At 40.7% G+C, this 72,089-nt stretch overlaps 2 non-coding genes across 2 annotated transcripts; one reads left to right on the forward strand and one right to left on the reverse strand.

Annotated features, from left to right (window-relative positions):
* Nucleotides 1-33,352: 33,352 nt before the first annotated feature.
* TRNAH-GUG lies at nucleotides 33,353-33,424 on the reverse strand. Its single transcript has one exon. It is a non-coding gene; the product is annotated as a tRNA-His (tRNA).
* Nucleotides 33,425-34,241: 817 nt separating this feature from the next.
* TRNAT-AGU lies at nucleotides 34,242-34,315 on the forward strand. The gene has a single exon. It is a non-coding gene; the product is annotated as a tRNA-Thr (tRNA).
* Nucleotides 34,316-72,089: the final 37,774 nt, after the last annotated feature.

Here is a 72,089-nt window from a genome sequence, read left to right on the forward strand (position 1 = left end):
TTGCAATTTCTATATGAACAGTTAAAGCTTAATATCATGAAACCCTAGTCTGGTTCAGGCTTGAGGTCTACCTTGGTTCAGCCTGCCACCTTATTTCAAAGTATATCTCCCTCCAGCCCAGGGGTGGGATCCTACTGGTTTAACAACCAGTTTGCCTGATACGTACTGCAGGGGTGCAATTTACAGAAGACTGACCTTCCAGAATCCTACTTGGGAAGGAAAACAGCTGAGATGTGGCAATCAACTCTGCTGCACGACTCAGCTGAGAAGATAAAGTTAGGTAAAGCTCAGGGGCGGGGAGTCCCACTTACTAGTGGGAGTGAACTGGTTTGCTCACAGCTGTTCTAGAATCCCACCTCTGCTCCAGCTCCATTTCCCTTTACAGTTCAAGAGGCTAGAGAGGGTCACTTCTGACTCCCTTGCCCCATCCAAATTCCTGCTGTGGGCTAAGTTCCTTTTACCTGACCATTCTCTTTGTTGCATCTTTTTGTCCTGTCTCTTAAGTCCATTCCCCCATGACCCGACAAATGCGCGCACGACAAAAGTGTGGTGACAAAACTGTGGCGCTAAAACCGTGACGTCATCAATGCGCCAACAGCGCGCCGACAACAGCGCGCTGACAGAAGCACGATTTAAGTTAAGGTAAGGGTTAGGGTCAGGGTCAGGGTCAGGTTTAGGTTTAGGGTTAGGGTTAGGGTTAGGGTTAGGGTTAGGGTTAGGTTTAGGGTTAGGTTTAGGGTTAGGTTTAGGTTTAGGATTAGGGTTAGGTTTAGGGTTCGGTTAGAGCGCGCTTCTGTCGGCGCACTGTTGTTGGCGCGCTGTTGTCGACGCGCTGTTGTCGGCACGCTTCAGAGCTCATTCTTTGGCGTGCTTTAGGACTTGCGGTTTTGTCATTGCGGTTTCATCGGGCGCACTTTTGTCGGGCGCCCTTTTGTCAGTGAACCCCATTCCCCCATACCATTATATCATGCTCATCTCTCTAGCCAAAATATCATGACCACAGAACTTACGTTCAGGTTAAGGAAGCGATTATTTATTCCTATCTGTGGAAACAGGAATTGACAGCAGTTAAGATGCTATTTAAGGAGCATTTTGAAAGTATAATGATAACGGCTGTCATCCTCAACAACAAGCAGAAAGGAATATTTTAATTCATGGTGACAAAGCTTCTACATTATTCTGTCTTCCCAGTCTCTATATTGTTTGTTATTGAACATTTGATAAGCTGACACTGAAATAGTGTTTCATTTCAAAAAGGTATATAAGAACAATATTCTGAAATATAAAGACAGAAAATAATATCACCAATAAAGGAGAATATTTGTAGCTCAGAGTTGAAATGAGGGGTCCTTGGTGCTGTCTGAGCTTGCTTGTTTTCTTGCAGACATTTCATTACCCAAACTATGTAACAATATCAGTGCACTGATGATGTTACCTAGATAGGGTAATGAAACGTCTGCAAGAAAAGCAAGCTCAGAGAGCAATAGGAACCTCTCAGAAAATAATATCGTGGTGCAGGTTTCCAATAGTTTCTGGGTTGTCTATTAAAAAAAACATGAGTGAACCCTGGATATCAAGTCTAGATTCTAATATTTGTATGAAGTGACACAAATAATCAGCCAGTCCTGCGCTTTTATTGTGCCAGTCTGTTCTGACCCCCCTCCCTTCTCCGTCCAGGAATGAAAGCCAAAAGCCACGTAACTCAAAAGGTTTCTTTTAATCAGTCCAAGCTCTTGTTGGCTGCAAGTCCAAATAAACAAAGATAATAGCTCTGGCAAAAGTCCTATAACTCACAAAACACTGCAAGCCACTTATTCAAGTTAGCTTCTCTTGATGTGTGAATGTGAACAAGAACAATCACTAGAACAAGAACGGAACGTTGAGTTCTGCAACCAGAACGTGGCACCAGCAGTCTCTTTATACTCAGGAGAGGATCCCAATGAGCAACAGCTGCTCGCAATCATCTCCTGTAAGTACTCAGTTGTTCCTTCCGTCGAGTAACCCTTCGACGGGGTGCATCCTGCAACAACTCCCAAGTGTTTCCCTGAACACTCCCTCTGAGCCAATGCTCTGCCGCCACCTAGTGGCCAACGGCTCCTGCCGGGCCACAACACAGTCTATTGGCTAATTTGCCATTATGATTATTGTTGCTGTTGTACAATTATGATTAAATAGATTCTAAGGATTAAATTTGAAGGACAAAAGGTAATGGATTAAAGAAAATTAAAGAGTATTAAAATACCTTGATCTTTGCTTATTTGCAAATTAACAAAGTCTAAGTAGATAATTAAAATTTAAAAAAAAATTCTGGCAATATGGATGTCCTTTAGTCCATATGGCTTAATTCCCAAGTGCCATCTCGCAATTATATCTGCATGATAATAATTCAAACATCTGTTCACAAAAACATATCTCAAAATATTAAAAAAAACATTTTCCTTCCTTTCACATAAGCTTAGGGATTTACTTGGGCATAGGAGCAGAAAAAGCAATTTCACATTTTAACTGTGTGGCAGATGAGAATATAAATTAAAATCCAGAGTAGATGTTGGTCATAGGCCCTGCGAATATCCACATGGGAAAACAAACTTCTATCAAAGACTTTTTAGGCGCATTATTACCCTCCAAAAAATGCTTTTCAAAATAACTTTTTAAAATTGCAGACTGCAATTAATTGGAAGAACAGTCTTATCTTCTGTTTGGAAATTCACTGGGCTAGCAACAGGTTCTGGCTGACAGAGCTAAAGATATCCCTGGGAAGTGTTTGCTGCCCTTCTTATATATCTGTCTATCTTTTGAAAATCCTTCCCACAGTGATTATTTAGCATGTATTTTGAGTTTATTTTTAATTAAGCATTTTTTTAAAAACAGAGGAAAGGAAAATAAAAGCAGATTGTTTTAAAAAAGGGAGGAGGTTGGAGAAGAAGAAATATATGTGGGGGTGGAGGAAGATGAGGAAGTAGAAAACAAGAAGAAACACAAAGTAAATAAGCAAGTTTGCACCATCATGAAATTACATTAACATTTTCAAAAGTCTTATTAATTGGCTTAGCTAGATGTATGAATTACAGCGCTGTATAAGCTACCAATTATTCTAATGGAGAACCAAGAAATATATGAATATCAACAGCCATAAGTCAACTTGTATACATCATAAAATAAGATTAAGCATTACAATAATTTATATCTAAACAATTAAAGAGTTTAAGTTGAGAGAAAGTCATTTTTGGAATGTGGTGCAAGCCCATATATATGAGTCCAAAAATTGTTTCAAATTGAATTACATTTTGTATCAGGTTTACTTTTGAAATATAAAGTTATTTTAGACATTGAAGGATATTCCCACAGGTTAATTATCCATTCTTCCTCAGAAGTAATAAGTATATTTTCCTGTAGGAATCATAAAGTATCCTTACAGGAGTTACCAATACTGCACTAATTCACTATACTCTGTGGGAATGTAATGATGCTTAGTAATATTTAATAGGAAAGTAGGAGGTTGGAAAGGAAATTCAATTTCTAAAATTTGTTTTCTTGTATGATAAATCATTTTTCAATATAAAGGGGATTCCTGAAGGAACCTAAATTAAGGTGACCAGACGTCCCGCTTTTGGCGGGACAGTCACGATTTTTCAAAATTTGTCCCGTATCCCGCGGCGTGTTCAAAAAGTCCCGATTTTCCAAAAGAAAGAAAAGACGCCAAATCATCAATTTTAAAAAGGAAGCCATTAAAAAAAGTTTTTATTTCTCTGAAGTGTCGTTCCCGATGTGGCCTTTAGAGGGCAGTGATTTCCCTCCCTCCGCTTGGCTCGCTTGCAGCGCCCGACGAGGGGCGAGGCTCCCTCCCCTCCTGCGCGTGCGCGTGCTGACGCGCACCTTTTTTGCGACAGTGGTCTGGCGGCCACGTGTGTGGGGGGGCTTTCTGGCAGTGGCAGAGTGGCGATGAGGAAGCTCGGTCGTCGGAAGCTCCTCAAAAGCACGGCGGCGGCAGGGGTAACGCTTCATGGTTTTACAGCCCTCTTTTTTTTTTACATCTCAGGTGCTTCGAGCCCCCCCCCGTCAATGGTGTCCCACTTTACCCATCTTAAAATCTGATCACTTTAACCTAAATTATATTGATGTTTCAGATCCTGGAGAATTAGAATCTATTGGCTCCTCAAATCTGGTTGTTTTGTCTTATATTGTATTTCCCTTCCTTCTTTAAGTTCAGGTTTCCTAATTTTGGAAAGGGCTAATTCTGAAGGATATCAGAGAGGAAGAGTTCAGTCTTAGATTTTTCTTTGTGGTTTTTATTCCTGGACATTGCTATATTTAGATTTTTTTAGATTTTATTTATTATTTATAGGCCGCCCTTTTCCCTGAGGGGACTCAGGGCGGCTTACAATTCATAGGAGGGGGAGTGCAAGACAAAACATAAGACAATACGTGAGTAAAAATAGAAATAAAATAATAAAACACAACATTCATTCAACATTCGGGTGGGGCGGATTAAAATCTTTATCACCAGGCCTGACGGGATAGCCAGATCTTAAGGGCTGTGCAGAAGGTCTGGACGGTGGTGAGGGTACGAATCTCCATGGGGAGATCGTTCCAAAGGGTCGGAGCTGCTACTGAGAAGGCTCTCCTCCGCGAAGTCGCCAGTCGGCACTGACTGGCGGATGGAACTCGGAGGAGGCCCAATCTGTGCGATCTAATAGGTCGAAGGGAGGTAATTGGCAGGAGGCGGTCTCTCAAGTACACAGATCCACTACCATGAAGGGCTATATCTCCTTAAGAGCAGTACCAAGCAGTGTTGTCTATCATAATTAATACCATGTTTTCTTAAAAATCAGTAATAATCAATACACGGTAATTTGCGTACAAAATAAATGTAAACCTTTAGAGATTGGCTTTCATTTATCAAGGAGAGGGGAAATGTACTGAATTTTAAGTACACACTAGCTTCCATCTCCTGACCTAACAGCTGGAACATTTCTCACAGGCCAGCTATCAATATAAACAGAAGTCTGTGATTATTTGATGGGCCTTGAAGAAACTGATAGAGGTCAGAGACAACTAAAAGAAAGGTTATGAGGATGTTACATTCTCTGAGTCAATGCTATTGTGAGAAGTTGTTGCTGAGTTGTGATTGAAAACCCAATGCTGTATTTCTATGATTAAAAATGGAAAATAAAGAATACAGACGGATGCACCAATACTAAGGATTGAACACTTAGAGGGAGGCCTCTTGAACTCAATAAAATTTACTTCAGAGGGCAAATTCATTCAATTGTGTGTCAGATAAAGAAAAAAGAAAAAGAAAGAAAGAAAGATTTCACTTTGTAGAAAGGCCTGCTGGGATTAATGAGTACAGTAATAAACTATTCTTCCTTTGGCAATATAAAAACTGTAAGTTATTCCGATCTTTTATCACTAAGGTCCAGCTTTGCAGCTGAACAAGTTGGGAGAAACTGCTTCAGGCTTGAATAGAGACACAGAATGAAGAAAAGAAATATTGCACTCTTACGCAAAGGTTGACATTTGGACATTAACTCAAAGGCCTTGGGCTGACAATTATCATTAATTAGTACCAAGCTGAAATCTGAGTTTACTAAAACATGGTGAGAAGGAGCATGTGATGCAATGTTTAAGTTTAAGTTTCTTGTTGTTAAGCAGGTGCAGATAGGAGAAGGTATTCAAATCTTTTGCCTCCTCTTCCCACCTTTCAAAAAATATTTGTCAGACGCTTGCAACATTTTTGAGACCTGACAGTGTTGGCCCAGAAATCTCTATTCTCAAGATTCCTTTTTGATTTAATGTGTGACTCTTCTTGACTAATGATTTATCACCACCTATCCATGATGTTATAAAGCTTGTCGGCATCAATGATTTATTGCCATAACAATGGCTGGTGACACTATAAATTGCTAATAGGTAATGTAGTAGATTCTCTCCCAGATAGCTCAGTCATTAGGACATGTCATCTAAAGGAATCTCCCTACCTATGCCATGCCACAAAACACATTTTCTTTGCATTTATTTGTCCGTAGCATTACAAGTTACTAGAGAACATAAAACCGAAATATTTCTTTTAAAGATCAGAAAGTTAGGAGCTAAGTTCAATGTAAAGATGTTATCAATTTTCTATTCTTTTTTTCAATATATTTTAGATAGTTTTTGTTAAAGTTTTATACCGTGTATGGGTTCTGGGAAGTCGGGGGAGGGACGGCTGGGGGGAGGGAGGTTGGGGGGGAGCGTGAGAGGGAGGGATATATATTAGGCTTGACGAGGGGTGTTAGATTTTAATGTAATATGATTGCACATGTATACTGTCTTCTCTTATTTTTTCTTTAAAACTAGGATATGTTAAGTATATTGATATGGAAGCATAAATACCATCAACATACTGTAGAATGGAATTTGCTCAGAAGCGGAAATACACCAATGAGAGGAAGAGTGGGAAACAGAAGAGAGAAGAAAGATGGGAAGAGAGGGATAGGAGAGAGGGTAAGGGGGGAAGATGAGGAGGATAAGGAGGAGTGGAATGAAGAGAGAGGAGAAGGAGAAAGGAAGGGGAAGTAGAGTAGAAAAGGATGATGGAGGGAAAAAAGGAGGTAGGAGAGAGGTAGAAGAAAGAGGTGTATGGAGAGCAGAAGAGCTAATAATGGGTTTTTATCTTTCTGGGCGTTGATGGCAAGAGGAACTGATGTAATTACTACTTAATACAATAGGATTCTGGCTATGTAATAGTATACATGTGATTGTATGTTATGAAAATGGAAAATAAAAAAGTATATTTGGGAAAAAAAGATCAGAAAGTTAAGCAATACACCTGGTGTTCATGCCCTTTTCTAAAGTTGACTCAAATATTGGGAATAAAGTGTTTGAAATATTTGCTGGAAAGCACTTCTTAAGTAGTTGAGTGCTTTTGTATTGTGCAAAACCAGTATATAAACAGGTATGAAGAAGAAAGATAGAAATTAAGGAAGGAAGAAAGGAAAGAGAAAAGAAAGGAAAGAAAGACAGCACTATTACTAGAGATTACTCAGAATAGGAAAAAAGAGTTGGATAGCTTTACTTATATAATATCAACAGTGTACATCAAAATTTACAGAGAAATTTAAGTCAGAACACATGGTCCCATTCAAGATACTGTCGAAGGCAGTGATGGCTAACCTTTTCAGTGCCAAGTGCAATTTCATGTGCGTGTGACTCCTCGCGACCCCTCCCCACATGTGTGCACATCTCCTGCATGTGCCTCCGCCCCACGAGTGTGTGACAGAAACCTGAAAACCAGCTGTTTAGCGGGAGGTGCATGCGCATGGATGGTGGAGCTGAGCTGGGGCGACAGCTCGCATGCCCACAGAGAGGACTCTGCGTGTCACCTGTGGCACACGTGCCATAGGTTCGCCATCACGGGTCTAAGGATTCACCTTTATACCTGTTAATCCAATGCTTATGCAAGCAAGATTTTGCATCTGTGTACTTTTAACTAATTTTGTTACATGGAGGCTGGTGGTACCATTTTGTTTACTCCAATGTTAATGGATGACTTTCAGATACCATTCTCTTGACAATATATCAATTTGGCATATATGGGAGCAGTGGCATTCACAGCATATCACAATGACACCAAATTGATGACATACATTCTATGACATATCATTCAAATGTCAACATTACCTACTTGCATCCTGGCATTGGGACGCAGGTACCTAACTCACAGCATTTGTGTTCTTTGATGAGAGTTTTGCCTGATTTGCCTTTTCCCTCCTCCTAAGTGATAGATCCTGGCAGACAGGAGTGATGTAAAATGGTTCACTGTCAAATGCGCGCTGGACAAAAGCGCGCCAACAAAACCGCGGGGGAAAAAACACCCCTTCAAAATTGCGCTGACAAATGAGCACAGAAGCGCGCCGACAACAGCGCGCCAACAGAAGCACGCTCTAAACCTAACCCTAAAGGTAACCCTAACCCTAACCCTAACCCTAACCCTAACCCTGACCCTAACCCTAACCCTAACCCTAACCCTGAACCTAACCCTAACCCTGAACCTAACCCTAACCCTAACCCTAACCCTAACCCTAACCCTAACCCTAACCCTAACCCTAACCCTAACCCTAACCCTAACCCTAACTGTAACCCTAACCCTAACCCTAACCCTAACCCTAACCCTAACCCTAACCCTAACCCTTACCCTTACCCTAACCCTTACCTTAACCGTAATCTCACTTCTGTCGCCGTTCTTTTGTTGGCACGCCTTTGTGGGCGCGCTGTCGACATCGCGGTTTTATCACCGCGGTTTTGTTGGCGCGCTGTTGTTGGGCGCGCATTTGTTGGGTCACGATGTAAAACACTATCAAGTGGTATAAAAGTCTAAGTCTAATTTATTTTCTCATTTTTATTATATTCTTACTTTTCTCTCCTTTCTTTTTCTTTTTCTTTATTTTTCTTGGCACTTTTTATTCCTGTCTATCTTCTTTAAATTTAGTTTATATTAAATTGTATTAGTATGATCAAAATCCTTAATAAAAATTATGATGAAAAACAATACAATCAGCAATAGTAAAATGTTGAATAGGGGCAACCTGATTCCTACTGTGACAGTGGAGTACGTTAAAAATGTGGGTGAGCTGTAAAAATCACCTAAAAGTTTTTTGTTTTACTGGTTTTAAAAAATTTGTTCTCCATTCTGTTTGTAAGATGGAGATGTGCGTGTTCTTTAAAAATAAGGAAAATAGATGGCTTTTCATTGCATGCCTCACAGCTTTCTTCATATAAATAAAAGGATAGCTTTAGTGCCTCATGTCTCCTTATTCCCTACAGAAGGTATTCAGTGGATTGTATATGCTTTTAAAGGATGTATCAAGACAGTTGCTGGTTTTATTCGCTTATGATTCTTTTTTATGCCCAGTGCAACTGGGGCTGCGTTAACCATATTGATCTGAGAGAAATTGCTAATGCTGTGTCTGTCTCCCATTTCAGCCTGATTATATAGTCTTCTTCAAAAAATATATGTACAAAAGAGCTTTGGGCAGTGTAAAAGAAATTCCACAGAGGAGGAAAGAAGTTTTTGACTGTTAAAATACCTTGCTTTGGGAAAACAGTAGGTAAGTCTGTCTATGGGCGGAATTATTAAAGATGTTCAGAATGGTTTTAGGAAAGATCAAAGAACACAAGATTGATGTATGCTGGATAACTGAGAGAGCTAAATAATACCGAAAAGAAGTTAACGTGTACTTTATTGATTTAGGAAGGCCTTTAATGATGTCGTTCATATCATGTTAGGTAGGGTACTCAAAAAAATGGAAATCCCAGAACATCTCATGTGAAATGTATACAAAGGTCGGGAAACCAGAGTTGGAAACAGATCATGTTTCCTGCTTGGCAAAGGAGAAGGCTCTATACTTTTGGTTCACCAAAAAATGCGCGCTTGACAAAAGCGCGCCGACGAAACTGCGGTGAGAAAACAGTGAGTTCAAAATCGCACCGATGAATGAGCACAGAAGCGCACCGACAACAGCGCGCCGACAGAAGCGCGTTCTAACCCTAACCCTAACCCTAACCCTAACACTTACCATAACTCTTACCCTTACCCTTACCCTAACCCTTACCTTAACCGTAATCACGCTTCTGTCGGCGCTCTTTTGTCGGCGCACCTTTGTGGGCATGCTGTCAATGTCGCTGTTTTATCGCCGCAATTTTGTTGGCGCACTGTTGTCGGGCACGCATTTGTTGGGTCACGCCTACTTTCCCCTTATTTACGCAAACCGTATGCTGATTATTTATTGAGAGAAGCCAGATCGGAAGAAGATGAGTGAAGTTTTTAAACCGTAAAGAAGAAACATCAATAAACCATGGCAGCACTGATGCCATTGCTCTGACGGCTGAAAACGCGAATTATTTACAAGTTATAGTAATAAAGTCGAAGAGGATAGTGGAAAACATAGGATGAAGATTAAATAATAAGACCAAACTTGAAAAACTAGCCTGTCATGTGTTGTTGTTTGAATCTGATCTGAAAGCAGCAGAAGGAGCTAATGAGTCAGCTTAATACATGCTTCGGAAGAAGATGAAGGCATAATGAAAGGGCAACAAAAGAGAAAAGGACATTGTGTTTCAGAATTGTTTGCAACTTCCATTTGTGGGCTCTTCTTTTTGAGAAATGGAAAAGAACTAGAGCCGAGGTGGCGCAGTGGTTAGGGTGAGGTGGCGCAGTGGTTAGGGTGCAGTACTGCAGGTCACTTCAGCTGACTGTTATCTGCAGTTCGGCGGTTCAAATCTCACCGGCTCAAGGTTGACTCAGCCTTCCATCCTTCCGAGGTGGGTGAAATGAGGACCCAGACTGTGGGGGCGATATGCTGACTCTGTAAACCGCTTAGAGAGGGCTGAAAGCCCTGTGAAGCGGTATATAAGTCTAACTGCTATTGATCTAACTGCTAACTGACTTTAACAGGGCAAAATAGACACCTACCTCCCATTTTGGATTTTTGCAAAAAGTTTGTAGATTTTGCCTGGATAACAAAAAGATTAGTGACTCTTCCGAGACTCTTCTTTGTTGAATGGTCACTCAACTCCCATCATTTCTCATCACTAACTATGCTGATGAGAGACGAAGTCTCCCATGGTCCATTCCAATTATATAAACACGGCAGGTCAAGCATAGGAGGGATTGACAAAAGGCCAAGGACCTGACAAGTAAGATTTCTTAGAAATATAAATAGGTTAAACTAAGATTGTAATTACTGTGTTTCCCCAAAAATAAAACCCAACTGGAAAAAAAGTCCTAGCATAGTTTTTCAGGATACAAGCCTTACCCCCAAAATAAGCCCCAGTCAAAATACTCAGCCAGACGGATGCATTTAGTACCATATTTTCCCCAAAATAATACCTAACCAGAAAATACCTTATTTTTTGGAGTATAAGATGCACCTTTCCCCCCCAAAAAGGGAGTGAAAATCTGGGTGCATCTTATACACTGAACAGAGCATATTTGGCCTCCTGAAACCCTGCCCCCTTTGGAAAAATGGCTGTGGATAGCCTTTAGGAGGCTTCCAGAGTGCTCCTGGGGGCTGGGGAGGGCAAAAATGAGTGAAAAAGTGGGCCGTTTGCTGCTCGGTTTTGCCCCCCTCCTAGCCCCCAGGAGCACTCTATAAACCTCCTAAAGTCTATGCATGCCTTTTAAAAACAAAAAACGGGCCCATTTTCACAAAAAACAGGCCGTTTTTTGCTCATTTTTGTCCCCCCAGCCCACAGGAGCACTCTACAAGCCTCCTAAAAGCTATGCATGCCCTTTTTTGGATAAAAAACCGGACCCATTTTTGCAAAAAATGGGCCATTTTTGGGAGGTCTGCAGAATGCAAAAACTTTTTTAAAAAAATTTGCCTTTTCAAAATCTTGGTGGGTCTTATACTCCGGGGCGTCTTATACTCCAAAAATATGGTTAAGTCCTAATGCATCATTTGCAGCAAAAATTAATATAAGTCTTATTTTCAGGGAAACACAGTAAAACAATAACTGGGGCTGTGTGAAAGGGCAAGAGGAACAGGGCAAATGATTGGAATCTAGAAATGAGAAGGAGTAACAAAGGAGAAAGGAATTCAGTGAAGCTTTTAAATTTTTGACCTTTTATTCTTTGTTCTACTGGACTGAAACAAAACATCCTTGTGCTGGGTTAGTGCTAAACCACAATTTGACTAAACCATGTGAAATAAAGCACAACCATCTGGGTTCTTATTACAAGTTAAACTATAAATAAAGAAATCATAGTGTGGCTTAGTATATGTGTGAATTCTCTTATATTGTTGGAAAACCAGGAGCAGATCAGTGACTGGTGACTATGGCTAAGGTGTTGACTCAGCCTCAATATTCCCTCACGCTTTGACTGATTTTGAGGATGGAGTGTGCTATTTTTATTATTTGCCTATGAAGAAGAAGGCTAGTTTTATCATATAACTGGAATCAAGGATGCATGAGGATTTATCTATCTCTACCACCTTCCCCCCCTCTCTATTTACCTGCACAACAGTGGTGGGTTTCAAAAATTTTTCAAACCTACTCTGTGGGTGTGGCCTCCTTTGTGGGAGTGGCTTCCAACCATGTGACCGGATGGGAGTGGCTTGCCGCCCATGTAACCGGATCTGAAGATGCCGACGACACTTGTCAGAACCACCTTAAATTACCTCACACACAGCCCTGGCATGCATAAGAATATGATGTAAACTTGTTTTTTAAAAGGCATCTTTGGTTTGCGTTAAAACAACTTCAACACACACAATGTTCTGATTGCACCACAAACGCAGTAGTCATCCTTGCCTTTCACAGAGGCACTGAGTTTTATAAATATGAGCATGATAGTGTAGAATAATCATATCCAAGGACCAGTGGTGGGTTTCAAAAAATGTTGGAACCTCTTCTGTAGGTGTGGCCTGCTTTCCGGGTCCACTGGTGGAACCTCTTCTAACCGGTTCAGTAGATTTGACGAACCGGTTCTACCGAATAGGTGGGAACTGGTAGGAACCCACATCTGCTGCACAGATAAGTACAGATCAGAACACATCTTAGTTTACTATTATGGTTTGTCTAACAGTCAGCAAGATGTTCAGACTGGATTTGGCATTTTTATTCATCTATTCAGTCATTTCCAAGGATCTGTAATAGGCAGAGGTTGATGTTTAATGGTGTTAGGGGTATCATCACAGAATGGAAGCTGTTCTGGTAAAGCTGCCTTTTGCAACTGGTGTTCCAGTTGGTTTCAGATTGCACCCAAAGCACCCTTGTTTTTTTCCATAATATTTATATTTGCAGGCCTTTATCTTTTCTTATCTTCTCCAGTTCTTTCTCTTCTGTTCTGCAAGCACTGCCCTGTCCACAGTCCAGACATTTTTGTCTTTCTTATCGACAATTGTTAAGTCTGGGGTGTTTATGTGGCAGATGCCTGTTTGCTTGAAGTCCCAGAACAATTTAGCTTCTTCATGTTATAGTACTTCCTCTATTTCATGAACCCACCAGTTCTTGCTTGCAGGCAAATGCTATTTCTTGCAGATCTTCTAATGATTGTTATTATTATTTTCTATTATTCTATCCCATTTTAGAAGCTGATGCTCCAATGGTGGTAGAATTCAAAGCTCAGGGACAGAATCAACAAGCCTTTTTTTTCAAAAACTGGCAGATCTGCGGATTCTTGGATGATGGTTTTCTTTGAAGCTTTGAGAAAGTAGCTTTAAATCTGAGGTCAGAGCTGGTTTGAATAAACATTGTATCTTGACATTTGCCTCCCAGTTTTTACTTTCCCATAATCCATTTTGTTTTCTTTTGTTTTTTAATTCTTCTGCAGCTGCCCTGACTGCTTATATTCACAACACTTGCGCTGGGAAAAAAACAAAACTGCAGAATAAAAACATCACTCTGACACTTTTAAAATCTTCAGAAGTATTTTACTTTCAGTATTTTTTCTTTTCCCAGTCATATGCAATTAAAATAAAATATCCTTCTAATTTGACCAATTTGTTTCTCCTCTGTTGCTTGATCTTTTTCTAAAGCAGGGGTACAAAAAATGCGTGACCCGTCAAATGCGCGCCCGACAAAAGCGCACCGACAAAACCGCAGCGAGAAAACCGCGAGGTCAAAAGCGCTGCCACAAAAGACCGCCGACAAAACCGCACCCACAAAAACGCGATTAGGGTTAAGGTAAGGGTTAGGTTTAGGGTTAGGTTTAGGGTTAGGGTTAGGGTTAGGTTTAGGGTTAGGGTTAGGTTTAGGGTTAGGTTTAGGTTTAGGTTTAGGTTTAGGGTTAGGTTTAGGGTTAGGGTTAGGGTTAGGTTTAGGGTTAGGGTTAGGTTTAGGGTTAGGTTTAGGTTTAGGTTTAGGTTTAGGGTTAGGTTTAGGGTTAGGGTTAGGGTTAGGTTTAGGGTTAGGTTTAGGGTTAGGTTTAGGGTTAGGGTTAGGTTTAGGGTTAGGTTTAGGGTTAGGTTTAGGGTTAGGGTTAGGTTTAGGTTTAGGGTTAGGGTTAGGGTTAGGGTTAGGGTTAGGTTTAGGTTTAGGGTTAGGGTTAGGTTTAGGGTTAGGGTTAGGGTTAGGTTTAGGGTTAGGGTTAGGTTTAGGGTTAGGGTTAGGGTTAGGTTTAGGGTTAGGGTTAGGTTTAGGGTTAGGTTTAGGGTTAGGGTTAGGTTTAGGGTTAGGTTTAGGGTTAGGTTTAGGGTTAGGTTTAGGTTTAGGTTTAGGGTTAGGTTTAGGGTTAGGGTTAGGTTTAGGGTTAGGGTTAGGTTTAGGGTTAGGTTTAGGGTTAGGTTTAGGGTTAGGTTTAGGGTTAGGGTTAGGGTTAGGTTTAGGGTTAGGTTTAGGGTTAGGGTTAGGTTTAGGGTTAGGTTTAGGTTTAGGTTTAGGGTTAGGTTTAGGGTTAGGGTTAGGGTTAGGTTTAGGGTTAGGGTTAGGGTTATGTTTAGGGTTAGGGTTGTTATGTTGTTTTCGTTGCTTTTTTAATGGTGCACTTTCATCAGCGCGCATTTGTCGGCGCACTTCTGCACGCATTTGTCGCCGCAATTTCGACCTTGTGGTTTTCTCACCGCGGTTTTGTCGCCGCGCTTTGTCGAGCATGCATTTGTCGGTGAACCCGAAAAACGGGATCCAACAGCACTCCCTTTATAGCCCCGGAACCCCCAACATGTGATCCTCTGCAAAGTTTGGCCCTTGATTCCTGCTTTATGAGAAAAAAAACCCATGAGCCAAGATATTAAACAAAGGTGCTTGATTCCCCCCCCCCAAATATCCATGATTAATTTGTTTATGTCTAAGGATATCCATTTTTGTGTCATCCCTCCCCACCTCTCTAAGTATAAAAGAGTATTGGTTAGCACGATCAGCTTTTAGAACTTTACTAATCAAGACGAACTAAATGTCTCAGGGAAGATAGCAGTCCCCACGGAATTCTTGTAACTATCGTGTGAAAGAAAACCCACCACAGGCAAGCAAAATGAGGATAGGAACTTCTTTGATTAGACGTTACCAGGGAGGAGGTGAGTGCTAGCATCTTCCCTTTAATGTGTCTTATGTACTAATTAGTACTAATGTGTACTAATGTGTATTTCTATTCCTTATGTGTACTTAAAGGAACTCAAAACAACTTGAGTTATGAACATTGCTTTCCCTTCCTTTTTTAAAGGATGACTGCCTATTTTTCTGTACCCATGAACCTGCGAAAGTCATGAAGAGAAATTTACTTATTTAATTTGTACACCACGTTTTTAAATTTTCCTCGCAATACTTTCCTCCTCCTATTTTTCCCATAACAACAATCATGAGAGTTGCCTGGACAGAGAGAGAGAGTAATTGGTCACCCAGCTGGCTTTCATGGCTAAGGTAGGATTTGAACTCCCAGTCTCCTGCTTTCTAGCCTGGTGTCTTAACCAGTAGACAAGAGCCGAGGTGGCGCAGTGGTTAAATGCAGCACTGCAGGCTACTTCAGCTGACTGCAGTTCTGCAGTTCGGCTGTTCAAATCTCACCGGCTCAGGGTTGACTCAGCCTTCCATCCTTCCGAGGTGGGTAAAATGAGGACCCGGATTGTTGTTGGGGGCAATATGCTGACTCTCTGTAAACCGCTTAGAGAGGCCTGGAAGGCCTATGAAGCGGTATATAAGTCTACTGCTATTGCTATTGCTATTGACTCTGTAAACCGCTTAGAGAGGGCTGAAAGCCCTATGAAGCGGTATATAAGTCTAACTGCTATTGCTATTGCTATAGACAATACTGGCAGAACACATGTACACAGGAGAATGTATTTCAAGTACTAGCTTTCAGGGAGAAATAGTGATGGAGGACTGACTCTCTCCTCTGCCAAACTTATGAGTTTCCCTGAATGATACCGTAAAATGCATCATTGATCTGACCTTGCTGAATTACCGTATTTTTCGGAGTATAAGATGCTCCGAAGTATAAGATGCACCTAGCATTTGGGGAGGAAAACAAGGGGAAAATAGCTGCCTCTGCCTCCCAGCAATTTCCCTCCTTGCAACCAACAGCACAGATAACAATATACACTGTTTGTAGTGTTACGTTTCAGACCATACTTGTACAGATGCTGTTAAAATTGATGTGCTTTCTGGAAATATAGTTATTCTCTGCTATTTAAAAGAAGATACAATAGCACTGGGCCTCTTCAGATCAAGCATTTATTTTTAAAAAAACTTCTTCATTTTGTTAAGCTGTCTAGAACAATAATAAAGCAGTCTTTAAAAGATAAGTCTAATGATTTGAACCTTCTATAGGCACTTATAGTTATTGACTTACCTACTTGCAGCAAACAGCCTGATTAGCACAAGAAAAGAAATCTGTCTCCGCCTCCCAGCAATTTGCCAGGTGGAGCAAACAGCAAGTTTCACTTTCAGTTTCTCCCGATCATCAGCTGTTTCAGGCTGCAGGGATTGTTATAGCCTATTGCAGCTTCCGCAAGCCCCGTTTGCTGCAAGGAGGTAAATTTCTGGGAGACAGAGGCCAAAGGGTTGGGGCTGTTGGGTGGGTGGGGCTAAATTCAGTGTATAAGACGCACCCAAATTTTCACCCTCTTTTAGGTGGGAAAAAAGTGCGTCTTATACTCTGAAAAATATGGTATGTAGGAACTCTGTGTAGTATTGAAGCACAATTTTTTGTTGCAGTTGAATAGTTTCATGTTTAACCTAATAATTAGAACTGACTAGAAGAAACAGGAGATATAAGTCAGGGAATCTTATCCTTCATATTAAACATCTCTACACTACCACCCACACATTAAAGGCAGCAGGAGGAGATGGAGATTAGGCAGCAGTTGATAAGCAAATTAGGCCACAGAAGAAATGAAGGCAAATGTCTCAGAAGGCATCCCTTGAGTTCTATGGATCATAAAACAACATGAGCTGGACGTCATGAGGCACAAAGTCAAGCAAGTTATAATAGGGGTTACAGAAATAGTGAATCAGCTAGTGGAACAATGGAATTGATGGCTACCCCTTGTTTCAAAGGAAACAAGCGTTCCAAATATCATGCAGAATTAAATCAGAGTCAAAGGCAAAACTATGCTTAAAGTTCCAATTTAATAAGGCAGGCATGTTGGCATCGTGCTGTGGGATTCCAACTCTGGAAGTTACATCGGAATCCCACCCAGTTCAAAGTTCATGATCTTGTCCCCACACCCACAGTCCATCACATGGCCCAATCTTCTTCTTCCACGCTGGCGCCTACGCCCAACTGCTTCCGATCAGGTGCATCTTTTGGGAGACAAACGATGACCTTGAGCTTCTAGGAAGGAATTTTTTATTTTGAAAACAACACATTCTACCCCTTGCTAAATCCCCCCCTTAATAAGAGTGCGGCAGGCCAAAGATTCTTAAAGGAATCGCTGCAGGCCTGACAAATGAACTCAATAGAGGAGATAACTGCATATTAATAGCAATAGCAATGGCAGTTAGACTTATATACCGCTTCATAGGGCTTTCAGCCCTCTCTAAGCGGTTTACAGAGTCAGCATATCGCCCCCAACAACAATCCGGATCCTCATTTTACCCACCTCGGAAGGATGGAAGGCTGAGTCAACCCTGAGCCGGTGAGATTTGAACTGCCGAACTGCAGATAACAGTCAGCTGAAGTAGCCTGCAGTACTGCACTCTACCCACTGCGCCACCTCGGCTCATTCATTAAGAATGCACTGAGCCGATGCCCAAAGATCCATTGAACTGACGATAATACAAATAGTTATGTGAGTTCAGATAAAGATAATACATGCCAGGAATCTGCTATAGATCAGCAAACTAGGTAGAATTTTTTTGAAAACAGATAACTGAAGGCTGAAATAATTGAGATGGGAATTTCAATTACTGTGGTATTTGTTAATAACTAATTTTGCCAAGCATACTCTGTCAGATAAATTTTTGAATTATGGTAGTGATCAGTTCCCCTTTCAAAATATTGAGAATGGTTCCAGATGATCTGCTGCTTTGGATTTAGTCCTTACTATCAGGAAAAGATTGATTCAAGATATTAAATTGGTGGGAACTTTGGGTACAAATAACCAGCTGTTGTTAAGAGTTTTTAATTTTAGCAAAAAGCTTGGCTAAAAAAACTCACTCAAAAAGGAACCAGAAAGTTTAGAAAAAATGGATTTTAACAAACCAAAAGAAATAGTAAGGAAAATGTCATGGGAAGACAACTTTGAAGGCAAGCCATTGGAATCTTTGAAAAAGAAATGAAGGATAGTGCAGTCCGAAACAATAACAAAATGGTTGAAATTCAGGAGTGATTTGAAGGAATCAGTGCAGTTGAGTAGATAGTTCAGGAAGGAACTGGGGCTAAAGAAGGATGCTTACTAGAAATGAAAGGAAGGGCTAATGACCCTTGCTATGAAAAAAAAGTCTGCAAAGCTTCAGCTCAAGAATGGAGGAATGAGATATCAGGCAGGGAAAGGGGAAACAATGAGCAAAAGCTAGCAACAGAAGCAAAATCCATCAAGAAGAATTTCTTCAAATAAAATAGCAAGAGGAAGACCAAGAAGGTGGTGTTAACAGACGATTAACAGAAAACATAGGAACTCATATCCTGTTTTGTTTCTGAATCTACGTTCATAGCAAATAGTGATGTGAAGAGCATGGTGGGGTGAGGCACAGTGAGAGTCTTGGAGAAATTATGCAGGGATTCTTATAACAACAGAATTTAAGCTTTTGAAACAAAGAAAATGTTAGAAAGGGCATCAGACTGATTCTTCCTTAACGTCCTGCAATATAAGAAGAAGAGAAGGGTTTTGGATAAAAATATGGTGGATTATGCAAAATGTTCTTAAAAAAAGGATAAAGTTTACCCCTCAGTTATTTTTGTTAGGTATAATTACTGATTGTACAATTATAGAGACTAATCCGATTTTGCATTTAATAACCGCAGCAAGACTGCTGGTGGCGCAATACTGGAAGAAGGAAGATTTGCCGACTATTCAAGAATAGACATTAAAAGTAACAACTTAGCAAGATGGCTAAAATATCAACATATCTCAAGCACCACTCAAATGAGAGATATAAACTGGAGTGGAGAAGATGGATCGACTATACTCAAAATAAATATGGAACTAAGAAATTCCAGATAGTTTATGACTGAAGAAGCAAGGAATGATATAATCTATTTAGAGTTAGCCTATCAAAGAGGAGTTAAAGCTCAAATGAAAGATGATACTAACTTTTTTTTAAAGTTTATTTTAGAATATCTTTGTTAAAGATTTATACCCTGTATTGGTTCTGGGAAGCCGGGGCGGGGGGGGGAGGTGGGGGGGGTTGGGTGGGGAGGTTAGGGGGAGGGAGATAAACATTTGTAAAAGTTTTTTTTTCAAAATTTTCAGTAAAAAAAAAGAAGAAGAAAAGGGAAAACCAGTCAAAATTTTGAGATTGTTACTATAGCCTATAACAGGGATGGCGAATCTTTTTTGGCTCGCATGCCAAAAGCGGGGGGAGGGAGCGCAGGGTGTGTGTGTGTGGGCGTGCCACACACATAATGCTATGCACGTGACCCCAGGGTGCATGTGAGCATGACCAGTGCTTCCCCCTATTTTTGGCATGCTTTTTTCACCCTCCCCAGGATCCAGAGGTTTTATAGGAGCCTCGGGAGGGTGAAAACAGCCTCTCCTGCACCCCGGAGGCCCTCCAGAGGCTTCCAGAAGCCTCCAGAGCGTGAAAAAGACTTTCCATTTGCTCGTAGGGCCATTTTTGCCCTACATGGAAGCCCCCTGAAGCCTCCTGAATGCTCCAGAGTGCTAAAACTGGCCCTACGAGCAAACTGGAAGTCTGTTCCCGAACTTCCGGTTTGCCCGTAGGGCCAGTTTTTTGCACTCCAGAAGCCTCCAGAGGGTGAAAAATGGCCTCAAAAGAAGGCCAAAGCATGCATGCTGACCAGCTAACAGGGCAATGCCTTGCGTGCCCTGACAAATGACTTTGCGTGCCACCTGTGGCACATGTGACATAGGTTTGCCATCACGGGCTTATAACAATAAAGCATGTTTCCCTCATCCGTGTGCAGTCTGTTTTCTGACTTGATCTACCTCAAAAGGTTGACATCTTAAACCTGTATTTCCCATTCCCTCACTCTTTTGCCTTGTTTTTAACATTTTCTTTATTTCCTGGGCTTGAAACATTTTTAATACGTGTGTGATGGTTTCTGCATAGTTTCTTCAGGTCATTTCTGTGGCTCACCACATATAGATTTGGGAAATATCATGACAAGGAAAATAACTGTAAGTTAGAGTGTGGTAAAATACTTTTTAGTGAATGTGAATGCCTCCCAGTCTCTAGGCTATTATGAAATACATCCTAGAATACTGAAGGAAAAGGTTGAAGAGCTGTTGGGATTTCAATCAACTAACTTTGAGGAGACCTGGAGAATAGGGAAAGTGCCAGAGGACTAGACAGGAGCAAATTAAAATCCCTCTTTAAGATAAGAAAAATAAGGATTTCAGAATTGACCAGTGAGCTTAACACCAATATATGGAAAATATTTGTAGAAAATAAGATGACCCTATTGAAGCTATGGAGGGAGCAATTACTGAGGTTTTTTTAAAGTCCAGAATTACGACACAATAATTGCAAGTGGCTAAAGCAAGCAATTCCTTAATTCATTGAATTATAAAAAGGAGGAGGAGGTACAGCATAATCAGACTTGCAAGATTCTGTTAATACAGCCAATTTCAATAAAATAGTTTTAGGCTTTGTGTGGCGTTCATTTCCTGATCTCATCTTAGTGAACCTGACATTAGAGTAAATAATAAAATAAGCTATTGGTAAGACAATGCCATGATTGCTAATAGCTATGTTAAAAATAGCTCACGTGAGACAAATCTCAGGTCCTTTGACAAGGAAATTACTAGGACCAGAGAAGATGAACTGAAAAAAATTGTCCACCATCACCAAAACTAGGAATAGCAATAGCAATAGCAGTTAGACTTATATACCGCTTCATAGGGCTTTCAGCCCTCTCTAAGCGGTTTACAGAGTCAGCATATCGCCCCCAACAATCTGGGTCCTCATTTTACCCACCTCGGAAGGATGGAAGGCTGAATCAACCTTTGAGCCGGTGAGTTTTGACCCGCCGAACTGCAGCTTAGCAGTCAGCTGAAGTGGCTGCAGTACTGCACTCTAACCACTGCGCCACCTCGGCTCTTGAATAAAGATAATGGTTACCTAGATTTCTTTAAGAATAAGAAAACACTTTCTGATGGTGAGGTCTATATACCAGGACAGGGATGGGTTCTGGCAGACACTACTGCCGGGTGCTGATGTGCTCTTCGCGCGTGCACACTTCATGCATGTGAAGAGCCGAGGTGGCGCAGTGGTTAGGGTGCAGTACTGCAGGCCACTTCAGCTGACTGTTATCTGCAGTTCAGCGGTTCTAATCTCACCGGCTCAAGTTTGACTCAGCCTTCCATCCTTCCGAGGTGGGTGAAATGAGGACCCAGACTGTGGGGGCGATATGCTGACTCTGTAAACTGCTTAGAGAGGGCTGAAAGCCCTATGAAGTGGTATATAAGTCGAACTGCTATTGCTATTGCTATTTATGCACCCTGTGTGATTAAAATTGTTTTGCACATTCGCAGAACCAAAAAACAAGATTGCGGTGCCTATGGTGCTGCCCAGAGAACTGGTTCAGGGGTGTGGCAGGTCTGGTCGCTGCTGGTTCCAGCGACCCAGGCTGCCAAACCACTACCAGTTCAGCTGAACTGGTCCGAACCGGTAGGAACCCACCACTGCACCAGTGGAATAGTCTCCCTATAGAGTATTGGTATCTCAACGTCTGAAGAGCTACCTCTCACTGATGGTTTATTTGATTTTCTTGCACTTTGGAAGATTTGATTCTTGTGATCTCTTCTAACTCCAAAGTTTTATGATTTTAAGATTCTATACTAGCTTTTGTAATGGTAAGTGAAAAGCTTCTTGAGAGACAGGAAGAGGAGGAGAAGCTCTTGCAGACTAGGCAACAATCAGGAAGAGGCAGCTTAAGCCACAGAAGAAATGGGGATATGACAGCTGTCATAGAAGATGTCCCTCTCCCCATTCTTGGACTGTAAAGGTAAGAGGGGGAGAGATGTATTTTCAGATTCACAAGATTTCATTATTGTAACCTTACAACAAAGGTAATGTTAGTATTTATGACTAGTGCTTGCTATCTGGACTACCTTGACCAGCTGGTATCTCCCCATTTGATGACTTTACTATAGTTAGGTCATCAACAGTGCACATTAACATTGTTTTCTTTCCTAAAGTGAGTATTATTCTCCAGTAATACTTTGGTGATTTTTTGATACATAATGAAAACATTCTATTATATTCATTTTTGATAGTTCATGAAATGGAGTCTATTGATTACCATCATACCATTGTCCATCTGTCCATCTGGGTTCATTCCAAGTGGAAAGACACTAGAAACATGGAGACTGCTTGGAAAGATGGTTTAATGCCTTGGAGCTCCTGGGTGAAAAGGGAAGAGATGCTGAGAGTCCCTGGGTTTTATGCCCTCCCTGGGCTTTGAACTTCCTGGGGCATAGGAAGAGTATCCTGAATGGTTGCTGTCAGAGGTCATAGCTAGCTTTGTAGGTTGTGAGCTAAGTATGGTTGAAAGTTGCTGGATGGGGCAATGAAGGGCGATGAAATGGCTCTGCCCCTTCAGGGTAGATCTTTATTATGTAGAATACACTGGCTCAGACCTTAATGGCCCATTGACAAAGGTCAGGTGGGCGGCTATTAAGAGTGAGTTTGTCTCCTGCCTAAAAACATGTTTTCCATTTCTCATCCAGGGAAATACAATATTCTGCCTTTTTAATATTTCATAGAACATCTCATTTTTCCAGTAGAGGGGTGGGTGCAGAGTGGGGGTTCCTACCAGTTCGCACCTATTCGGTAGAATCGGTTCGTCAAATCTACCGAACTGGTTAGAAGAGGTTCCACCAGTGGACCCAGAAAGCAGGTTACACCTACAGAAGAGGTTCCAAAATTTTTTGAAACCCACCACTGGTCCTTGGATATGATTATTCTACACTATCATGCTCATATTTATAAAACTCAGTGCCTCTGTGAAAGGTAAGGATGACTACTGCGTTTGTGGTGCAATCAGAACATTGCGTGAACAGAACAGAACATTATTACCAAGCCACTCCCACAAAGGAGGCCACACCCACAGAGTAGGTTCGAACAATTTTTGAAACCCACCACTGGGTGGGTGCTAACTTCACCACTGTTGATCATGGGAAAAGAGCATAGAATTCACAACTGCATTTCAGTGATTTCAAGAGAGACAGCAATGGAATTCACAAATGATTGCTTGAGCAAAGGCTTAAGGAGAACTATCCTCATACTTACCAAAGATGAGAATTTGAGAATTAGAATGCAGTATGATACGTTTGAGGGGGTGAAATGCACACTGCACACAGAAAAAAGAATCAAGCTGTATTTTTAAATGCTATGCTATTTGTTTCAAACATTTCTAAGCTATTGCTTGGGAAAAGATCCCCAAGGCTATTTGAGCGACAATAAAATGGGATAAACAGTTAAATAAATCTTTCAGTCTGAACTTTAGCAACAAATGCATCTGACAATCTATGCAATCATTTAAAGTGTTAATCTGAAAAATAGTTTAAATTAAAACCAATGAGAAAAATACCCTCATTCACCATAAGACATGAAACTTTAATCTTGAACAAGGAATATTGAAAGACCCTTTAATCTTTTCCATTCTAGCTTGTTTTCTCTTCAAAATATAAACCAAATCTGCTTTTTTCCAAGGGGAAAAATGAGTAATGAAGCAAAATTTTAATTAGTCTTTTTCCTAGCATTTTGGGTTTGATACATTTATTTAAAAGCTGAAAAATGATTGCACATATATTAGACTGCTTTGGATTGCCCTTGAGAATAAAAGTGAATTTGGATTTTTAACATCTCCCTGGTATTTAATTTGAGGCCAAAATGATAATGTAAAATCTGATTTTTTGCCAATATTTTTTTTTTAAATGGCTTCGTTTAGACCGAGAAATCAATATTAGTTTTGAAGACTGCCATCAAATGTCTCCTTAATTTTGTATTAAAGAACGACAATTATTTTGAAACCAGAATATTGAATAATGGATGACAAAATTTTGGGAATTGTGGTTCATCACCATACATGGCTTTCCAGAAGATGCTGAAAACACAACTTCCAGAAGTCCCAGCTAATATAGTTAAGTAGGTGAAATTGTGAATTGTAATTCGGTAACATTTGAAGGGGCACATATTCATTAACTATATTTTACAGAAACCAAAATCCCTCCCCAGCGACATTCAGTAATATATTTATTTCTCATATTTCCTACCCTGCCACAGCACAGAGGTGGCATTCAGCCAGTTCTGACAGGTTCTTGAGAACTGGTAGTAGAAATTTTGAGTACTTCAGAGAACCGGCAAATAGGTTGGCCCCCACCCCTGCTACCTCCCAGCCTCCCAGCCAATCTTCTTTTGTTGCCCTGAACAGGAGAATGGAGCTGGAAAGCAGGTTAGTGGGGTGGGGAGGGAATGGAGATTTTGCAGTATCCTTTCCCTGCCATAGCAATAGCAATAGCAGTTAGACTTATATACCGCTTCATAGGGCTTTCAGCCCTCTCTAAGCGGTTTACAGAGTCAGCATATTGCCCCCCACAGTCTGGGTCCTCATTTCACCCACCTCGGAAGGATGGAAGGCTGAGTCAACCATGAGCTGGTGAGATTTGAACCGCTGAACTGCAGATAGCAGTCAGCTGAAGTGGCCTGCAGTACTGCACTCTAACCACTGCGCCACCTCGGCTCCATGCCCACAAAGCCATACCCACCAAGACATGCGATGTCCACCAAGCCATGTCCACAAAACCGGTAGTAAATTTTTTTGAATCCCACCACTATAGCCAGTAAGTGAAGCTCATACAACTTGATTTTTTGTTCCATGTTCCAAATCTAATCTATTTCATTCTTCTTCAGCTTTCAGATGTGTGAACTTCACCACTCAGCAGAGGTGGGTTCCTACCAATTTGCACCTATTTTGTAGAACCAGTTTGTCAAATCTACCGAACCGGTTAGAAGAGGTTCCACCAGTGGACCCGGAAAGCAGGCCACACCTACAGAAGAGATTCCAAACATTTTTTGAAACCCACCACTGGTCCTTGGATATGATTATTCTACACTATCATGCTCCTATTTATAAAACTCAATGCCTCTGTGAAAGGTAAGGATGACTACTGCGTTTGTGGTGCAATCAGAACATTCCGTGTGTTGAAGTTGTTTTAACGCAAACCAAAGATGCCTTTTAAAAAACAAGTTTACATCATATTCTTATGCATGCCAGTGCTGTGCGTGAGGTAATTTAAGGTGGTTCTGACAAGTATCGTCGGCATCTTCATATCTAGTCACATGGGTGGCAAGCCACTCCCACAAAGGGGGCCACACCCACAGAGTAGGTTCGAACAATTTTTGAAACCCACCACTGCCACTCAGGTTTCCTTAGCCGTTATGGGTACTGTTGAGAATTCTGAAAAATTCTGATCTAAGCTCTAGATCTCATTATTTGAAGTTAATTGAATTATGTAGCACCGATACAAGGAAAAAGTATGCTAAAAGCTTATGATAATGCAAAGTAGTTTTTCCCTTAGGGGACAAATACATGAAATGTGATTTGTATTCTTTGTCAGCATTTATAGAAAAAGCAAGGGTAGAAAATGTTAATTGATTATTAAGGCTGTTGCTATGCATATTTTCAGCTATGAATAATGCATCAATGAAAATAATCCATGCAAAAATAGAAATTCAGTTGAGTTTAAATCACCTAAGGCAGGTTTGTACTTAAACACACTATTTGTTTTAAAGTGTAAATCCATTCACAGAATGAAATATCTGACTAAAAATCTAGAGTTCAGATTCCATTTAAGGTTTTATTGATAAGTCGAATGGCTATTAACCACCACTGAAGCATTTTTCTGAGTTAGAGCTTTTGCTTACTCAAATCAATTTGCACTTTACTGGTTCCCTTAAACCACTGGGATTAAATAGGAAAACTAGTACCACAGAAAACTCCTTTCCTGAAGATTTATTACAATCATGTCACATGCTGAAAAAAGAAATGAGACTGATGAATCTAGCCAAGCTTATGAAACTGAAGTGGCTGTTCAGTATGGGTGAGCCTGGGATACAAGAGAAATCTGTGCACCTTCTTTTAACTAACATGTTTATCGATTTTTTAAACAGAAATTAATGACAAAAGAAGAAATAAACAGGGTGACAAAGCAGTAAGAATTGGTTCCACCACAAATGCGCGAACAACAAAAGCGCGCCTGAGTAAACCGCGGTGACAAAACCGCGCCGACAAAACCGCGCAACGAATGAGCGACGAATTAGCCCTGAAGCGCGCCGACAAAAGTGCGCTGACAGAAGCGCGCTGTAACGTAACCCTAAACCTAACCCTAAACCTAACCCTAAACCTAACCCTAAACCTAACCCTAAACCTAACCCTAAACCTAACCCTAAACCTAACCCTAAACCTAACCCTAAACCTAACCCTAAACCTAACCCTAAACCTAACCCTAAACCTTACCTTAACTTAAATTGCGCTTCTGTCGGCGCGTTGTTGTTGGCGCGCTGTTGTCGGCGCGCTTTTGACATCGTGGTTTTAGCACCGCAGTTTTGTCGGCGCGCTTATGACGTTCGCGCTTTTGTCGGGTCACGGTAAGAATTATGTCACCATAACAGAGGTGGGTTCCTACCAGTTCGCACCTATTCGGTAGAACCGGTTCATCAAATCTACCCAACTGGTTAGAAGAGGTTCCACCAGTGGACCCGGAAAGCAGGCCACACCTACAGAAGAGGTTCCAAATTTTTTTGAAACCCACCACTGGTCCTTGGATATGATTATTCTACACTATCATGCTCATATTTATAAACCTCCGTGCCTCTGTGAAAGGTAAGGATGACTACTGCGTTTGTGGTGGAATCAGAACATTGCGTGTGTTGAAGTTGTTTTAACGCAAACCAAAGATGCCTTTTAAAAAACAAGTTTACATCATATTCTTATGAACCGGTTCTACCGAATAGGTGCGAACTGGTAGGAACCCACCTCTGATGTCTATCCTGAATATATTTATTTGGTTATTATTTCATAGCATTTTTTCTGTTGATCAGCATCCTTTCTCCCCCTTAGAAATAAATCTTTTGTCCTTTGTGTGTCTTTCTTTTGAAGAATGAAGCTTATAATTTTTTTATAGCATCTATCCCATATTAAGCAGGACTAATTTGGCCAGCCTCCACACTATTCAATCTGCAGACGACATCACAGAGAAAATAATTATAGAGAAGCAAACAGGGATTTGCTATCGCTTCAGGACACTTGATCCTGATATATTGAAAAATTGTAGACTGGACAAGAGCCTGTAGTTCTACAAAACCGCAGGAGTTAAGCCAGACATTCTTCTAATTTACTTAAGGGATGGGAGATATAAACATATCCTTGGCTCTGTCTCAACATGTTAAATGTTAGTCATTAAGAATAATCATTGAGAATAATGAGATCTCATCACTAAACGGAGAAAAATGCCAACAGCAGCACTGGAAGGCAAGGGGGTTAGATTCACGAAAACAATACTTCATAAGTAGTCCTTGTTTAGCAACCACAGTGGGGACCGGCAACATGGATATTAAGTGAAGCAGTTGTTAAGTGAAACTGCAACTCTGCTTATGACTGTACTTCAGCTTTTTAAAGCTTTACAGATCTGTGAATCAGTGGTGGCAGAGGTGGCTTCTGGCTGCTGCTACTGCCGCACATGGACAATATTAAAAAATGTTTCTGTGCATGCGTAGAAGCAAAAAAAACAAGATGGTGCCACAGTAGGCGCCGCCAAGCGAACCGTTTAGCAGGTCAAGTTACTACCTACTTGGCCGAATTGGTCTGAACCGGTAGGAACCCATGCCTGAGTGGTGGGATTCAATTTTTTTTACTACTGGTTCTGTGGCCATGGCGTGGTGGGAGTGGCATGGCTTGGTGGGCATGGCAGGGGAAAGATATTGTAAAATCTCCATTCCCTCTGCACTCCAGGGGAAGGATACTGCAAAATCCCCATTTCCTCTTGATCAGCTGGGACTCGGGAGGCAGAGAATAGATGGGTGTGGGGCCAATCAGAGGTGATATTTACCAGTTCTCCAAACTACTCAAAATTTATGCTACTGGTTCTCCAGAACTAATCAGAACCGGCTAAATACCACTTCTGCTGTGAATGTCAAAAATGTGAGGATTGGTTGCAAAGTTATCTTTTCAACACCATTGAAATTATGAATTGTTGCTGGTCAAGGTGTTTGTTAAACAAGGCATATAGCACAGTGGGTCTCAACCTTCCTAATGCCGTGACCCTTTAATACAGTTCCTCATGTTGTGGTGACCCTCAACCAGAGGTGGGTTCTTACCAGTTCGCGCCTATTCAGTAGAACTGGTTCATCAAATCTACCGAACCGATTAGAAGAGGTTCCACCAGTGGACCTGGAAAGCAGGCCACACCTACAGAAGAAGGTTCCAAATTTTTTTGAAACCCACCACTGGTCCTTGGATATGATTATTCTACACTATCATGCTCATATTTATAAAACTCAGTACCTCTGTGAAAAGTAAGGATGACTACTGCGTTTGTGGTGCAATCAGAACATTGCGTGTGTTCAAGTTGTTTTAGCGCAAACCAAAGATGCCTTTTAAAAAACAAGTTTACATCCTATTCTTATGCATGCCAGTGCTGTGTGTGAGGTAATTTAAGGTGGTTCTGACAAGTGTTGTCAGCATCTTCATATCTGGTCACATGGGCGGCAAGCCACTCCCATCCGGTCACATGGGTGGCAAGCCACTCCCACAAAGGAGGCCACACCCACAGAGTAGGTTCGAACAATTTTTCATTGTAAATGTGTTTTTATTTTCCATTTTCATTTCGTACAATCACATATATACTGTGCATAACCAGGGCCATATAACATTAAACAATAAACACAGCCATTCCTCTTGTCAACAATACCTCCCAAAATAGAAACCCAATGTACCTCTTCGACCCTCCATACACCCTTTCTTTCGCCCCCCTCCAACTTTCCATCTTCCCTCCAACATTCCCCTCTACCCTACTTCCCCTCCCCCTCTACCACTCCTCGTTCGAACAATTTTTGAAACCCACCACTGCCCCCAACCATAAAATTATTTTATGTTTTCTGTATTTTTTCAAAAATATGTGTTTGCTGATGGTCTTAGGTGACCCCTGTGAAAGGGTCGTTCTACTCCCAAAGGGGTTCTGACCCTCAGGTTGAGAACCACTGGTATAGCACATTATGATAAAAGTTCTAAATGTTTCACATTGTTATATCAATGCCTCAAGGATGTAGTTCTTGCAGTATGAAGTTGCTTCAAATATTACAACAAATACAATGAGATTTTTATGAATTCCTTGCACTCATACACACCCACACACTTAACCTTGTAAAGTAGGTTAGATTGAAAGAGAATTCTTGCATAATTACCAAGACGTTTTATATAGGTAACTTACATTTTTATCCTTGGCATTAATCTAGCTGCGAGATGTACAACATTTTGCTTTGGACAGAACAACTAGAGACTATTAGAGAAGAACATTCCAGCATGACATATGTATGTAATAATACAGCATATGACATAGACAATTGTTTACCTCATACTTACTCTCTCTTGCTGCCTCTTGTACCAAATCACAAGTGGGATTGATGCTTCAACTTTACCTGCCCTCACAGAAATCCTGGTACAAATGAAAATATCTCAATTTCTTACTGAAATGTTTTTTGCATTTCTCTGTGGCATGATTCAATCATGCCACAGAGCCCATTTTGTCTTTTGTTTTTTAACATGTTTTTGTATAGTTTTGTCTCTGCTTTATTTTTTCTTTTGAATTTTGCGTTTTAATCTTTTGAATAAAATAAAATAAGAATTGCAAAAAAAAAAAGAGAGAGAGAAATTCAATCAGGCAGGAAGATTTGAAAAATTCCAGAAATCATCACCATGTTCATTTTTTTGCAGAACCATTGACCAGACATCAACAGTTAGTTGCAATCTTCCTTCCTTTCTCTAAGTTTCATTGTCTTTCTCTACGCTTTACAGTTTCTTCAGAAGTATAAAGTCTGAGTGCGGTGTTATTTAGGTAATTTAATTAAACTGAATTACTCTATTTGTATAGAATCTCTAATAATGATGAAGTAACCAACAATCTCATCCTCATCCTCATCACTTTCAACCATAGTTTTAGATAAAATATAGTGGGAATACTGTGAGTCTAAACTCAAACAGGCCAATGTCAGAAAGCATCTCTAAAGAATAATTAAGCACTGAAACAATATATTTTGACTGAGGCAGAAACAGCACACAGACATGGAGGAAGAACGTAGGGAATTTCCTCCATCCCCATTGTTCAGACAGTCTGAGTGAAGGATGGCCAACCTTGGCAAAGTATTTGTAATAGTGCAGTGCATAGTTGAAATAATGGCTTCTGTTTTCAGAAAATAAATATTCTACCTATTTGTCTTTTTACCAAATTGTATTGTGCTTAATTATAAAAGTGCTTCATGATGAAGATAATGAAAATAAACTAGAGCAGAACATTATACTTGTATGTAGTTTATATAATAGTTAGTCAAAGGAAGGGGTAGGGCATTTATTTTCTAAATTAAAGGAAATCACCATATAATGGAAGAATAATTCTATGCTTTATATTAGCCCAAAGGCTGAGAAGTAATTAAAAGAATAAAGCAAAGTTAATCTGATTACCTCTAAAGTTCCTTAACATGACAATACCACCTTCAATAGCTTGACCTGAAAGAGAAAGAGTGAAGCAAAATGCTTGATTTGCAGAATGTAATGTTTCTGCTGATGTTTGTTCCATAGCCATGCGTTCCTGTTTCCCAAAGAAACCACCCATTTCTGCTGCATGAAGGGAAAATGTCAAAATAGACAATGTGGAAATTTTACCTAAAGAACTAAGATTTTATAGCAGGGATGAAATCTATTGCAAATGGGTTCAGGAAGAACATCAGACAATGCAACTGCCTCTTCCAAATGACATCTTTTGGTGCCAAAGAATTCCTTCCAATGAACAATGGAGGGGATCCGTTTGTGATTATTCAAGGGCAAAGGCATCATTACATCAGACGTTTAATGCCAGATCCCAACCAGTGAGCCAAATTTATTCAAATTTATTTCATGGATCCTTGCCAAAACAAACAGATGGTACAATTCATCAAAATAAAGGCATTTGGGATTTATTGCACGCACTCCAATACAACAGATATAAGCAGCAGGAATTTATAGTATGCAATGAATCCCTATTAAGTAATGAGGAAAGAGCAGTATGTGAGTATGGGTGAGGTGCTTAAAAAACAATTCTTCAATACTTATTCTTCAATAATTTTCATTGATGCACAAAATAGGAAAGATATCATCCCTGACCTGCACATTTGTATTTGTATTTGTATTTATTAAATTTATAGGCCGCCCAATCCTGCAGGACTCTACCCAACTTTTCATCTCTTCTCCAAACCACCCAAATGATGCCCTCGACGTGATATCCCAATGCCTGGAGGCTGTGTGGATCTGGATGGGGAGGAACAGGCTCAAGGTCAATCCCTCCAAGACTGAGTGGCTGTGGTTTCCGTCATCCCGATTTGTGCATCTTGTTCCATCTTTGATGATAGGGGGAGAAATTTTAGCCCCCTCAGAGAGGGCCCGTAATCTGGGAGTCCTCCTGAATATGTGGCTTAGTTTAGAAGAACACCTGATGGTGTTACCAGGTTCGCCTGGTGAGTCAGTTGCGCCCCTTCCTGGATTGGGATGCTCTGTGCACAGTCACTCATGCCCTCGTCCTTTCTCACCTGGACTACTGTAACGCTCTCTACATGGGACTGCCCTTGAAGAGCACCCGGAGGCTTCAACTGGTCCAGAATGCGGCTGCACGGGTTATCATGGGGGCACCTAAGTGCTCCCATGTTACACCCCTTTTAGGCAGCCTGCACTGGTTGCCGGTTGTCTTGTGCGATTCAAGGTACTAATTATGACCTTTAAAGCGCTCCATGGCTTAGGCCCAGGGTACCTGCGAGACCACCTACTGCCACCAGTAGCCTCCCATCGTCCAGTGCGATCCCACAGAGTTGGTCTCCTCAGGGTGCCGTCGGCCAGACAGTGTCGGCTAGCGACCCCCAGGGGGAGAGCCTTCTCTGTGGGAGCGCCTTCCCTCTGGAATGAGCTGTCCCTGGAGCTTCGCATAATCCCCGACCTCCGGTCCTTCTGACGCGCCCTAAAAAGTTGGCTTTTCCAGAAAGCCAGCCTGGCCTGAACAAAACAAAATAAATTATTGGTCATTGATAATTTTAATTCGAATTGTTTTTAAAAAATGTCATTGTCAATTCTAATTGGGTTTGTTTGGGATATTCTATTTAATTTTTTAAAAACTTTTGTATTATGTGTTTCTTTTAATGTTGTACGCCGCCCTGAGTCCTTGGGAGAAGGGCGGCATATAAATCTAATAAACCAAACCTAACCTAACCAGGGCACTGCAACAGTCATAAATATGAAGCAGTTGCTGAGTGCTTGAATTTTGAGCAAGTAATCATTGGGATACTTCAATGGTCATAAATGTGAAAAGTGGTCACAAGTCACTTTTTCAATGACATTGTAACTTTGAATGGTCACTAAATGGATTTTTGTAAGTAGAGGATACTTTGAAAATCAAGTTACACCTCTACAAAAATATCCTGTCAGTGATTTTTTTTTTAAAAGTCCTTTTTGGGAACATAGATGAAAAATGCAATGGCTTCTGAAAACCTAGCAAATGAATGGAACTTTAATTTATAAAGAAAAGAAGATGCTTTGGAGTGAGTGGTTGAAATAATGACGGGTGGTTGGAATAATAGATATGGTTGAAGGAGGTCACATTTCTGTAACTTAAAATCTCAGTAAGAGTGGTTATTATTGTTAAGAATGCCATTTTTCATTTATATAAACTTAATCTATAGTAAATATATTTTATAGTTGAAAATGGTATATTGCTGACCTGCCAACTTTTTATATGAATTTTAAAACTGTGTAGTTACTTGTGTACATTACACAATGGTAAAAAATATAGGATGATGTGCAAATAAGAAATTATTCTTCATTTTCTCTGCTCCCAAATTAATCAGCAGAAAAGCAACATAAATGTTTTTAATGTAATGACACATTCTCAAAGTAATGTATTCAGGATGCACGCTTTAGGTTCCAGTAATGTGGCTATATATGAATACGGCTCGCGGAAAGTCTTTAGCTTTTTCCTGAAATAGTTTTTAAAAAATTCATGCACTTGCCATTTGATGCCATGACTCGGATTTGAACCGAGGTTTCTGCGGCCACAACACAGAGTACTAACCACTATACGATCATGGCTGGCTGGCTCTGCTTTGTTCCAAACAGCTCTTCCTTACAATTGCAGTGGGAATTGGCCAGAGCCTGTGAGAAGAGAAACACCGACAAACAGTTTGATAATGCGGTTGATCTCAAAAATCTCAATCTTTTTTCCACTTGTGCTTCTTTCTGTTATCAGCCAAATACAGTTTAAAAAACACACCCTTTGCTATGTTTGCAGTGGAAAACATGAGCCTCTTCAAAAGCAAAATGTTCTTCCTACAGTAGGAACTAGTTTAGGATGCAAGAAATCAAATTATCCTAAGTGAGAATCCCATATGCAATTCAGGGGTGAGGATTTATGATCTTTCAAGACCTTTCCGCTATAAAGGAGGGGGTTGAAATGAGGAGTCCTTGGTGCTCTCTGGGCTCTCTGGACATCTTGTCCCCAAAGGTGCTTTTTTCATCTCCTTAGACAGGACATCTTGAATCTCCATAAACAGGACATCTTGAGTTAAGTTGCAGCTGATTTCTTTGTTTGTCTATTTAGAGGCTGAAGGAAGTGTTCCACCTTCCCCCTCCCCAATTATTTTCAGACAGAAAATAAGAGCAAACCTCTCAGAAATCAAAAGGAACGGCAATCCTTCCTTCAGTGGACTGGGCTTTGAACCCAAGACTTCTTCTATTCCAAAGTTGAATCAGGCTTGCAAGGCACCCAGGAGATTGCTATATTAAGAATTTTGTGTCAGCCAGTCTTAAGGGCTTTTGCCCTGAGATCTCACTGGCAGAATGCAACATACTTTGCTAACGCAGCATCTTTCTCCTCTCTTTAGAGTGAGTGGCCTGAATTATAGTGTGAGGCACCATGGCTAAGTTGGTTAAAGCACCTGTCTAGTAAACAGGAGATCCTGGGTTCGATTCCCAGTGGTGCCTCGGAAACCAAACCTTTTGATACTAAAAAGATGGATACAGCTGAACAGGGCACAACTGGGTCTTTTTATTATTCCAAAGCAGAAAAAAAAACCCTGATTAACATTCTGATTTTATATTGTGATTGAGATTAGAATTTTGAATGAAGTTCAAAGGCCGAGGCAAGGGAGACCTTAACCACCATCCCATAATTTTGCAATCACAGCTGGGCCTGGGTAGGGGGTGCATCTCTCTAATTAGTTTGGGGATGTCAAGGATAGCTAGATTTATTAATTCAGCTCTGCCAGGTATAAGGCCTATCCTGGGTATCTTTCTGATGATTATGGCTGCAGCTTTTCATATCAAAAGCAAGAGTCATATCAATACACTAACAAGACAAGAATGTTATTTCTTTACTTTGGAGGCTATACATTACAAATACTGAAATGTATATATGTATCTGTTGTGACTCAGCAGACGTCTTCTGTAAGTCTTTTCAGGATGCAAGATGACCAATGCAGCTGGGACTCATTAGTGGCGTATTCTGGTGATAAAAGGACGGATGGTGCCACGCCCTGGTTGCAGGAGTCAACGTTCCTTGATCCTTGGTCGTGGTTTCTTTGATGGACACTTGGAGAAGTGATTTGATTTCTGTAACCCTGATTCGTAGAGACATTTGAAGAAGTGCTTTGCTTTCGTTTTGTTCACCTTGTGTTGCCGTCAGAAAGATTTGTTTTTCATTCCGTTATCTTCAGGCAGAGACTTTAATTAGGTTTATTTTGGGCTCACAGCCAGTTTGAGCTGAGGACTGATAAAGAGAGTTCCCTTTCAGTTTGTTTGCCTGTCATCTGTTAACGAGCGGAGAAGGGGGGGACAGAACATGTATCTATGTATCAGGGGTGGGTTGCTGCTGGTTTTACTACTGGTTCGCAACCCAAACGCAATGTGTCCGTATGTGCCAGATGTGCGCTGCACACACATGCACTGTTTAATATAAATTGTTTGTCATCCTCTGTTTTGCTGCTTGCTTTTCGGCTGCCATTGAAACGGGGGAGGGGGGGAGGACATGGTATTTGGGTGAGGGAAATATTCTGTACAGGAGGACTGTTAATTGGGAGTTGTTCTCACCGTTCATTTGCGCATGTAGAAGGAGGGGAGTTTCCTGCCAAGGCCAACTGTCTGGCATACCAACCTGATGATGATTTTTGAAGATGTCTCCCACCAGACAGCTGTGGAGATATTGGATTGGACTATGGACTGGGGTTACCAAGGGGAGGGGAATGGGTCATGTATTGATATCTAATGCTTATGCGTGCTTTTGCTCAGATCCAGCTTTGCTTAGCTTCTCATTACTTATAATCAGTAAAAGTACTTTTAATTCTGCAAAAATGGAGTTGAGTGGTTTCTTTCTTGGTTATTAAGTGAAGCAGCAACTGACATTGTTTTTCGCGCATGCGCAGAACAATTTACAGTGAACTGTACACGTGCAGTCTCTAAAAACCAAAATGGCAGCAGCCCAGTGGCAGCAAGGGAACCGGTTTGGGGACATGGCAGGCCTGGGTCGCTGCTGGTTCTGCGACCCAGGCCTGAATTCCACTACAGGTTCAACTGAACTGGGCCAAACCTGGAGCAACCCACTTCTGGTATGTATGTATATAGGACTGGCTTTAGGCTAAGGCTGAGTAGGCCTAGGGCCTCAGAACTTAAGGTGCCAACACTGCCCCTCCTTCCAGAACATTCTGAAAAGGGAATTTCTTACCTCAGTAGCATTGATGCTATCAGTTGGTGTCTAAGGGGCACCATATTCCCTTAAACTAGCACTGTATATATGTATCTTTCAGCATTACATGTACCACAACCAGAGGTGGATTCCTACCAGTTTGCACATATTCGTAGAACCGGTTCGTCAAATCTACTGAACGGTTTAGAAGAGGTTCCACCAGCGGACCTGGAAAGCAGGCCACACCTACAGAAGAGGTTCCAACAATTTTTTGAAACCCACCACTGGTCCTTGGATATGATTATTCTACACTATCATGCTCATATTTATAAAACTCAGTGCCTCTGTGAAAGGTAAGGATGACTACTGCGTTTGTGGTGCAATCAGAACATTGCGTGTGTTGAAGTTGTTTTAACGCAAACCAAAGATGCCTTTTAAAAAACAAGTTGACATCCTATTCTTATGCATGCCAGTGCTGTGTGTGAGGTGATTTAAGGTGGCTCTGACAAGTGTCACCGGCATCTTCATATCCGGTCACATGGGTGGCAAGCCACTCCCATCCAGTCACATGGGCGGCAAGCCACTCCCACAAAGGAGGCCACACCTACAGAGTAGCTTTGAACAATTTTTGAAACCCACCACTGGCCACAACTGACCATATGCCTAAGCCATTTAACATGCTTGACTGCTAAACAGGAGATGCGGAGTTTGATCCCCAAGAGTGACTTAGGGGCTATTTCTTTGGGCCCTGGGGATCTGGCTGTGGGTCTCTGCAATTTTCTGAATGCGTCTGATTGCTCGCCAAGGAAGGAAAGAAAAGTGTAAAAGTTCAGAGGTTATTCAGGGGATTCAGATAACTATCTAGGTTGCTGCAGTCCCAGTGCCAGAGGAAATTCAGCTTTACTTTTGCACTTCCCAGGACAAAGTGGTGTATGTTCCTATCATGCCAATTTAGCCCAACGTAATGTTATAAATAAGCCAGGCAACATACCTAGGGCAATGACACTACGCTAAAGTATCTTCCACACAAACAAGAGGTACTGGGTTTACTTTGGTACTTGTGTTCTGAGTCAGGTTGTGGCAATTTATCTCTTGTTCTAGGAGATTGGGAGCTTTCCCCCATTCCATTAAGTGGGAAAGAAAGTCATTGAAATTCTGAGTTTGTGTTGTGACTTGGATTTAAAGCAGCATGCTGTCTTGTCTTCTGGCAGGAACAAACTGAGAGTAATCAGTGGCTAAGTGTGTTAGACCTCCTAAATAGCAAACAAAGCATCTCCGGTTCAATTCTGGACAGTGCCTTCGAACAGAAATCTTTTTGTGTGACAGTGCTTGATCAAGATCTCTGACATGAAAAATCTCCCTTCTCCACAGTAGATACAATGGGCATTATTTTCACCAGAATCCCTTTATTGTAGCGTGTTTTAGTTTACTCTTATTTCTTAAAATTCCTTTGCAGTAAGATGGCAATATAACTGGCTCTGAACTGTTTTCTCAAATTTTCTTTTATATCAACATTTTTGCTATCTCTTTGGCCAAAGGAATGCCCTCACCTCACCACAGCCACACACTTCTACTTTGAGGTAGAAGCCTTGGGAATGGTTCCTTGGATTTGCAAAGCACAATTATAATAAAGCAAAACCTTTCTCAAATGTATGTGACATGAAAATCCCCTGCATTTACAAAGAAAGGGACAGCTAATACATAATATTTGTTGTCAAATGAACTGTCTCGCTACTATCAATTGTTTAAAACTTTTATACAGCAGCTTTCCCAAACTGTGTGCTTTCCAGACGTACGCGTTTATAATCCTCAGCATTACAATTCTCCAAATACATTCTCCGAAGAGTAATATATCCTTGGAGAAAAGGCTATTCTGGGTGGAATGATGGGAATTTTAATCCAGTTCATTAGGGGATTTTTCCACAGAGCTTTAAGGCTGCCTCTTCACTTTTCTGAAGGGCCCTGTTTTAGGAATTGAATTTGAGCAAAAAAGCAAACCCAAAACCAAACTAACTCTTCACAAGGACTGCAAGGTAAATTTACTTTAGCTAACCATTTTGATTTCTTAGGTTTGAGTGGCTGGATGTACTGTAAGTGGTAAGAAAATGCAAGGCATTTTAAATTCTTTTTACGTATGCTTCACAGCTTCTGTTGCTTTAATAATGAATTCTCTCATTTACTGCAGTGCTGGGAGAGGAAGTAGGTAAACTCCAGCCAGGGGTGGGTTTCTCGCCCTGTTCCAACCGGTTCGGTTGGAACGGGGCCGGCGGCGTCCTCGTGCACTCGCGCAGTGCACGCATGCGTACTAGCATCTGTGCGATGCTCCAGCTGCTCCTGGAGGATCGCGCAGGCGCTGTATGCGTCCTGCGAATGCGTGGAAGCTCAGAACTCGTCAAAACCGGGTAAGGAGTGTGGGCGGGCGGGCCCTTCGCCGTTCTCGGAAGTTACCGACCAACCGGTTCGCGGGGACCACCGCGAACCGGTTGAAACCCACCCCTGACTCTGGCTCTCTTTTGCTTATATAGTTGGCAGCACACACCACATGTTCACCCAGGAAGAAGAGGAGGAAAATAATGGAAAATTAGGATTATCAGATATTTGAAGGCAAAGGAAGACATGGATAATTGGAAAGAAAGGTCAAATAGGAAAAGCATGATTAAAAGTGAAGGACCGTTCAAGGCCTGGAAATGTCAAATGACTATAGAAGGTGACCAATCAGAATGGGAAGAGACATTAGAAGTTTGGGGTCCAGGAAGGAAGGAAGGAAGGAAGGAAGGAAGGAAGGAAGGAAGGAAGGAAGGAAGGAAGGAAGGATATAATAAGGAAGTGGATTCCTAGGAGCAGGAGTTCAACTTCAATTCAGTTTAAAGTGTATGTGTAAGAGAAAGGACAGCCCCTTCCTAATACTTCACAAAGTGTATTGTAAATGCAGATAATAGCGTGCCGAATCTGGCAAAATTTTGTCTATAGGTATGAAACAATAAATAACTCAACTTGGAAGAATTATTATGTATCATTTTCAGTTTTGAACCTGACACAAGGAAGAAGAAAGAAAGAAAAAGAAAGAAAGAAAGAAAGAAAGAAAGAAAGAAAGAAAGAAAGAAAGAAAGAAAGAAAGAAGAAAAGATTGATTGATTGATTTTTGGACAAGAAATCACACTAGAAAAATCAGTCAGTCTGATATACACCCCTCCCCATTTTGTACATACATTTCAAAGGATTTTCACAAATAGTGCAAATAAAGTCTGAATCCATCCTTTTCTCATTCTTTGCCACATTGTCCAGCATTTGTGAGGCTACGTCCATCCATGTTTGTGTTATAAATTTATTGAAGAGGTGATTTGAGTCACCAGGCAGTCCCTCCCAATAACAATAGTCACAAGAACAATAGAATAAATAGGTTTTCAGGAAATGTATTAGGTATTCGTTAAACAATTCAAAAGCGTTTGAGTAACAGAAAAATTGCAAATGTAACTGCAAAATAACCTCTGGACATAACATGGACAGCATTTTTATGTGTCTCACCTTGTTCTTAGTTTAAAAATTGCAACAAATTCAATTGACTTCCTGAAGATAACTAAGATCTCCCCCCAAACCATTTGAGCACTATCATACACAATGCCGAGGTGGCGCAGTGGTTAGGGTGCAGGAACTGAGGTGGCACAGTGGTTAGGGTGCAGTACTGCAGGCCACTTCATCTGACTGTTATCTGTAGTTCAGCGGTTCTAATCTCACCAGCTCAAGGTTGACTCAGCCTTCCATCTTTCCGAGGTGGGTGAAATGATGACCCAGACTGTGGGGGCGATATGCTGACTCTGTAAACTGCTTAGAGGGGGCTGAAAGCCCTATGAAGCGGTATATAAGTCTAACTGATATTGCTATTGCTAACGCAACACTAGAATGTACAGAACATTGTAGAACTTGAATGAAGCAAGGGGAAGAAAAGAGAATTTCAATTTCAGAGTCACGGAATTTCTAGATCTTCTTGTTTCCCAAATTGTGGAAGATCTTGCATGTCACAGCTTTCTGTAATCCTCATCCATACAGTTTCAATTCTTTAGAACAGGAATGAGCTTCCTTTTCAGCCCTTGGGCACCAGTACATAATATTATTTCAATGTCATGACGTTGGCATCTTTTCCAAATTTCCAATTTATCAGGAGAATTTAGAAATATCCATCAGGAGTGATTTGAAATTTAATTCAAATTAACCTTTGAATGAGGACAAGAAGTGAATTCATAAATCTTATCCTTGATGTTAAAACATTTGCAATGTGTTTGCAATGTGGATGTTAAAACCCCCTTCCTCTGTCCAGGAACGAAACCCGAGACAAACGTAAATGAGAATGTTTTTTAATCAGTCCAGACTCTCGTTGGCTGAAAGCCACATAAACAAAGAGATAAGCACTCTGGCAGCAAGTCCTACAAACCTTGGTAGCAATGTAAACAAACTCTGGCAGCAATCCAGCCTGCCAAGTTTGTTTCTCGTTAGTCCCTAACGTTGACTTCTGCAAAAAGGGGGTGGCACAAGCAGTCTCTTTTATAATCAGGAGAGGATCTTAATGAGCATTAGATGAGCGTAATTACCTCCTGTAATTACGTAGTTGTTCTTGACGCCGAGTAGCCCTTCGATGGCGTGCATCCCGGAACAACTCACAGGTGGTTTCTGGATCATTCTCACTTGTCTCCTCCCCACTGATCCAAGGCTCAGGCGCCACCTGGTGACCAACCAGTCTCTCTGCACCCTGCTCGGAGTCGGAACCCTGTCCAGGGTCCTCCACATCCTCCAGGGCTGACTCATAAGACCCCCCGCTGTTGGAGTCTGGTGGCAGCTCCAACAGCTCCTGCCGGGCCACAACAGCAATGTATTAATAAAATAAGATTCTGTATCTGTTTCACCATGATCCTAAAAGAAAGAGCAGGAGGTTTTGCAATAACAACAATGTACAACTTCCAAATATACTCTCAACTGCTCTTAACAAACTGATTCTATGGCTGGAAGCTTCTTGTTTAGCCTTTTCAGCTATTTCCAATTCAACTTTTTATTTTTATTTTCATGAAAATTGTTCCAGGTGCTGCCTATTAAAATAAACCCTACTCTCTTCATTACATTATTTGCAGCTGTCTTTTTCTTTCTATGCACATAATACAGTATCTTTCTCTCATGCTCATTTTTTTGAAACTATCATTTTTAAAAATGCATGTTTTTCTCATCACAGTTGTGATAATATCATATGTTATCAAGCTCCATATTGATTTTCTCTGTCTTGGAATCTAAGAGATTTGATTATTCACAGAGAGGCCATCTAGGATGAGATAGTTTCCCCAGAAAACACATCTGTGATATAGATAAATGGGCATAATGTTGGGGGCGGGGGAGGGAAATCCAGAAATACATTACACAATGATAAGGCTTTGTATTTATATGGCGATTACATATCCCATCTTTTTTCTCAATTGAAACAATGAAACGGTTCTAAATTCATGAATACACACATGAGAGTCCTTTCAACAGGCAACAATAACAACAATAATAAACCTGATAAATAAATAAATTAAATAAAAATGTATTTGACAAATTCACCATCAGTCAATTGCAAAAGGCGCTTTACTCAGAACAACTTACATTCTACAGTGATAACCAGTAACATGTTCAACATCCAAATCTGCCTATCCCAGGTCCTTGGAAAGGATTTGATAAGTAGACAAAAATGCCAAATCCAGTCTGAACATCTGGAAGACTGTGCGACAAACCATAACAACAACAACAACAATAACAACAAGTAAGGGGACAATTAATCCAAACAATCTCTAAGTGTAAGGTACAAGATTTAGTTCTATAATCAGCCATAAAAACAGCTGCCCGGGAACCAGATGCAAAGGCAGAACAAAGTTTGGCTTTCCACTTGTCTCAGGGCACATATAATTGTCACTTGCAATGGAAAAAAAATCATGATGTGGTTAAGTATCACCACAGAATAAAGAAACCAATTACTTGGAAGTGAGGGGCGTTTTAAAAATAAGTTATTTTTCTCTTTTATTAGGCACAGCTGAACCAAAGGAGAAAACAGAATTTTTTTGTTCCATAGAAAAACACTTTTCTCCTCTAATAACTAGTATTATCAGGATTCATGTGTAGTCTTTTCTCAGATTACTGTATTTAATAACATAATTCAACTCTCAGAATTCAGACTGGTATCACTTTGTGTGAAGGACCGGCCTGTTATTGGTTGAGGGTGGGTTGATTGATTGATTGAATTGTTGACAGCTTTACTAACTTTAGTTTTCTATGCAACACGATTCATGGCAGAGTACAAGAAAAAAAAACAAAAATAAGTTTAACGGAAAAGGAGAATAGGGGAGAAATAATATCAAAACCTTTCATAAATTTTAACCAGAAATCATAGTATTTCTAGGCCTACCAATAACATATCTTAAATATATATTCTTTGGTATATTTATTTATGTTACTATGACTTGAAGGCCATTTCAGCTGCAAACAATGTGAAGTGGTGTGTGTCTTAACCTCCATAAATTGGGTTAATAACAATGCAATTCAAAACAAATCTACCTCTCCCAGATTATTTGATTATTCAATTCATTATTATTCAATACCATGTTTCCCCAAAAATAAGACAGGATCTTATTTTCTTTTGACTCCTGAAATAAGTGCTTGCCCTTATTTTCAGGAAGGTCTTATAATTTTTGAGGTGCAGGAGATGGTGAGCATGGTTACCTCATGGCTGCTGCTGTGTTGCAATATTTTTGGGGAGGGCTTATTTTCAGGGGAGGGCTTATTTTAGTGTATCTGCTCAAAAGCCCAATTGGGCTTATTATCTGGGGAGGTGTTATTTTCGGGAAACAGGATATTACATTAATCAGTTCGGTCAAGCTAAAAGGATTTTAAGGCTTTTGTAAGGGTCAGGGGAGGGAGTGTCCAGATATTTTGTAGGAAAGATGCAGAGGTGGGTTCCTACCAGTTTGCACCTATTCAGTAGAACCGGTTCATCAAATCTACCAAACCGGTTAGAAGAGGTTCCACCAGTGGACCGGAAAGGAGGCCACTCCTACAGAAGAGGTTCCAAAAATTTTTGAAACCCACCACTGGTTCTTGGATATGATTATTCTACACTATCATACTCATATTTATAAAACTCAGTGCCTCTGTGAAAGGTAAGGATGACTACTGCGTTTGTGGTGCAATCAGAACATTGCGTGTGTTGAAGTTGTTTTAATGCAAACCAAAGATGCCTTTTAAAAAAGAAGTTTACATCCTATTCTTATGCATGCTAGTGCTGTGTGTGAGGTAATTTAAGGTGGTTCTGACAAGTGTCATTGGCATCTTCATATCCGGTCACATCTGCAGCAAGCCACTCCCATCTGGTCACATGGGCAGCAAGCCACTCCCACAAAAGAGGCCACACCCACAGAGTAGGTTCGAACAATTTTGAAACCCACCACTGGAAAGATGCCATGCTGAATAACATTCTTGCTCTTCCAAGGCTCTTGCATGGGGAAGGAAACTTCTCCAACTAGCATTCACCATCAGTGATTAGTATGGGTGAAGGTTGCTGGGTATCTGAGGGGACCTGCTTGAACACTTAGTAACGTTGTCATCAGAGAGAAGCAAAAATAGCTTCTATTGTTGACTGTTTTCATTATGCTGGAACTGACATTTTTCTGGGCACAGATTCTGGCTACAAAAACATTAAACGTTGAGTCATTCAGCAACTCAGACTGAAGCTTAATTTAGCAATAGCAATAGCAGTTAGACTTATATACCGCTTCATAGGGCTTTCAGCACTATCTAAGCGGTTTACAGAGTCAGCATATTGCCCACAATAACAATCCGGGTCCTCATTTTACCCACCTCGGAAGGATGGAAGGCTGAGTCAACCTTGAGCCGGTGAGATTAGAACCGCTGAACTGCAGATAATAGTCAGCTGAAATGGCCTGCAGTACTGCACCCTAACCACTGCGCCACCTCGGCTCTTTGCACTGAGCATGTCCAACCATTTGGACTGCAAATGCACCAAACCTGGATCATTGAATATCTTTCATACTATGTTCCATGTTCTAGGAAAGCACCACTTGTACACTTCCCTGCATCAGAATAAAAAACGAGGCATTTTCCTAGATTAAACTTGGCCCACTTTATCATTTAAGCAAAAAAGAAAGATAGAAGGAAAAAAAGAAAGACAACCGAAACAAATGCTTCTTACTGCACCAAGTATTTTCTATTTATAGTTTTGTAGCAGAGAGGAAAACCACACTTGATGTATTTCCCCCCCCAGAAGTCCAAACAAAAATTTCTTTATGTTTCTTGAATTCCCTGCCCATTGAGATAAATCAATTGAAAATCCTAATGAATGATTGTATTATTCTGGATTCATCCCAGCAATTTTGTAAAGCACGATAGACCCAATTAGTATTCTAGATAAATCTGCAATGTCAGCGTTCCAAATATCATGCAGAATTAAATCAGAGTCCAAGGCAGAGCTATCCTTAAAGTTCCAATTTAATAAGACAGACATGTTGGCACATCTGTGGAAATCCCAATTCTGAAAACTTCCTAGGATTCCACCCAGTTGAAAGTTCATGATCTTATCCCCACACCCATAAATCCATCACATGGTCCAATCTTCTTCAGCTACGCTGGCATTTCCACCCATCTAGTTCCTGTCAGATACAGAGATGCGGAGGCAAAAGATGACCTTGTGCTTCTAGAAAAGAATGACAACAACTCTACTTCCACAATTCTACTCCTTTCTATCCCTCCCAACTACTACACTAATGAAACAGCACAGTGAAATAAAAGGGAGTGTGGCAGGCCAAAGATCACAAAAGGAATATAACTGCAGGATTGACATGCAATCTAACTCCCTTCTTCCAAAGTACAAAGATTATTTTATCTTCATCCTTATATGGATGATTTCTTTTTGCCGTGAACTACGGGCCCCTCTATAATTCTTGTAGAACTTGCAGAAAATTGATATTTTAATGAATCTACAGTTAATATCTCTTATACTATGCTAACACTTGTGCACTGGTAGTTAAAATCATTTGTTGTTAGTTGTGAAGTCGTGTTCAACCTATCGTGACCCCATGGACAACGTTCTTCCAAGTGTTCCTGTCCTCTACCATCCTCTGGAGTCCATTTAAGCTCACACCAATTGCTTTGGTGATTCCATCCAACCACCTCATTCTCTATCGTCCCCTTCTTCTTTTGCCCTCAGTCTTTCCCAGTATTACATTCTTTTCCAGTGAGCCCTTCCTTGTCATTAGGTGGCCCAAGTATTTGAGTTTCATCTTCAGGATCTGGCCTTCTAAAGAACAGTTAAGGGTTGATCTCCTCTAGGACTGATGGGTTTGATCGCCTTGCGGTTCAAGGGATTCGCAGGAATCTTCTCCAGCACCAGAGTTCAAAGGCCTCAATTCTTTGGTGCTCAGCCTTTCTTATGGTCCCAAGCCATACATTGCAACTGGGAAAATCATAGCTTTGACCATACGCACACTTTTTTGGCAGGGTGATGTCTCTGCTTTTTAATATGCTGTCTAGATTGGTTCCACCACAAAACCGCGTTCGACTAAAGCGCGCTTGACGAAACCGTGTAGCTGACGTCATCACAGGGCGACAACAGCGTGGAGACAGAAGCACACTGTAAACGCTAAACTTAAAATTAACCCCTAAACCTAAACCTAACCCCCCTAAACCTAATCCTAAACCTAACCCTAAACTTAATCCTTAACCTAACCCTAACCCTTAACCTAACCCTTAACCTAACCCTAAACCTAACCCTAACCCTTAACCTAACCCTAAACCTAACCCTAAACCTAACCCTAACCTAACCCTAAACCTAATCCTAACCCTAAACCTAACCCTAACTCTTAACCTAACCCTTAACCTAACCCTAAACCTAACCCTAACCCTTAACCTAACCCTAAACCTAACCCTAAACCTAACCCTAACCTAACCCTAAACCTAATCCTAACCCTAAACCTAACCCTAACTCTTAACCTAACCCTAACCCTAACCCTAAACCTAACCCTAAACCTAACCCTAAACCTAACCCTAACCCTAACCCTAACCCTTACCTTAAGTTGAATCGGCTTGCTTTCAAAGCGCTATTTAAAGCGCCCTTCTTTCTCCGCGCTCGCTGTTGTTGCCCTGTTGATGACATCAGCGACGCGGTTTTATCGGGCGCGCTTTAGTCGAGCGTGGTTTTGTCGTGCCACGGTCTAGATTTGCTATCACTTTCCTCCCCAGGAGGAAACTCTCCAGGAGTTAAAACCATAGTTATCTTCATAGCTGTACAATCTCACAATGAATGCAAAGTTCAACTGAAATTCGTTGCTTTATTTTACAGTACCTCCAGTTTCAAAGGTTTTCTTTTAACCACAATCGACAAATACAGGTAGTTCTCAATTTACACCAGTTTCATTTAGCGAAGTTACAATGGCGTGGAAAAAGGTGACTTATGATTGTTTTTCACACCTATGACTGTTGCATTTGTATTTGTATTTGTATTTATTAATATTTGTATGCTGTCCTTTTCCCTGGGGGGACTCAGGGCGGCTCACAGTTCAAGGGGAAGGGAAGACAAACCAAGTTACATATAGGACAATACATCGTTAAAAGCACAACATTCATACTATTCGGGTAGGGTAAAGGTCCTTCGCCCCAGGCCTGTCGGGACAGCCAGGTTTTAAGGGCTATGCGGAAGGTCTGGAGGGTGGTGAGGGTACGAATCTCCGACCCTGTGGGGAGTTCGTTCCACAGGGTCAGAGCTGCCACAGAGAAGGCTCTCCTCCGCATGGTTGCCAGTTGACATTGACTGGCTGATGGGACTCGGAGGAGGCCCAATCTGTGGGATCTAATTGGTCGAGTGGAGGTAATTGGCAGTAGGCGGTCTCTCAAGTACCCAGATCCAATACCATGGGGATGTTGCAGCATCCCCATGGTCGCATGATCAAAATTCAGGCAACTGTTTCATAATTATGGCAGTTGCAGTGTCCCAGGGTCATGTCATCACCTTTTATGACTTTCTGACGAGCAAAGTCAAGGAAGAAGCCAGGTTCATTTAATAATCATGTTACTAACTTAACAATCACAATGATTCAACTGTGGCAAGAAAGATCGTAAAATGGGACGAAACTCACTTAAGGACTTCTCACTTAGCAACATAAATTTTCGGCTCAGTTGTGGTCACAACATGAGGACCACCTTCAATGAGCTTGTCACTGGATTTGTATGTAGCAGCTGTAGCAAGGTGCATGTTTACACAATTATGGCTAGTGTGCAAACTGCAACATTTCCAGTCTTGGCTTTAACCCATCTTGATCATCATAGTGTGATTTTCTCTTTGAAAAACTGCAGAAACTCAATTGGTGGGAATGCTTCAGCCAGGCTACTGACTGATGGATTATATGATACCTGTACAGGCTGCCACTTGCCTACTAGGCACACATTAAGATGACGATGTTGCCTTTTGAAGGTATAAATGACATGGAGTCTATTTATCTGCTGGTTGGATCACCTCTTCTCCTATGGACTTATCTGTTTACATAGACCAATGGAAAAAGCCCTTAAGAAAATGACTGTTTGGCGATAGAGGCTCAACAAGCTGGTATGAAGGTGATGAAAGAAATGTCCTTCTGGGTTCAGCTCCAAGTGGGGAAAAAGACACTGGAGACATGGAGGCTGCTTGGAAAGGTGGTTTATTGTGGACAGGGCCACATGGCTTGAGCCCCGAACGGAAAAGGTGATCACATGCTTCAATGTTGGTGGAGAAGAAGAGAAGGGTTGAAGGAGGGGCTTGCTAGGCTTTTTTATAACCTGTCTAGTCCCACCTCTCTGTTTCCTGTTCCTGTGTAAGAAATGCATTCTGATTGGTTGTCAGAGTCCCATAGGGCCATGCAGGGGCAACTCTCTGGGCTGTGTTTTGAATCCAGGTATGGATGAGTTCTCAGATGCCATGTGGTCAGTTGAGTAAAGGGCCAATATTATCATGCTTTCCTGTAGCTGCTGGTGAAGTCTTTATTATGTAAAGTGGACTAGCTTGGCCTTCTTAATGGCCCATTAACAATGGGGATGGGCAGGAAGCTACAGGCAACTATTCTGTCTTTTAAAACATGTTTCTTTCTTTTCACATCCAGAGAAATATTCTGCCTTTTCAATATTTCCTAGGATATTTCATTTTTCTGGGAGACGGCTGGTTGATAACTTCCCACAAAGGAAAAGGCCTTCTCCTGCTTAATCCCCAGGAAATGAAATGTGCTTTCTAAGGAGAAGCATTTGACTGTCTCCTCCCATATTTAGAAAGATGTCAAAAACAGTGTTCTATTGCAATCTATTTTAATGATTGATTTTACTAGTAATTGCATAAAGTTACTGCTATGTCTTATCCTCTGTATTTTTTAATTTTCATTTTTATAATCCCCTTGAATATTAGAACTAAAAGAAAGACAGGATGTACATTGAATAACACAATCAATCCATCAACCAAAACTTGGCAATGTAGGCAGCTAGAGTAAAGTTTTGTCCTTACAGTGTCTACTCAGATATAAGGCCCATTGAGTTCAAAAGTGCATAGCGCTAGTTAACGCTGTGTAAAGTCAGAAAACTAGGGAAAATAACAAAGTTTTCAACCTCTGGCTTTGGAACTATTGTATTATATTGCTTTCTTTTGCCTGTTTATGAGATTATCCTGTGAGCCTAACTATACTTAGGAAAGATATGATTATCTATTTTTGACCTTGGTTACAGCTCTTTGAGGCTGACAAAATGACGTTCCCATATTATTTGTGGATTTATGGCCGATTGAAGTCGATGTAGACAGGAAGCTGTGTGGCACAAAGTTTCATTTTGGAAAGATTAGGTGGATTGACTGTCCTTTTGGTACGGAATCTGACACCGTATCTATCGGTGGTTTACAAAGAATTCAGACTCTAGCCAGGTTTGAGATATTGTGTACATTTTCCTTTGTTATGCAATAGCTTAGTGGCTAAGCCTATCCACAGGGATCAGTTTCAATTCTTGGAAAAATGAAGGATTGCGGGGGAAGAATCCTGCCCACATCCTTGAAAAACTGTCACTGTGAATAATACTAAATCAGAAGGACCAAAGGCCTCCTCAACCATGGAGGCAGCTTCTAGATTTTTCTTTTATTTAGAAACTGAAGTGATGCTACAGTGTACTCTTATGAGGGAGGCTTTTCAACCTGTAATGTAGATTTCTTCACTTCCTTCAAAAGGCAGCTCTATTGCAGTTGAGTACTTTGTTTTTGTTTTGTTTTTATTTGTCTTGTATGCCGCCCACTCCCGAAGGACTCCGGGCGGCTCACAATAGACAAGGGAAGGGGGAAGACTAGACAAAGACAACACTTTAAAAACAAAACCACAACATTCACAATTTCCGCGGGGCTGGATGTTTCACAGGCCCCCCCGGCCTGCTGGAGCAGCCAGGACTTGGTGGCTTTGCGGAAAGCCGGGAGGGTCATAAGGGTCCGGATCTCGACAGGGAGATCATTCCAGAGGGCTGGAGCTGCAACAGAGAAGGCTCTCCCCCGGGGGGTCGCCAGCCGACATTGGCTGGCGGATGGAATCCGGAGGAGACCTAACCTGTGAGATCTGATCGGTCTATGGGAGGTAATCGGCAGGAGGCGGTCTCTCAGGTACCCAGGTCCGATGCCATGTAGGGCTTTATAGGTAGTGACCAGCACCTTGAAGTGGATTCAGAGACTAATGGGTAGCCAGTGCAGCTCACAGAGGATAGGTGTAACGTGGGTGTACCTAGGTGCACCCACAATCGCTCGCGCGGCTGCGTTCTGGACTAACTGAAGTCTTCGAACACTCTTCAAGGGCAGCCCCATGTAGAGCGCATTACAATAATCCAGTCTGTATTTATCCACTTCTGTATTTATTCTGCTGAGAAGAAGACCTAGATTTCCCACTCTAAATCTTGCCCTGAATAAATCAAAGTTTTATCTTCAGGAATGTCTTCTTTCTATTAATCTTTGAGGCCTCCACTAGAACAGCTTCTGTCTAGCCTAATGTGCAGTCATTAGCAAGTGATAATATCTGCCTCTGACATTCACACTTAAGACCTCCAATTTGAACCACTTCAAGATATAAGAAGCAATCAAGCTAGTTTTTTTTTAAAAAGAGGCTTTTAAAAATGTAACTCCTTCAACAGGAGGCAGCTCAGGGTGGGAATTTAGGGAATTATAGAAAGAGCTGATTAACAATGACGTGCAAAACCCAATAAAGTTGATTGTAAACCCATTAAGCCCATGCACACAGAGTGAGTTGAAAGTTTGTGGTAAAGCAGAGGTAAAGTGGGATTTGGACATTAAGTGTGAAACCTACTGGGTCAGGCTGGACAGCCTCTTAGAGCCCCTTTACTTCTATATTGAAGCCACATAGGCAGAGTTGCAACTTGCAAAAGAGCGGGAAGCCAGTTCCTAACCACAAGATGTCAAAATCTATGTCAAAAGTCCAAGGTTCAATTAAAGTTTGTTAATGACACGTACTCCATAAACAAAAGGAGAAGTAAGACCCCATCTCCTTATAAGGTTTTCTCCTCAAGGTAACCACTAAGAAATGTGTTAAGTATTTCCGTGTTGCAATGCTTTGGAGAATGTATAAGAATGCGTGCTTCGATAATGAAGGTTGTTCAGAACTTGCAATGCTAAGCCATGGGCTCGCTTTCTGAACCTGGCTGCCAAATAAACTTTTCCTGTATCCTGAGAAGTCTAAAGCCTGTCATTTTCTGCAACAGTGGGATCAACAAAAACAGTTAAACACAAACAAATCTAAAGAAAAATAGGAAGTGGGCAAGACCAGAAGCTATGGGTTCAAAGTACAAGGAAGTTCAAGCTTGATGTCAGGAACATATTACTTCCTGTATGAGCTGTTAGCCAGTGGAACAAGCTGCCACATGACTTTTCCTTTGCTGTTAAAAGAAAAGTGGACATTTATCCATCAGGGATGCTGTCATGGATCTTAACCAAGAAGGTAGCTTCTAAGTTCCTTTCAAACTCTATGACTCAATGGTTCCAAGTGTATTTAACAATGAACTCCCAAGTTGTTTTCAAAGAGGACAAATTTTAAAACAAGTAATTGCTACCTTCAAATCCAGTGGAGGAAGAAACCCATTCAAAACCAATGATGCCCTGAATCTCCTATTTGGAGAACTGAAAACTAAGCACAACACAAATGGTCCTTCAGAGAAGGGAGAATAATGCCAAACGGATCCTAAAATAAAATCATTTTTGGGAACTTTGAAGAAGGAAAGATGCCAGTCGTTTTCTTTCCTGTGCCAGAAATCTCTTACGCCTTTTTATTCAGGACGCCTCCCACTGCAAAGTATTTCTATTGAAGCAAGGAATGGAAACATTTCCTTCCATCTGTTCTTTGAGTAATCTAACAAATCTTCATTCACACCTCTGTTTAGTATAAAGCTTATTTCTGGAAAATGCAGTTGCTTTAGGGTTTTGATTAATATTCATAGGCTTTGGGAGGAAGTTGCAATCCCAAAATGTCTCATTGAATATTTAACGCCAAGAAAATAAAAGTTATTGAGATCTTAATTCAAAGAGGTGCGCCACTTTCTTCTGCAGGGCAGAATCCTGAAGATTATCTTTCCTTTGCTCCTGATCTGATTGTCCTTACTAAAGTTAAGCAAAAGGGCTGGGAGGGTGAGTAGGCCATTCCTCCCCTTATTTGAATGCTGGATGGTTGATTTACTTCTTCAATAACTAATCTTCAGACCATATTAAGGGGTTTTTTATCCAGAGCTGCTTCTCTTAGCACGTAGTTGTAGTTTCCTTTTTTGCAAGTTTATCGTACTTTTGGCAAAACTGGGTTTTTTTGTTGGGGGCTTCTTTTGAATTTATGTCTTCAGTACAGAGGTGGGTTCCTACCAGTTCGCACCAGTTCGGTAGAACTGGTTCGTCAAATCTACCGAACCGGTTAGAAGAGGTTCCACCAGAAAGCAGGCCACACCTACAGAAGAGGTTCCAAAAAATTTTGAAACCCACCACACAGAGAGAGAGAGAGAGAGAGAGAGAGAGAGAGAGAGAGAGAGAGAGAGAGAGAGAGAGAGAGAGAGAGAAAGAAAACACATGGCTGGCAAGCCACTCCCACCAGGTCACATGGCCGGCAAGCCACTCCCACAAAGGAGACCACACCCACAGAGTAGGTTCAAAAAATTTTTGAAACCCACCCCTGCTTCAGTATCTAATCTTCATGCTATATTTAGTGGGTTTTTATCCAGAGCTTAGCAGGTAGCTATAGTTTCCTGTTTTCCATATTTATCTTACTTTTGGCAAAACTGGTGTTTTTTTGGGAGGGGATGGTTTTAAGCTTACTTCTTCAGTAATTAATTGTCAGGCCATTATTTAGGTGGAACTGCCTCTCTTAGCACATACAGTAGTTATAGTTGCCTTTTTTCCGGTTTTTATTTTTTTATCTTTTGAAAAAACTGTTTTGGGGCTGGGGGTTGTTTTGGCCTAGTGGGCCTTAAACTCTTGTTTCAAAGAACACCATGTGTTCCTTCTGAAGTTTCCTACCAAGTGAGCTATTCAATGGCAGGAGAAGAGGAGGCAGATAGCAATAGCAATAACAATAGCAGTTAGACTTATATACCGCTTCATAGGGCTTTCAGCCCTCTCTAAGCGGTTTATAGAGTCAGCATATCGCCCCCAACAACAATCCGGGTCCTCATTTTACCCACCTCGGAAGGATGGAAGGCTGAGTCAACCCTGAGCCGGTGAGATTTGAACAGCCGAACTGCAGAACTGCAGTCAGCTGAAATAGCCTGCAGTGCTGCATTTAACCACTGCGCCACCTCGGCTCTGGGTGTGTGTGGTGGAGTTAAGCACATCATTAACTTAGAGTCATTACATTGCACAAATGGTCGAAGCCCAATCCTTCTTCAATTCTGTTGACACTTATTTTGAAATGTAGTATTGTGGGAATCCCCTTCTTCATCCCAGAAGAATGAACTATTTTGGGAAATATTAAAAAAGGGCAGAATATTATATTTCCCTAAAGGAGAAATGGAGAAACATGTTTTAGAGGCAGAAAGCAACCCCAGTCTTTCTTAATAGCCCACAGCAGATGCTAGCACTTATATTTCAAAACTCCTTGCAGCAAAGTTTGACAGCTGACAAAAGCAGAATGGTAGGATTAGAACAAGCAGCCCCTCACTCAAGATCCAACACAGGCCGAAAGCCATTAGCCACAATAGGAATTGCCCAACACCCTCTCAGAACATGAGCCCCTTCATTGCAGAACAGTTCAAATTTCAAAGTCACAGAAACCTATAAAGATCCATCCACCTATTCAATCATTTGTTCAACTGCTCCAGAACCACAAACTCTGGTGGTTCTGTTCCTCAATAAATGGACCTTCATTCCAATCAGCTTCCAGTCTCCATTTTATTTCCCGGATTGGAACTGAACCAGATGGATTTTCCTTCCAACCGTACTGAATTTTAATTGACTCGATTCTTGTGTATCGGCTTGAACAATAAATCTTCTGAACTGCAACAATGCATAATCCTGATCCTCTGTGCCTGTCAGTAAGATTAAACATGGCACTTGAGTATTAGAAAAAAGACTAAAAGATTATCTTCATTCCTTAACAGACATTTTCCTGTTTGAAGATAGCAGATCACATAGTAGACAAGCTTGGAAATTTTGAGAAAATCAGAATAGGTAGAGCAAGAAAAATATATCTGCAAACATTTGGCTTACCTTTGGAAGAGGAGACCATGCTTTTCAGTATCTGGTAACTGTGAAAAAGAATGCATGAAAGTCTCACACATTTACACACTCGCATAGGATGACTATCCTATGTGAGTGTATAAATGTGTGAGACTCTGCAGTATCTATCCCTTTGAGACAAATGCTTCCTTCACTGGGCCTAAAAGTGGGGCTGATCCTGATGTCACCATATGGTTTCACCAGCACTTTCTCTGCATTTATTTATAAAAGTTATTATTTATTTATAAAATTTATATGCCGCCCAATCCCGAAGGACTCCCGACGGCTTACAAAAAAGAGAAAAAAAAACGGTTTAAAATCGCAACACCACATGCAATCATTCTAATTGGGGCTGGACCTCAACAGTGAGGTCAACAGCCCCAGGACTGCCAGAACAGCCAGGTTTTTACAGCTTTCCTGAAGGCCATGAGAGTGGGTATGGTCTGGATCTCTGGGGGTAGCTGATTCCAAAGAGTCGGAGCAGCCACAGAGAAGGCTCTCCTCCGGGGGCCCGCCAGCCGACACTGTCTGGCTGACGGCATCTGAAGGAGGCCCAATCTGTGGGATCTTACTGGCCGAGGTATGTGGCAGTAGGCGGTCTCGAAGGTATTATCTCAGCATTATCTCAGCAGCTTCAGTGCATCCATTTTGTGTTTTCTACTTAGCTCTTCCTCAGCACTGCCACATTGTGATGAATAGGTGTTCGATGATGCACTGTCATGGATACTGGTATATGTTGTTATTTTTGCTAGATTTCATATTTTTAGATCACTTTGTCTTACCCAACAGGGTTTGGCTGAACAGGATGCTTGAAGTATACTTGATGGAGAGTAGGAGGGCTTGTTTGCTATTTATTTACCAAGTGAAGAAAAACATTAAGGCAATGGCTAGCCACAATTAAACACTTTCAAGGAACAAGGAAGGAGAAATTATATGTGTATAGCAGTGGTGGGTTTCAAAAATTGTTTGAACCTACTCTGTGGGTGTGGTCTCCTTTGTGGGAGTGGCTTGCTGCCCATGTGACCTGATGGGAGTGGCTTGCCGCCCATGTGACCGGATATGAAGATGCCGACGACACTTGTCAGAACCACCTTAAATTACCCCACAGACAGCACTGGCATGCATAAGAATATGAGGTAAACTTGTTTTTTAAAAGGCATCTTTGGTTTGCGTTAAAACAACTTCAACACACTCAATGTTCTGATTGCACCACAAACGCAGTAGTCATCCTTACCTTTCACAGAGGCACTGAGTTTTATAAATAGGAGCATGATAGTGTAGAATAATCATATCCAAGGACCAGTGGTGGGTTTCAAAAAAATTTGGAACCTCTTCTGTAGGTGTGGCCTGCTTTCCGGGTCCACTGGTGGAACCTCTTCTAACCGGTTCGGTAGATTTGACGAACCGGTTCTACCGAATAGGTGCGAACTGGTAGGAACCCACCTCTGGTGTATAGTATATGCCACTCATATGGACTGCATGGAAAAGAGACACTTTCTAACCTTTCCCTATTTTCATGTCCTCATCAGATTCTTCTCCGCTTTCCCACATAGTGGAGTGAGTAGGATTTCTTATGACAGCTCTAAAGCTGGTATACTTTCCAAGGATGGATAGAAGGATAAGGACCATTCATTCAAGCCTGTTCCTGATCTGCCCCAGATTTCCACCTTTTTACTGTCTTCAGCAATGTGAAAAGTTTTATGAAGGTATCTCCTGGAACCTCCTAAAGTTCTCTGAAGGAGACCAATCTCTCAAAACTTAAAGTGGAAGAGTTCCTCTCAACTGTGTCCTTTGAGATGCTCTTGTAGGAGCAGTGAGATTGAAGACTTAGGGTGATTTACGTATAAGTACTGGTAGTTGTTAAAACAATCTGGTATGGAAGATTTAATTCACTGAGTTGTTCAAATGTAGGTTATCCTAAGTGTAAGATTGTATTTGGCACTGAATAATGGTGCCTCAGTTTTTGACATGTCTCCGAGACATTACAGAATGCCTTCTCAGGCAAGAGAAGATGGATGAGAAATAGTTCTGCCTTGCTTTTCCATCTGTCAACTTATGTGTGCAATGTTATTTTGCCATTACAGAAGAAAAAAAAAACCCATACCCAGCTTGCAAAAGACAAATCACACTCGGACCGAAGACATTTATAAGTTCAATGGGCAAAATTTATAATTATATTCCTTAAAAGTGGTGTCACTGCTAACTTCCTGTGCAGCTGTTTTCCATATTATTGGTCTCCTATGTTGAAAAAAATTCATGAGTGATTCTAAAAAAAATATATGTCCAAACAAACTTGAATTTCATTTTTTAAAATAACATCATGAAAAGAACAGCACGTTCCTGTTGGCTAGTTAAAATTTCTCCATGATTTCATATTACATAGGAATAATGAAAAAGAATGTTTATAATTCCTTTTAGCAACTACAGTTTTTAATGATTTAATTTATGAGAGATGGGGGATGACCGCTTCTGCTTTTCTTTTTTAATTCTTCCAGCACAAACGAGAATAAAATTATGCTTTAAACATTAATGAGGCAAAATACTCATTTGTTTTTGCATGCTAACAGTTTTGATATTATATCCCACTTTTTAGTCATCTCAACCAGTGTTATTTTGAGGATAATAATCTGCATCAATTATGGGGCACATAATGGCTAGATTTTAAATGCATTCAGAGAGCAATGCCATTAGAAAGTTAACATGCTTGTTTTAATGTGCTGGAAAAACAGCTTTAGGTTATATATTTCATTAGAAATAGCATCAGATATTTATATAACTGAGAAAGATATAAGGCATTGCTTTTTATCATCTGTTGTTAAAACTCTAACCTTTTTGACCTATTTACAAATACAGAAACCAGACAGCTTGCTAATTCTTCTATAATTGCCATGGGTGAGGAGGACTTTGCCATTTTGAAAATAACTGACACAATTTATTTTATTTATTATTTATTAGACTTATATACCGCTTCATAGGGCTTTCAGCCCTCTCTAAGCGGTTTACAATTTTTTTTAGCAAATTGAGTCAGCAACTTGCCCCCACAGTCTGGGTCCTCATTTCACCCACCTCGGAAGGATGGAAGGCTGAGTCGACCTTGAGCCGGTGAGATTTGAACCGCTGAACTGCAGGTCACAGTCAGCTAAAGTGGCCTGCAGTACTGCACCGTAACCACTGCGCCACCTCGGCTCTGTAATGGTCACACCAGTCAACCAAGTAAAATGGATGGATCTGGGAGGCCAGTAAGATGGTTACAGTTTGTACTTGAATTTTTGCTCATTCAAAACCTTCAATCTGTTGATCTTTCCTTCCTTTGATATATACCTTTTTAATAATTATCTTAATTGTTAAAGTAGGATAAAAATTGATTAATTGTTAAACATTAATTTTAAAAAATCTAAACATGGGGACTTATTAAAGCCTAAATGAAAATGATTTGAAGTCAGCTGCAACAGCAAATTTGCTTAATAGCTATTTCTAGTTTCCTAACATTCAATAAAAAGGGAGTAGATCAGCGTTTTCTAGGGAAGACATTCCAAAGTGATGAAAAAAAAATCCCAGCTTTTAATTTTGATTCATGGGCTCCACTGAAACTTTTGTATGAAGGAATGGTTGGGTTGTGATGAATCATAATGTGGCTTGTCTAGTTTTGGTCTAAATGAATGTGAGAACCTAGTTACACGATGAAGCATTTCCTTATTACAGCAGGATAACTGAGAAGGCTCACCTTATTTCAGGGTTCATTAGGAATAAAAGTAACATGGGGGAAAATCACATCTTGCATTGCAGTTGTATAGAAATAAGATCTGTTTAACTCCCATTAGGAGAACACTTTTTGTATTGTCATAAAACGAGAAACACTAAATTAGAAATGCAAAACATGCAACCACAATTCTGCTTTGAATCAAAAGAGTTTATTTCATGATCAGTTCAAACATGACAATGCTAGAGATTTGCATTAATTTTACTTCAGCAAGACTGTGCTCATATGACGTGAACTGCAACCTGGTCAGAGAGGGTAGCTATGTCCAATGGGGAGCAGCTACTATCAATGGCTTCAACATGATCTCAAACCTTTTTTATATCTTTCCCTCACATCTTCTGTTCCTTTGGAATTTTACCAGGTAACTTCCTCTTTCTGCATCGTTCTTTCCTTTACTGGATCTTGATGTGGCCCTCTGAGATCTGCCACCCTCTGCCATTTTCACTTCCCTGTGGGGAGGTGAAAATTTCCACTGCCGGTTTTCCAGAAATGGTCAGAACCTGCTGAATACCACCTCTGCTACCAACCTACTTTTCTCCTCTTGGTCAATCATATTATACTATAACTATTGTATTACTCTATGGCAGTGGTGGGTTTCAAAAATTATTCGAACCTACTCTGTGGGTGTGGCCTCCTTTGTGGGAGTGGCTTGCCACCCATGTGACCGGATGGGAGTGGCTTGCTGCCGATGTGACTGGATATGAAGATGCCGATGACACTTGTCAGAACCACCTTAAATGACCTCACACACAGCACTGGCATGCATAAGAATAAGATGAAAACTTTTTTTTTAAAAGGCATCTTTGGCTTGCGTTAAAACAACTTCAACACACGCAATGTTCTGATTGCACCACAAACGCAGTAGTCATCCTTACCCTTCAAAGAGGCACTGAGTTTTATAAATATGAGCATGATAGTGTAGAATAATCATATCCAAGGACCAGTGGTGGGTTTCAAAAAAGTTTGGAACCTCTTCTGTAGGTGTGGCCTGCTTTCCGGGTCCACTGGTGGAACCTCTTCTAACCGGTTCGGTAGATTTGACGAACCGGTTCTACCGAATAGGTGCGAACTGGTAGGAACCCACCTCTGCTTTATGGCTACCAACAACTGAGTGTCTCACAATAATAGCCAATAAAAATGTAAACATTTTAAAACATGACCCCACATTGTACAAAAAACATCAGACGTCTCACTATGGTGCCTTAACAACATCAGGCCAACTCTACCAACTCTAATGCTCAGGGGAAGAGGGGAACCAATTCTTCACATCCACGCCTGAAAGCTAAAAGTCGTTCGGATCTCAGGGATTGGGGGCAATTATTCTATGAAGCAGATGGTACGCCACAAAATATGGGCCCAAACAATACTCTGCCTAGCTCCTGATAGATGACATTAGAGAAATAAACTGGAGTGTCCCAACGTTAATGGTAGACAGATTTACTAACAAGATAGATTTACTAAGAATGAAAATAAGAACATGTAGGGCAGAGGTGGGTTCCTACCAGTTCGCACCTATTCGGTAGAACCGGTTCGTCAAATCTACCAAACCGGTTAGAAGAGGTTCCACCAGTGGACCCGGAAAGCAGGCCACACCTACAGAAGAGGTTCCAAAATTTTTTGAAACCCACCACTGGTCCTTGGATATGATTATTCTACACTATCAAGCTCATATTTATAAAACTCAGTGCCTCTGTGAAAGGTAAGGATGACTACTGCGTTTGTGGTGCAATCAGAACATTGCATGTGTTGAAGTTGTTTTAACGCAAACCAAAGATGCCTTTTCAAAAACAAGTTGACATCCTATTCTTATGCATGCCAGTGCTGGGTGTGAGGCAATTTAAGGTGGTTCTGACAAGTGTCGCCGGCATCTTCATATCCGGTCACATGGGTGGCAAGCCACCCCCATCCGGTCACATGGGCAGCAAGCCACTCCCACAAAGGAGGCCATACCCACAGAGTAGGTTTGAACAGTTTTTGAAACCCACCACTGATGTAGAGTTTTTTTTAATGCTGAAGGTCACAGAGATTTGTTTTGATAAACCTTCCATACACTGTGTCTGCCAAGCAATAGGTAGGGAATACAACAAAGAAATGAGCGATCAATATCACAAACACTCCCGTCCTCATATTCAGATACAGTAAAGAACAAATTCTGTGTTATCTGCACAATACACTATGCCTAATGTTTCTTGGTTCTATGAGAGGTGAAACGTTTTACTTGGGTGCGAGGGCTCTTTCCAAATGCAGCATATCCTCAAGAAAATTGAGTTATATTTCTTTGCTGGTTCTTTTTTGAAAACTTGAGAAACTTTGTCTTTGTGTTGGGGGGAAGGAGGTGAGGGATGATTGGTTTTAAAGGTTATAATGCCTCTTAGTGAGTTCTGCCTCTCTGCTTTCCCCTCCTCTTCTCTCTTCCACTTTCCATTTCTTTAAAACACCAGGGCTAATGTTAAAGTTGCTAAGCAATTACATTCATCTCTTTGAAAATGTGCACTTAGAGAAAATCAATATCAATCTAAATGGTTGCATATATACGGCAAAAGGAGCCAGTCAATCCCTAATGAGAAGCATAGCATTGGTCTGTCCATTTCAGACTCATTATACCTGATCTTGTACTTATTCTCTGGAGGTTACAAAGACATTTTTTTTTGAGAAGCATTCATAGAACCTCTGCATGTTGGGCTATTATGGATTGAAGATGTCAACCATCATTCATTTCTGGTTCTCTGTAATAAGGCATTCAAAGATCCATTTTCTAAGTAACAATTTGCAACTATCCACTGATGGATATAGACCCAACACTTTAGAAGCAACTGGTGTTTTTTAATTTAGAAACTTCTTTCCATTTACTTAACTATCCAGATCCCCTTATGCCAATAGAAAATGCTGACCTATCTCATCAATTAAGAAGATATGAAAAAAATATTTTCTGTTTGGAATTCATGTGTGCAAGTAGGCTCCAATCTGGTCCACGTATATGTGCATGTACATTTTTAAAGATAGGAGCCAGAAATTGTATTCTTTGTAATTGGCGCAAAAGGGAGCTATCTTTTATAAGTTCTGAAGGTGCTAAACCCACAGCTACGTCAGGTGAAGTAGAGCATTTCAACTTGAGCTGGGTGTTAAGTATCAATAAATCTCCTAAGAGGCCAGCAACAGCCTATGCTGCGCCCTGATTGGCTGGGACGCAGCATAGCCTGTTGCTAGCCAGCCAACCCATTCTGATTGGCCGAGGTACTGCGTCAGCAGTTGCTGGACGGTACACGGCCTCCCATTGGTTCCCCGCTATACAAATGTCATATAAATACCTTGGCGCGGATTTCGCCTCTTTGAATCGCTGTCATCTGTTCCGTTGTTCAATAAACCTTGCTGTTTGGAAGTCCTGGCTCTCGCGTCTTCTGTCCAACCCTCGATCTTCAAAACTGGCGACGAAGGTGGGATACAGCGATTCCCGCAGAGCATAGGACAAGAGCGAGAAAGAATTAGCCAGCCGCTCAAGCCGCGTCTAAACCGCCGGCGCGCGAACGCTAAAAAAATCTCCCACTGTAGAAACCCAGAAACAACACCCTATAAGCTATATCCCTTGGGAGTCATCTTTTCTAAATTCTCCAGTACCTGTTCAGACAAGGAAGGCCTTCTCTGTGGCTGCTCCGGCCCTCTGGAACGATCTCCTCGTGGAGATCCGGACCCTCACTACCCTTCCAGCTTTCCGCAAAGCCACTAAGACCTGGCTGTTCCGGCAGGCCTGGGGCTGATGAGTTCCCGGCCCCACTTAATCTGATGTGACTGTTGCGTTGTTTTTAACTTGCTTCTTTGTCTCTTGTTTGTATTCCCCTCCCCCCTGCTTGTTAGCCGCCCTGAGTCCCTCGGGATAGGGCGGCATACAAATATAATAAATGAATGAAGGAATAGATAGAGACTAAAGAGAAAGCAATAGTGTGTTAGACTCAAAGAGTGTCCGAATCCCTCAAGTCTTCTAGAGGAGAGAGATAAAAAATCTTAGCTGAACGGAAGCCACAGGAACAGAACTGCAAGAAAACAATTACTACCAATCTGCCTTCCATTGAGGACCTGTATACTGCACGAGTCAAAAAGAGGACCGGCCGTAAAAATATTTACAAACCCTTTGCATCCTGGACATAAATTGTTTCAACTCCTACCCTCAAAACGACGCTATAGAGCACTGCACACCAAGATAACTAGACACAAGGACCGTTCCCCCCCACTCCGTGAACACCATCACTCTGCTAAACAAATAATTCCTTCACCGGGGTCAAACTATTCACTAAGGCTCATTACTATTACTATTAGTCTTCTCATCGTTCCTATCACCCATCTCCTCCCACTTATGACTGCAGGACTGTAACTTTGTTGCTTGTATCCTTATGATTTATATTGATATTGTTTCCTGATTGCTTATTTGTACCCTATGACTATCATTAAGTGTTGTGCCTTATGGTTCTTGATGAATGTATCTTGTCTTTTTATGTACACTGAGAGCTTATGCACCAAAGACAAATTCCTTGTCTGTCCAATCACACTTGGCCAATAAAGAATTCTATTCTATTCTAAAACAAATTGGGATAAGTTGACTGATTGGCTTTGATAATCTGATGTCTGTGTATCTTATCATGGTGGACTGTAAACCATGACTTAGGGTTAGTATCAAGTGAGTGGTATAGTTTTCTTCATGAATTATGGCTTAGTGCAATGAGGTAACAGCAGAGGTGGGTTCCTACCAGTTCGCACCTATTCGGTAGAACCGGTTCGTCAAATCTACCGAACCGATTAGAAGAGGTTCCACCAGTGGACCCGGAAAACAGGCCACACCTACAGAAGAGGTTCCAAAAATTTTTGAAACCCACCACTGGTCCTTGGATATGATTATTCTACACTATCTTGCTCATATTTATAAAACTCAGTGCCTCTGTGAAAGGTAAGGATGACTACTGCGTTTGTGGTGCAATCAGAACAGTGCGTGTGTTGAAGTTGTTTTAACGCAAACCAAAGAGGCCTTTTAAAAAACAAGTTTGCGTCATATTCTTATGCATGCCAGTGCTGTGTGTGAGGTAATTTAAGGTGCTTCTGACAAGTGTCGTCGGCATCTTCATATCCGGTCACATGGGTGGCAAGCCACTCCCATCCGGTCACATGGGCGGCAAGCCACTCCCACAAAGGAGGCCACACCCACAGAGTAGGTTCGAACAATTTTTGAAACCCATCACTGGGTAACAGATTGAATGAAGCTGAGAAATTCTTACTTGGTATAGATTCTGGCCTCATTTTGAAGCAAATGGAGACTCTGGACTTTTACCATATGCCATTCTCTTGATAGATTGATTAGTTTGTGTATTTGCTCCATCTCACTTTGTTCAGGAGAGCTGTTCTGGAGGAGCTTTTCAGAGCATATAATAATTTTCCCTTCCTGAATGTAGGCAATCTGGTACTAAGTGAGGCAGTTTAGGGGCTCCTTAAAATAACACTTCATATGAAATTTCAGAACACCTTAGGGGGAAACAAATTCTTCAGTGATTAGTTTCAAAGGCTATTTGCATTTCTGTAGAAGTTATATATGGCCAAGGTTAATAATTCCTTACATATATCTGGAATAGTTCATTATTTCAGAACCTGTATGGGGCTGATTTAAAGATCGGAGTCATTAGCTATTAGCCATAAGCCATTAACTAGGGCTATGCTGCAATGGCCTAAGTCTGTATAATTTTTTGAGAACACATTACATTGCCAGTTTTTTTATGCGCCAACTCAGAAAGCTCAAACTGCCCAAGGAGTTGCTGATACAGTTCTACAGAGGAATTATTGAGTCTGTCATCTGCACCTTCGTATAATCCCCGACCTCCGGTCCTTCCGACGCGCCCTAAAAAGTTGGCTTTTCCAGCAAGCCAGCCTGGCCTGAACAAAACAAAATAGTATTGATCACTGTTAATTTTAATTCGATTTTTTTTTTAAAAAAATGTATTGTCAATTTTAATTGGGTTTGGGATATTCCATTTAATTTTTTTAAAAACTTTTATATTATGTGTTTCTTTTAATTGTTGTACGCCGCCCTGAGTCCTTGGGAGAAGGGCGGCATATAAATCTAATAAATCTCAATCTCTCTCTCACCTCTATAACTGTCTGGTTTGGTTCCAACCCAACAAGACAGACTCAGATTTGAGAGGATAATTAGAACTTCAGAAAAAAACAATTATTACCAACCTGCCTTCCACTCAGGACCTGTATACTGCACGAGTCAAAAAGAGGGCTGTGAAAATATTTACAGACCCCTCATATCCTGGACATAAATTGTTTCAACTTCTACCTTCAAAACAATGCTATAGAGCACTGCACACCAGAACAACTAGACACATGAACAGGTTTTCCCCCAAATGCCATTACTCTACTAAACAAATAATTCCTTCAACACTGTCGAACTATTCACTAAGTCTGCATTACCATGACTATTAATCTTCTCATCTTTCCTATCACCCATCTCCTCCCACTTATGACTGTGTGATTGTAACTTCGTTGCTTGTATCTGTATAATTTATATTGACTGTTTCCTAGTATGATTTGATTGCTTACTTGTACCCTATGACTATCATTAAGTGTTATACCTTATTATTTGTGACAAATGAATCTTTTCTTTATGTAAACTGAGAGCATATGGACCAAAGACAAATTCCTTGTGTGTCCAATCACACTTAGCCAATACAGAATTCTATTCTATTCTATTCTATTCTATTCTATTCTATTCTATTCTATTCTATTCTATTCTATTCTATTCTATTCTATTCTATTCTATTCTATTCTATTCTATTCTATTCTACTCCACTCCACTCCACTCCACTCCACTCCACTCCACTCCACTCCATTCCATTCCATTCTATTCTATTCTATTCTATTCTATTCTATTCTATTCTATCTTATTTATCCATTTTACTCTAGCTAATGTATTTCTGGACATAATACACAAGCAGTGGTTATTGCCTGCAAAACACTATATTATGTATAATAATTTAGAAGTAAAATCAAATCAGTGTTTATTCATAGGTAAATTTCTGTAAAATTGTACATTTTAGCTGATTGAGTATGTTGCAATTAAGTGTTGCAACACAATAGGTACAGAATCACCATGACCAATTCTATCATTTTTCCTTACCTTTCACTGAAGTTCTTTGGTAATTCTCCCAAACTCTTAAAAAAGGACTTTCAAGAGATTTTTCCATTCTACAATTAAATAACATTAGTTCCCCCTCAACTACTTATGATTCCTACATTGCAAACATCCTGCTGTTAAAGAGATATTCTGGAGATATAAGTGAAACTTTTTCTTTTGAAAATCAATCAATTTGTGAATATCTTCTCATATTCAGCTAAAAATATACTTTTCCAGAAAGTATCTCTATATTTAAAACTGTGTTCAATTCCTCACTGTGTGTGCTATAACTTTGCTTTTTATTTTCCTGGATCCTCAGTCTAATTAAATTAACTGAAGTCAATGGAATTCAGTCCTCAATAGAAGCCTACGGTCACACTGCGATTTTTGTGTTTTAAACATTTTTGATTGGTTTCACTGATTAGTAGATTTTGTTTTACGGCTAGTTGATAGCAATAGTGAGCTGCATATTTTTTTTAAAATGAAAAAGTAGAATACATTTTTGTAATTAATATGAAAGTTATATTTCGTGTCAGTTTCAGAGACATACGATGAGAAAAGTAATTTTTCCCCAGAGTCTATTTCAGCTTTCTTCAATCTTTGTATTTCATGGAAATGAGATTTTTCCAAACCTAAGAAACATGTTTTTCTCTCTGTCACAGAGGTGGGTTCCTACCAGTTCGCACCTATTCGGTAGAACCGGTTCGTCAAATCTACTGAACCGGTTAGAAGAGGTTCCACCAGTGGACCCGGAAAGCAGGCCACACCTACAGAAGAGGTTCCAAAATTTTTTGAAACCCACCACTGGTCCTTGGATATGATTATTCTACACTATCATGCTCATATTTATAAAACTCAGTGCCTCTGTGAAAGGTAAGGATGACTACTGCGTTTGTGGTGCAATCAGAACATTGCGTGTGTTGAAGTTATTTTAATGCAAACCAAAGATGCCTTTTAAAAAACAAGTTTACATCCTATTCTTATGCATGCCAGTGCTGTGTGTGAGGTAATTTAAGGTGGTTCTGACAAGTGTCGTCGGCATCTTCATATCCGGTCACATGGGTGGCAAGCCACTCCCATCCGGTCACATGGGTGGCAAGCCACTCCCACAAAGGAGGCCACACCCACAGAGTAGGTTCAAACAATTTTTGAAACCCACCACTGCTCTGTCATGTAGCAAAGCTTAGGTACTTAATGCATGGATTTACGTCAAAATATAAAGAACAGTGTGTACATAAATCAACAACATTAGCTAATGAAAGAGAGGGGGGGGGGATGCCCATCTTCACTGTAGGGACACTACGATTAATAATGCTAGCATGTGGAGACTGTATACAGTGTCAGAAATAATGCACTACTTCTTTGAAGTGTCATGACATATGTTCTACTTATGTCTTCCACTATGACGATTATGCTTTTTCAACTACAACTAACTCAGTTGTGAAGTTAAGATGTTCAGGGTAGCCCAGGCTAATAGTAGCAATAGTAGTAGTAGCAGTTAGACTTATATACCACTTCATAGGGCTTTCAGCCCTCTCTAAGCGGTTTACAGAGTCAGCATATTGGCCCCCAACAATCCGGGTCTTCATTTTACCCACCTCGGAAGGATGGAAGGCTGTGTCAACCTTGAGCCAGTGAGATTAGAACCGCTGAACTGCAGATAACAGTTAGCTGAATCGGCCTGCAGTACTGCACCCTAACCACTGCGCCACCTCGGCTCATAATAGAAGGAAATGAAGGAAGTATAAGGACATCAAACATGCATAATTGGTGCATCCAGAATAAATTAAATAACAACTGAGGGATGTTTTGACAGGAAACAGAAGAGAAATGACAGCAAATTACTAATCCAAGTAATTTGTTCAGGCAGAAAGAAGAGGGAGAAAGAAGATGCTTTCTACACAGAAGTTGACATCTGTGTGCGCTTCACCCAACTTATTTTTTTTCTGAGTCTTGAAGCATATTAAATATGTTGTTATTGCTTAACTGCATTGAAACTAATGCAGTGCAAATTTTCACGGCTCATCTTTTTATTTTTTAATGTTGAAGGAACCATTTTTAAATTTCTGCCTCATAATTTCATTTTAGCTCTTTTAGAATCCTTTCCTCAAATAGCCCATAGCTTTCTAGAGGAACAGAATGAGGTGGGGGGGGAACTATTAATCTATCTAGGTGCAATTGAGGTTTGAGGTTTATTTGATTTATATGCCGCCCTTCTCCCAAGGACTCAGGGCGGCGTACAACATTAAAAGAAACACATACTACAAAAGTTAAAAAGAAATTAAATAGCAATAGCAATAGCAGTTAGACTTATATACCACTTCATAGGGCTTTCAGCCCTCTCTAAGCGGTTTACAGAGTCAGCATATTGCCCCCAACAACAATCCGGGTCCTCACTTCACCCACCTCGGAAGGATGGAAGGCTGAGTCAATCCTGAGCCGGTGAGATTTGAACAGCCGAACTGCAGAACTGCAGTCAGCTGAAGTAGCCTGCAGTGCTGCATTGGATATAGGATAGCCCCAAACCCAATTAAAATTAACAATGACACATTTTTTAAAAAAGAATTCAAATTAAAATTAACAATAATCAATACTTCGATTTGTTTTGTTCAGGCCAGGCTGGCTTGCTGGAAAAGCCAACTTTTTAGGGCGCGTCGGAAGAACCGGAGGTCGGGGATTATACGAAGCTCCGGGGGCAGCTCATTCCAGAGGGACGGCGCTCCCGCAGAGAAGGGTCTCCCCCTGGGGGTCACCAGTCGACACTGTGGGCGAATTGCACCAGGTGCAATTATTATAAACTCTAATATTTTTATGAAAGGCGACATTCATCTACATCTACAAACTTTCTGGGTCCATTCTGAAAATTTTAGCATTTGTCTGTCCACACTCTTGCATGTTGACTATTCAACACCCTACGTTGATTGTAATTGATACATTGCAACATTTATTTGAGTTTTTGCATGGTCATAAAGCTTGGTTGGCTTTGATAATAAAAGCTAATTGGTATAAAACGTATCAAACAGCAATGTTTTAATATGAGGATCTTCTGTCCCTATCTTTGGATATCAGCCTTGCAAGTAGTTTATTAGATAGGTCAGGGTTAAAGTTTCTGTCTGACTCAATTAGAGTATCACCAGATGGGCCTCTTAATATAAAACCTGTTGACCTTCCAGATAATATTGATTCTTCCTTCTTTTGCAGCATTCTATGCTGAAAATAATTCAGTTTTTCCTCAGTTAATACTCTTTCGTGTGTGTGTGTGTGTGTGTGTGTGTGTGCACGCGCGCACGCACAATTCTATCATTTTTAATAAGTTACCTCTCTCACATTACAAAGGTGGTATTTCTCCTGCTTGTTTGGGTGAGATAAGTAACACTTCACTGGGTTTTGAAAGTTTCTCATTCATTCATTCATTCTCTTCTCTTCCACATAGAAAAATCTCATCCAGCGGTTCTTAATATTACCCTTCAAAGCCTTGACTTAAATGGCTTCTGAGCTGTTTGTGAAGAAAGACCCGTATATTGGGAGGGAGCTTGTGTCTTAGACATAGGTGTTTTTCTATTCCTTTAATCCCATTTTTATCAACTAATTGCTCCAACTTTGCTTATATTTAATAAAAAAAATTAGGCTATATTTTTGCTAGCAGTGATACACGTTTTATTCCGATGCAAATATAGAGGTAGAGGACAGAGGGAATGACCTTGAGGGATAGGAGAAAAGCTGCCATCAAGGCAATGTTAGATAAAAGGGCAAGAATGTAATGTAAATAAATGACTTAGACATCTCTCTAGTTCACATAAAGAGGCAGGAGAAAAGTGCATTCAGATTTGCAAGAGTATGTTACCATAATTTTATAATTAAAGTCACATTGTTTCCTAGTCTGGTTTACCTTGAAATTTTGATAATAGGGTACTATTTTAATTGGGTAAAAATTGAACTAGAAAAAAACTAGAAGGAAAAAAAAAGACCGCCAGCAATCAACAGTCAGATGAGCAGAGATTAACACCAAGATTAACATTAGATAAACAATCAAGAAGTAAACAATACCCCAATCAAGGAAGTACCAGCTCAGACAAACAAACAAACAAACAAACAGAAAAAACAATCTAATCAAAATACCTCCAAGAACCCATTCACCAACATTGATAGGGTAAACCACTAGTATATAAAAAGAGACCAACCTCACTCTTTCTACTACTGAAGATGTTACATAGTATGGTAATCAAATGTCTGCAAGAAAATAACCAAACTTTATTTATTTATTTATTTTATTTATAGGGTTTGTATGCCGCCCACTCTCGAGAGACTCAGGGCGGCTTACAGATAAAAAAGGGAGGGGGGAACATACAAAAAATTAAAGAACAACATTAAAATTCCACAACATTCATAACTTAGGATGGGGGCTGGATAAATCAACAGCCCCAGGCCTGCCGGGGCTGGTTGCTTTGCAGAAGGCCGGAAGGGTGGTAAGGGTCCGCATCTCCACGGGGAGATCGTTCCATAGGGCCGGAGCAGCTACAGAGAAGGCCCTCCCCCGGGGAGTCGCCAGCCGACATTGACCGGCAGATGGAATCTGGAGGAGGCCTAGCTTGTGAGATCTAATGGGTCTCTGGGAGGTAAATGGCAGGAGGCGGTCTCTCAAGTAGCCAGGCCCAATACCATGTAGGGCTTTAAAAGTAACGACTAGCACCTTGAAGCATGTCCGGAGACCAATGGGAAGCCAGTGCAGCTCGCGTAGGATAGGTGTAATGTGGGTGTACCTAGGTACGCCCACTATCGCTCGCGCGGCTGCATTCTGGACTAACTGAAGTCTTCGAACACTCTTCAAGGGCAGCCCCACGTAGAGCGCTATGAGCACTAAAGTTTTCCCCAAAGTTATGGGCTCAGCAGAGAACCAAGACTAAACACTGAACATTGCACAGCATTCCTAAAGCACCCCAACACAAAAGCATCTGGATTTATTAAATAAGTAATTGAACCCATAGATTGTGAAAATGGTAGTAACGTTGGGATTGAAAAATCTCATATTTGAAGATGGAAAACAGAGCATCTGGAACATGGAAGCATTATTAGAAAAGCTGTGCCTCTCCAATGTTTGGGAGAACACATGTCCAGCTGGGAATGTCTTGGATGAAAAAGTATAGATTACTTAATTCTGAAATAATGTTGAGGTTAAACTCAAGAACCTATAAATTGATTCGAAACAGTACTTCAGGGAAGGAGATCTGAGATGAACTGAGACAGACATATGCATAGTCAGGAATAAGTAATAATATTTTAATGTTCAAAAAACAAGCAAATGTGAAATGAAAGTTTAATGGAACTAAATAGAGAACTCTTAAGTATTTGTCTATTTAGGAGACACAAAAACAAACCTATACAAACCTTTCTGATAATTTCATCCAGGAACTGTTGTTAAGATCAGTACAAAGCAGAGGTGGGTTCCTACCAGTTCGCACCTATTCGGTAGAACCAGTTCGTCAAATCTACCGAACCGGTTAGAAGAGGTTCCACCAGTGGACCCGGAAAGCAGGCCACACCTACAGAAGAGGTTCCAAAATTTTTTTAAACCCACACTGACACACACACACACACACACACAGAAAGAGAAAGAAAGGAAAAAAGAAATAAATAAAAAAAGAAAAAAAGAAAGAAAAAGTGAGAGAGAGATGAAAATAAAAAAGGAAAAAGGGACAGAGAGGCAAAAGGAAGGAAAGGGAGGGAGAGGGAGGGAGGGAGAGAGAGAGAGAGAGAGAGAGAGAGAGAGAGAGAGAGAGAGAACACATGGCTGGCAAGCCACTCCCACCAGGTCACATGGCCGGCCAGCCACTCCCACAAAGGAGGCCACACCCACAGAGTAGGTTCGAAAATTTTTTGAAACCCACCACTGGGTACAAAGCTATAAATTATATAATAAACAATCAAACTTCATGATGGAATTTCTCTTTTGAGAATGTAACTGCCAGACTGAAGACATTTTAAACATGCAATTGAAGAGGATCCTTCAAAAAGGAGAAATGTAGTCTATTACTACTGTAATAGATCGGAAAATATTAAATGAAAAGGAAGATTTTATGAAGTGAAAACCTATACAGTAGAATAAATTAAATAACCTAAAAGAAAAGTCACGCTTGTACTGAGCTAAATGAAATCTTTGAACATGATCCTGAAATGGAAACCCAATTTTTGCTGAATAGTGACACCCTGAGTCAAAGTATCAGATGGATTTATAAGCCTGGTAAGCAGAATCTTATCAAGAAATAGTTAATTTAGCAGAGGGAATATTGATAGATGCTTGCTGAAAGAACAGTATTAAGGTGAAACGACAATTAAATCATCATGAAACTAGGAACGCTTTATATTTTAAGCAGCATACGATGTACCTGAAATGGATGGAAATTACACAAATGAAAATTATCTCAGGCAAAGTGGGTGTGAAGTTCTGTTTAAATTTATAGCATTGAAAGAAATCACAATGAAGCTTATCTGCTGGATTTTGTCCAACCTAAAGCAAGCAAGTCAGAAGAATGCATGAATAATAATACATACTGGCACAAAACAGTTGCCCACAGAGATGAGCTTCTTATTAAGAAAATAACGGATAAGGATGAAACAATTGAATTGAAAGTTTGTCCTTGCTAGGGACTAACATTCCTCGCAAAGGACAGAGTAAGAGAATCAAAATATGACTATTGTTTTAGAACAAAAGAAAAAAAAATCCAGGCTTGAATCCAAACAAGTTAGCTAAATGTTGGAATTTATTTTTCCCTTTTGGGATCCCATGCCGATCAAAATGAAACAGGGGGAAACTGCTTTATAATGTTCATGTAAAATATATCTGACTTATCGCTTATCCAAAAAGAGTGATGCGTTTGAGAAACCAGATGCGTAGTTGTGTGCTGCTCTAGAGAAGACACGCCACTGAAAAATAATCATAATAAAAATTAAGGTCTGATAACAGGGGAGAAAAACACAATTGGAAATTAGGAAAATATTTGAACAAGAAGGGCAGAACATGGAAAAAAAAATGAAAAGGCATGAACACAAGAGGACTCGACAGGAATAAAAAAAAATAGGCTGGTAGTGAAAAGAAACTATGAAATTATAAACTGAATTAACTGCCTGTATTAAATCTCTCTCCTGCTACTGTTTCATACTTGAAAGGGTTAGAGTCAAAGGAACTTAATTAGTGATAATATTGTTTCCAGTAGCCTTCAATGTTCTGTGCACTTTTTGATAAAGGCATATTGAAAATGTCGTTTTCTGGATATTAAGTCCGCTGCTCTTTTTATGTTTTGCCTCTTGTTCATGTGTCTTCATTCCTGTCTTTTGCTTGCTTTTTCGCCTGGCTTTGAAAGTTAATGTTTTGATGTTGTTTGACGTAAAACATCAGGC

This window comes from Thamnophis elegans, chromosome 10 (genome assembly GCF_009769535.1).
Source record: "Thamnophis elegans isolate rThaEle1 chromosome 10, rThaEle1.pri, whole genome shotgun sequence".
In the NCBI taxonomy this organism is placed as follows: Eukaryota; Metazoa; Chordata; class Lepidosauria; order Squamata; family Colubridae; genus Thamnophis; species Thamnophis elegans.